The sequence below is a fragment of the Talpa occidentalis genome, unplaced genomic scaffold (assembly GCF_014898055.3).
Source record: "Talpa occidentalis isolate TD23 unplaced genomic scaffold, MPIMG_talOcc4v2.1 talOcc4.4, whole genome shotgun sequence".
Classification (NCBI taxonomy): domain Eukaryota; kingdom Metazoa; phylum Chordata; class Mammalia; order Eulipotyphla; family Talpidae; genus Talpa; species Talpa occidentalis.
In genome coordinates, this window is record NW_023604295.1 from 133,447,505 (window position 1) to 133,519,593 (window position 72,089).

Here is a 72,089-nt window from a genome sequence, read left to right on the forward strand (position 1 = left end):
TTATTCCCATGTTTTTTCCCAAGAGAGGAAAAGATGATATTGGTACTGGGCTTCTAAAGGAACTTCTTGAATAGCTGTTTATTTAAAAATTTTATTTTCAGAAAATTGTAGATGCAGATGCAGTAACAAGAAATAACTCAGAAAAATCCCATATAGATGTAATCAGTTTACTGAATGGTAATGTCTTGCATAAATAGTATAATACAATATCAGAACTGGGAAATGAATGTAAAAATAATCCATTATTCAGATGTCTTCAGTTTTATATCATTGACTCGTTTGTGTGTATTTAGATCTATGCAAATTTATTGCCTTTGTAGGTTTGTGTATCTACAATCACAGTGGAGATACAGTTCTTACACCAGCTCTCCATTCTACTCCCTCCTCCCTGATTCTCTTCCCGTCAGCAAGTCCCTAACCTCTGGAAACCACTAACTCTTCTCTATTTCTGTAATTTTGTTATTGTGAGACCTCTATAAATGGAACAATGCAGCATGGAATCTGAAATTGGCTTTTTTCCCTAGCATAATTCCCGACACCCCCTTTTCCAAGGTTTTGCCTGTAGCAATAGTTAATTGCTAAATAGGATCCCACAATATGGACATATCCAAGTTTGTTAAAAGCCATTCAATGCATTGAAAGACTTTTGGGTTGACTATGGAAAGCTGTCAGGAGGTTCCTCAGTCTACTAAAAATGTAGCTACCATAGGACCCGGCAATTCCATTCCTGGGGATCTACCCAATGGACACAAAAACATTGATTCAAAAGACCACCTGTACCCCTATGTTTATTGAGCACTATTTACAATAGGTAAAACCTGGAAACAACCCAAATGCCCCAAAACAGATGACTAGATCAAGAAGATGTGGCATATATACACAATGGAATACTATTCAGCAATCAAAAAATATAAACTCATGCCATTTGCAGCAACGTGGATGTAACTAAAAGGAATTATGCTCAGTGAAATAAGCCAGAAGGAAAAAGAAAAATATCGGATGGTTTCACTTATAGTAGAAATATAGGGAAACCCAATAAGACATCAGTGTAAAAAAATAGTAACACTGCAAAACACAACAAAGCAAAAACAGACAATGATAAATCAGAGACATCCTGCTGGGGAGGAGGAGGGAGAGGGATCAGAGGGAGGGAGGGAGGAGCACAGGGGACTGAGGTGATGGTGCACGGGTGCATTGGGGAAGGAAACTATGGGGACTCCACCTGAGGAGGTGGGGGGAAGCAAATATTGTTTAAAAATGAACAATGATGTAAAAAATAAAAAAAATTAATTAAAAAATTAAAAAGAAAGACTTTTGGGTTGTTTCCATTTTGGGTTTGTTTTTATTTTCCTGCCTTACATGATATTTTTTGGATTCCATTTTTATTTATAGTGTTTTGAAGAGTATCACCTCCTATAGGTTTTAGCACCTAACCTTTTCTTCGGTTCTTTACCCTCCTCACTTATGTAGTTGTCTTAAGAATACACACCTGGAGCTCCGTATCAGATGATGTTCAAAATTTCACTTCAGCATCAAATATGATTTAAAAACTCACGAGACTATCCTATTTAGTCCTATTTTCACCCATTCTGATTTTCTTTACTTCCTGAAAGGCCAGGTTCTTTTTTGTGATGCGTTCCTCTCTATTTAGAGAAATTCCTTTACCTCTTCTTGAAGAGTAGTTTTGCTAGTGAATTGGTAGAATTGTAGAATTTCTGATGACAAGCTTTAAAAAATTTCAGGTTTTGAAAAATGTCATGCCTCTTTCTATGACCTGCCTGATTTCAGGTGAGAAATCTACTGTCATTTTTGTTGGTGTTTGTTGTATGCTGCTTTTCTCAGTGTGCTTTCAATACTCTTCTGTCTTTAGTTTCAGAAGCTTAGTTATATTTCCTTTGTATGTTTTTTTTTTTAACTTGGGATTTACTTCATTTTTTAAATCTATAGCTGTATATCTATTGCTAAAATTGGGATGTTTTTCTGAATATCTTTTTCAACTCTGTATTTTCTCCTACTTTTCAGACTCCCATCAAATAAATGGTCGCTGTTTTGTATTGCCCTGCAGACCCCTAAAACTCTGTTCATTTCTTTTTTCAGCCTACTTTCTCTTTTTTTAATCAGATTAATGAATTCCACTGAACAAGGCCACTGACTCTACCCTATGCCATTTCTACCCCACTGTTGAGCTCTTCTAGCAATTGAAAAAAATTCCTTACTGTATTTTCCATTCTAAAACTCTCATTTCATTGTTTTAAATATGAATTTTCTATCTTTGCTGAGATTTTCTATTTTTTAGAATGTATTTCCAGAGAATGTGTAATTGCTTGTTGAAACAGTTGAATGATGGATACTTTCAAATCCTGTCAGATGACTCCAATATCAGATTCATGATGGGATTGGCATCAACTGGTGGTCTTTTCTCACTCAACTTGTGACTTCCCTTATTATCGGTTTGAAGATTGATTTTTTTTTTTTAAATTTGTATCCCTTTGGACATTTTGGATGTTATGGAACTGATAATCCTATTTAATAGACTTTTTAGCAGACAATCTCTTCAGTGAGGTCTATACATATAGCATGAGATCTGATGGGTGTTCAGCTTCCTCTGGTTCTGCTGACACCTCTCTGGCAAAAGGAGCACAGGTTTAGTCTGCCCCGTGTGGACTAGTGTCATTGTTCAAGGTCAGCCTCCCTGGCAATCCCTCTATTACCTTCCTGGTGAAAGTGGAGCAGTGCCACCACTGCCTCTGAGTAGAGGTTTATATGAGCTCCCCATGGGTCTTGCTGACACCAGGGAAGGGTAGAAACCAAAACTGGATTCCCACTGCTCTATTGTGTCAGGGTGACAGCTGTTACAGGAATGGGGTGGGGGAGGGGGCAAAGTTGATCAATTTCACTTTGCATGACCTCATACTTCCTTAAAGATGTTGGGTGGAGGTGGAGGCTCTGTCCGCCATTGTCTCAACCATAGATGCACAGGGAGAGGGGACAGTGCTGATAAACACCACCTCACTCTGCCTTGTTCATTCTCATGGCTGCCAGGTAAAGGAGATGCTCAAAAATGGTCCCACTAATACGAGGGGAGGGTAAAGCACAGTGGTGGTCAGGCTTTCCTCACACTGCCTGGGTAACTCTCCATGCTGTCAGGTGCATGGAGACTCAGCTCCTTGGGCCTCACTGATACTGCCTTGGTGGCATCTAAGCAAGACTTCCTTCTGCCGGGCAGGGGATGGAACATGAGCTTCCTACTCTGTCCTGCTGAATTGGCAATGGGGGAGAGTTGCTGTTTTATCCTGTTAGGGTTTAGAAGGAGTAGGATAAATGATCAAAAAACTTTTCTGTTGTTTGAGTCCTCTTTTCAGATCCTTTGACTGGGAAGAATATTGTGTAGGGGCTGTAATGGATAAGCTTTTTTTTAGAGTTTTTATTATCTGTGCCTGTTAGCAGTAATGCAGAATATAAGCCAGAATGTATGGGCAGTAAGAAGGAAACCCAGAGATGGCACGGCCATGTTCTTCTGGGAGTCTGAAGGTCCACTTTTCAGTCTTCTTTTTGCTGTTTATTTTCTGCTCAAGGTGCTTTGTTGTGAGAAGGAAGACCTAGAAAGAATGGGGTTGCTTGTCTGGTGAGGTCTGGACATCCTCTAACTGGATTTTTGTTACATGTAAAGAAGGTTGGAATATATCAGGAAAAATTTGTTTCTATACATTTTGTACAAATAAGTTATTGGGTCCAGGGCATGCTCCACCTCTTCAACTTGATATTATGATTTTGACAGTAATTTGTGTCCAGTTCGGGAATTCTTATGCAGGTGGACAAGGCTTCCGTAACCCAATTATTTTCTAAAAGCCAGTTCCTGCTCCTCTCAATATCCTGTTATCTTCCTGATGAATGAACCCCACTTCTGTCAACTTTCTGACATCACAAGGGACCAAAATCCTTAGTAATTTGAATGATTGTTAAATGTATGTCTTTGCAATTCTGGAGTTGATAACGCCTTTATTAAGTAACTGCAGCTGATCAATGTTCTAGAAACCAAAGAACACAAATTCTTTCACTGAATTTCTTAAATTCATTCATTCTTATTCTTTTGACACAATTCTATGTAAATATATAGTGCTCTGGGGAAGGATGTATGATTATGCTCTGATCTTGGCTGGTTTTACTCAAGTTGCATGTGGAAAGATTTAACATTGAGCTAAGATAAAAATCCAGCTTAACAAATCATATATTTGGATAGCATTAGTTTAGTTTTGTTTTTTTAGACACCTATAATAAATATTTCAAAGTTTATTGCCTTTTCTCATAGCCTCTGAGCCATAATTTGTTACAGTCATCAACTCTGTCTTCTTCTTTCCTTTCTCTTGATAGCTTCCCAGGTTTTTTCATCAGATTGCCACATACTTTGAGCGATTATAATGGGATCCAGTGAAGGATATATAGCATCCAAGAAAAAAGAAAGCATGTGACAGTATTTCCTGTGTGCATTGCAAAGGAGATGTGTGTGTGTGTGCGTGTGTCTGCATGCGTGCATGCTTTCGCTATTTCCTTTGGTTTGCCTAGGTGTTGTCTGGGGAAATAGAAACATGTTAACAATCTGTGATAAGCTGTTTGAACCACTTCCTCTCTGCTTCTTCAGGAAAGGAAACCTAAAGTTAGATGACCTAACTGTTGTATAAAAGGAGTGCCAGTGCCACCTCAGCGACTTAGTTTGGAGGATGGTGCAGTTCTATTCAGTTCTAGATCTTCTTTGAGGACTTACTTCACCCATCTTGTGACTGCTGGTGGCTGTTGGACTGTGATTAGGAAATTATTGACCACAGGTAGGAGGGAATTTTGTGCCTTTTGTATAAATGCTGCAGAGAGAAAAAAATGAGAGTGTATGTTTAAGAGGCCACTTAAGAAAGAAGAATTAACTAAAAGGGTCAAGTTAAAGTCAAAAGTTGGACTTGGGACACAGTAGTGATGGTGGTCTCAGTCCCAAGACAAAATAATTTATTTGAAAATAAATTAATTTGAAGATCCATTTGAGACTGATGTTAAAGTGGCCCCTTTGAATTGAATTCATATTTTTAAAACATGCGAAGAGTTTCTGGTACCAGTTTGAGTATTTGAAAAATTGTGATACACAATTTTGCATAAAAATGGCAAATATGCAAAGGACACAGTCATATATATTTCTCTCTATATAATCTTTTAGTGAATATTTACATTTTGTTACGTCAATGATTGTACAATAATGAACTTGGCAGGATTAGGTAGAGAAACAACAGTGTTAACATCTACCTTAAATTGTGGATTGTCAAGTTGGATTTTAAATTGCTCTTGATTTTAAATTGTTACCTTGATTATTTCTCAGTTTAGTAGTTGAGAATTGTATTTTACTTTAGGGTAGGTGGTGATATAGGAGTCAACTAAATTGGGTTTCTCTGGACAATTAAGGCTAAGTTAATGTCATATTTCAAAAACTGGAAAGGAGAAAGTTCTTGTCTCTATAGTTATGTCTAAAATTTAATTGTGAGATTCATGGAGTATCCACTTTCCATCTAATGGCCACAGTAGTATTGCTACTATTAGTATTAGTATTAGTACTACTACTATTAGTAGTAGTAGTAGTAATACTACTATAGTACTACTACTATTAGTACTACTACTATTAGTATTGCTACAATTAGGGAACAACAAGGGTCTTGCATCAGTTAAACTCATCAGTCTATTAACACATGACCTTGTGCAAGCTCTAAAACCTCTATGATTCTTTGATTAATCATTTGTAAAATTAGAGACAATTCTAACAACATGGAATTATTCAGAGGGCTATAGGATTGTGTAGAAAATGCTTTCCAAAAACCACAAACTTACATATTTAAAAATATTGATATTGTGTGGAAGTAAGCAAAGTCTAGATGCATGTTTATTAAAAAAATCAAGAATGAGAATTCAGTGAGATTTGTTTTTAGAGTTTTCCCTAGATCTTTGTGGTTGGGTTGCATCAGGAGAAACAGTTACAGAAAAATGGCATTTGCGCTCCCCATTGAGACAACTGCGATAGTCTCGAATATGGTTCTGATTATTTCTTGGTACAACTGACAAATGGACAAATAAGATTTACACATAATCTATCTGCAGACTAGGGCAGATATTGATTCTCTTTAAGAGATGCATCCTGAGCGCTTGGTAGGTGCTCTATTCAAACACTGTCTCCCAGGTCAGCTGTTGACCTTTGAACGTGCTGCTGTGTTCGTCTAGAAAATCCTTTCTCTCTTTTTATCTGTCAAATTCCCAGTAAGCCTTCAAAACCAAGTTCAAATATTATCGCCTCTGAGAAGTTTATCTCCTACTTTATGCTGCTACCCCACCTAGCTCACTCATTAGCCTTAGTATAATCCTCCTGAAGCCGGGGCCGCCGGGCAAGACTGGCTTTTTCCCACATCTGGCGGAGGGAGGGAGCCTTGGGGACCGCACGACTGCACCCGAAGTTGCTGCCTACAGACAGCCCCGCCGCCAGGCGGTACCAGTTTCAGTATTTGAAAAATTGCGATACACAATTTTGCATAAAAATGGCAAACCCGCTGGGGGGTCTGGGGTTTGAGGTTTGAGCTGTGGCGAATGTGAGGGTTTGGAGCCGGCCGCCCAGAGCTCGGCCTGCAGGCGCTCGCAGCAGGGCAGCAGCCTCCAGGGCGTGGCAGGCAGGGAGAGTAGGCTCTGGTGGGGCTTGATGGCTGGCCCGGCACTGGCCTTTTCTGGTGTTGATGCCTGGATTGATGGTAGAATGGACCAATGAGGTGCAAGCTAAGTGAACCACTCTAGTTCTTCAGCTCATTAGTTAGTTATTAGACGCCAGAAGGGTTGAATGGACCTAGTATGGTTCTGTTGGTCACTTAGAATTCAAAATGGTCTAACCAGTCAGCTATTAACTAGGGTGGGGGACCCTGACAGAGGCTATAAGGCCTGGCAGGACCCAGCTTGGGGCTCTCACAGTTTCTGGCCTCCTAAGAGAAGAAAGAAGCACCCAGCAGCTGACCTCCCAAGAGAAGCCGAGCAGCTTTGCAGTGACTGGGCTGCTGCTCTGACTATGGGTCCTGCTGCTGTCAACGCCTGAAAAGAGCAAGAAAGGCCCTGGGGCCTGTTTTCTCAAATTGCTGTTTATTGTTGTTGCAGCCAACCACTCACAAAGAGCTGTGTCCTGGTATTACTAACACCACCTCCGGTGACCGGTGACCGGGTGATTGGCATTCTGAGTTCGAGTCACTTTTGAGAGCTGATAACAAGGTATGTCTACTGTCCAGCTGCTGTTATTGTCTGGTCCATTGCGACCTTTAGACTGTTGCTGAGGGCACCATCTCAGCAGCCCTACCCGTGAGCACCTCCAGTTGGGTGAGTTAGAATCCGCCCCACTACTTGCTGGCTGCTGGGAACTTCAGGCCAGAGCTTCAGGCCATCGTTGTCAGGATGGTGCCATCTTGGATGAGTGCCTTTTTTGGGAGGACTTCTAGACACTGTGGACACTATCTGGGGTGAGATAGTGGGTCACTTGTGGCCTTAGAAACTTTTTGTATTCCCTGTTTGTTAAATAAACCCCATTATTCCCTGAGTCTGAATGGTCTTGCAACTGTGCATGCAGGTGAAAACCCACAGTGACCTGTGCTCTATTGGACACTGTCCTTTGATGGTCAAACCCCACCCACCTCATAGCACTGTTTCAATCCTATGACCTTTTTGTAATTAATCTGCTAACTTTTCATTCTTTTTCTAGACTGTGTGTTTCTTGAGACTAGTCATCTTGAGGATAATTCCTAGTGTAGTATTTGATTTTAGATGGTAAAAAATGATTGGGTGCATTCATTAATGAATGAAATAAATAATCATCAACATGAAATTATATTTATAGGAAGTGAAAAAAAGCCAGAACCAGGAAATGCTGAAAATATTAGGATTTGTGACAGATGGGGCCAACACTTGTACATCTCATTTTATAGTCATACTTTTATGCTTTCTAAGGGAAGTTTATTTATTACTATTTTTAAGAAAAGAAAACTGAAATGCAGTGAGATCAAATGATTGTCCAAATAATTATCACATTCTTCTTTGAAAATATTAGTGTTTGGTAGAAGAATGATAAAGACTTTAGATAATCCTCTTCGAAGCTTCATGATACATGATTCTGTGTAGAAAATGGAGTGGTTAGTATCTAGAGGAGTGTGATAATGAAGTGAAATAGTTACAGAGGAGAGTGGAAAAAAGAGATAAAATTGAATGAATGAAACAGAGATAGCAGTAAGATTATTTTAGGGTAGAAGGAATGGAGTTCTATTTCCACACAGGGGAAGAAGCCAAGGCAGAGAGGTGAGGGAGGAGAAAATGGGATGAAGGGAGGTAATCTTTGGAAGAGTCCAAGAGAGAGTAAAAATGGATAAATCTGGAGCATAGATCAAATAAATCATGTAAAACTGGAGACAGTATAATTCTATTTTAGATGTTAGGGGGAGGTAGAGGTGGTTGGTGCACAAGTAGTTATAAATTAGGGTGGCAATAGAAAATTGAGCATTAAAACAAGTGCTTTAATAGTGCCTGATATGATCAGTATGGAAAACTACCAAGATAATTGCTGGAATCTCATGTAGATCAGAGTACAGACTTTGAGAGAGGGCAGGAAATTTGAGTCCTGAGACAAATTAGTATTTTTTCTAGGCAGGTGCTAACTGCTTTTGATCTGATTGAAAGAGATTAAAAACAAATGCATTTACCAGTTCTATAGCTCCATGCATAGTACCTGAGGCTATAAAGTTTTGGTTCAGTCATGATACTAATGTTGAGAAAATAGGAATGACTGAATAGAGCCCCCCTGGTTAAGTTCTTTAGCAGATCATCATTATCTGATATCAATGAATTATGCCCTTTACCCTTTCATTTGCTCCCCACATGCCAGCTAATAGTTTCAAAATCTACTTCCATACATATTTCCCTGGTTCCTGAATGTACATATCAACCATTTCTGTTTGTTGTTTGTTTTTGGCATCTAATCTCTTTCCTCCTGGAACAGACTAAATATCTCTCCACAGGCTGTGTAAAATGTGGACTTTGGTTAACTGCCTGAAACGGTAGGGACTGATATCAAGGATTTAAATATTGCTTGTGATACACTTACTTTAGGTAAAGTTTTCAAATTGTTTCCAAGAAAGCAGAGGCTATTACCCTCTATAAAGGAGGAGAATATCACTTTGCTAGCTAGAGGAATTGGGGAGCTTTTCACTGTGTTCGAGAGTCTTGGAGCAGGTACTGCTTAAATATGTACTTTTTTTATCTTCTTAAATGTATATCTGTATATTTATATCTATCTATATTTTTTCAGAAATGTGTTTTGCCCTACCATGAAACTCTACCTTCCCTTGCTACTTCCTTGCAAAGAAGTTAGGGGAAAGTATAATGGAAAATTATCCTCATTAGCAAACTAGGGGTTGAGGAGATTTAGAGAGAGAGTAGTCAAACATCTTTTGCCTTTCAAAGGAGTAAACTATATTGTGATAAGGTATTTTAAATAAAACAATAATTAAAATCTTTATTTTTGTAGATCATGGCTTCGGCACATACTTTGTTGAACAGACAATTAACCCCTGGTACCAGTGACAGTGACAGTAGTGAAAGTGATAATGAAAGTAAAAACTACTATGACTCTGAAAGCTCAGAGAATTCATCATCATTTGACAAATTTGAAGATGCTCTTCTAAACTCAGAAGATCTGGATTCTAGACAATCACCATATAAGTCTGAAATCAGTAAAGATAATAAAGCCACAGATATTAGATGCCAAGGCTTGGGAAAATCAGGTGAGGCTTTATCTGTATATGATTTTTCCTCTCACATAGAGTCTTTGACTTTTCATCAGTTCAATAGGATCAATGAATCCTTGGGGCTAGAGACTGAGAATGATAAATTTTAACAAATTTCTCATATGACTCTATAGGACTATAATATTATTGAATATTGTAGGCATATATATGTATAAAATATAAATACTCAAAATTAGCTAAAGCAGTCATTAATTGGGATTAATTTAAAATTGAATATGAAGTCCTTGTTTTTTATTTTTAAAGGATTGGCTGACTGTAGGTTAACTCCACCAGACCTCTCATCATTGATTTTGAAAACTCTATCAAAATCTACGTAAGTAATCTATTCAAAGAAGTAATTAATTTAATATGTATGGCATATTTTCAAATTTCCTCTTGCTATGAATCATCTTGTAGAAACTGCCAATTTGGCAAGACATTTCTATTTTTGAAAATAGGTATTGTCTTTTCCTGGGAAAGGTATGGTGTATGTCTTTTCAGGAACAAGAAATAAGATACAGAAAACTTTGAAGTTATAAGTAGAAAAAAAGATCAACTTCCTTTTGAATATTGCAAGATTAATGTATCAATTCAATTGGCATCATGTCGCATATCAAAAAATTATGCAAATCTCACAAAATTATCTTGTATATTTTAACTCATGTCAAAGTATTATGTAATACTGTCCAGGATGAATACCCTAAATGAATGCATTATTTCATTCTCTTTATAATTATTTTTCGGTGGCTGTTAATATGCTAGATACTAGCAATAAAATGGTAAAGAAAGAAAAAAAATCTGCCATATGTGATTTATTATGCCTAATGTTATGGCATTTATCTCCATATTTCTGTTTTCTAAACTATTGTAAGATATGCTATAATATCTATGGACTACAGTTTCAAAATAAAACAAAAATTCTAAAACATCACTTAAAATAAGCACATATGACCTAAGCACAGTTTGGTTCTAACCAATTTGTAGATATCTGTTTCATTAATTTTCACAGCAACAGTATGAAGCATTAGCCCATTTCTCAACTGGAGCACAAGATAGGAAAGCAACTAATTCAAGTCCTAGAATTTGTAATAGATCTAGGAATCGAAACCTAGGTAGCCTGACTTCAGAATGACGTACTACATTATGTGTTAGAATACGCAGAGTAAATCTGAAAGCATACACAGTGGAATTAATACATCTCTGCAGTATTTCAGCTTTTAAGCAGCAGCATGTCATATTTTCCTGAATCTTAGTCAAAACAATTACAAATTGGGTAAATTATGTTGTTCATGTTTTATACAATAGCAGATGTTAGAAATGATGTAGATGAACTGAACTTCTGACATCTGCTAATACAGGTGTAATTCTATACAGTTGCTTCGGGAAATTATTTGGTATGACTTTATAACATAGAAATTGGTAATTTGTATGTCTGTACCCTAGAATTCTCCTGTGCATTAGAATATATCCACAAAAATGACCTTTGCTGCATAGTTTGCAATAGCAAAAAAAAAAAAAAAAAAAAGGAAAGAAAAGAGAAAGATGTGGAATATATTATGATGTATACATATAATTGAATATTATGCAGCAATAAAGTTATTCCTGTGTAGCCTTCTGTAACCATATGCTAGAATTTTAATAGCAATTGGTGATCACATTTAAAAAGTTTCAGAGTACACATATAAGATGTTGTTTTAATAATGAAACAAAACCAGGCAAATATTTATCATCATAAACACTTAAAAGTTTAGGAAGACAATGATGAAAACAATTCAAGGCTGTGGTTGCCCTCAAGGAGAAATGTAGGGAAGTATATTTTGGGAACTTGGTTTGGGTGAAGCGTTCTTTTTTTTTTAAGATTTGTTTATTTATACAAGCTCTGGGGTACAGGCCAGAGGCACGGGAAGGTGAAAGAATTCACCAGAGACAGAGCGGGGAGCAGAACAGGCAGAAGGACCGAAAACACTGTTGAGGGGAGCAGCGGGAGAGACAGGAGAGGTCTGCCGTGCCTTGTGGGTATCTCCCTGGCTGGCCGGGAATCAAACCCATGCTGCAGTGGCCTAGGACAGCTTTACAGCGCTGCGCTCAACATGCTGTGCCACCGGGGAGGCCCTCAGTGAAGAGTTCTCACTTGTTTATCTTTCATTAATTTAAAAACAAAATGAGGGCCTCCCCGGTGGCGCAGCGGGTTGAGGGCAGCACTGTGAGGCTGTCCGCAGCCTCCACGTCTCAGTTTGATTCCCTGCCAGCCAGGGAGATTCTCACATGGCGTGGCAGATCTCTCCTGTCTCGCCTGCTGCTCCCCTTAGCAGTGTGTTTCAGTTCTTCTGCCTGTTCTGCTCCCTGCTCTGTCTCTGGTGCATTCCCTCAACCTCCCTTGCCTCTGGCCTGTACCCCAGTGCTTGTATAAATAAATAAATCTTAAAACAACAACAACAAAAATGAGATGGTTTCATGCATATATTTGACCAAAGATAATACTTGTTTTATTTTTATTTTTTTAAAGATCCATTTATTTTATGCATACAAGAGCTGGGGTAGAGGCCAGAGATGTGTGTGTGGGGGGTGGTGAGAGGATTTACCAGAGACAGAGTGTGGAGCAGAACAGGCAGACTGACTGATATACACTGCTGAGGGGAGCAGTGAGTGAGACAGGACAGGTCTGCTTCATCATGTGGATATCTCTCTGGCTGGCCGGGGATCGAACTCATGCCGAAGAGGCTGCAGATTGCTTCTTAGTGCAGTGCCTAACCCCTTGTGGCAACAGTGAAGTCCCATAATGATTGTTTTAATTGTTTCACACTTAAAGTACAAATACAGTCAGTATCCAAATTTAAAATATGGGATACACTTTTTGCATAAATTTATTCCTACACCAGTGAAATGCAGTTTTCTGTAGAATAAATCAGATCTTTTGCTGAGGGATTATTCTATTACTAGATGGGAATGCCTTGGATTGTTGTTACTGAAATATGGAATTTTATAATTGTTTTTCTTTAAATTTCTGAAGCTAGAAGAAAATTTGAATAACCAATTGAATGTGAAATTATCTCTCAAATTATCATTTTTAAAAATTTGTATTATGTGTTTTATGTTTTTATTCAGCATGGTTAGCTTGCTTAAAGACTTTGTTGAATCTGAATTTTTTTTGATTGATGGAGATTCATTATTCGTTGCTTGTATTTCAAATATGACCTTAAAAAGAGGACAAACTCTTCACTTCTTCTATCTTGTGGAAAAATTTCTGCATGATTTTATTCAGAAGGACGCAAAATTTGTTGTAGTTTTTTTTAAGGTAAAAAGCATTTAATTTTCCACTCTTGTAGAGTCTAAGAAAAAAATTAATAATCATTTTAAAATTTTATCATTTACTCTTTTTCTCTCTCAGCAAAATTATATCTCAAGTTTTTATTAGTAGGAAATTATACAATGTATTATCAATAGGAAATTAGTGAGTGAATATTTATAAACATTTCTGCAGGAAGCTGAAAAATACGTTTTAATCACCTTGAACTTCTTCTGTATAATGTTAATACAATTTATACACAATACTAATCTTTAGGAAAATTTCTAGTTACTCTGTTTTATCTCTAAGGTTAACATTTGTTTCTTTTTCTACAGGATGCAGAAAATTTATACATTAAATCCCCCGAACTCCAGGCCCTTCGTACCACACTGATTCAACATTTAGAGAAAAATACTGATGTCACAATTCGTACAGAATTTTCCAATTGCCTGTCTCCAGAATGGGAAATATTTCTTACAGAATGTTATCCATTTTACCTAATTGTCTTAGAAAAGGGACTAACATCTCATCAAACAGATTTTTTACACATTTTTATCCTTCATGCTCTTCAGAAGAAAATCAATATTGTACTACCTTTGGGATTGGAGTCAGATGTCCTGAGAATTTATGGATTTTGTGCCTTTAGTAGCTATTCGCACCAAGCATATTTTGAAAAGGTAAGTTAGGTTAAATTGCCTAGAAAAAAAATAAGTAATGGAAAAAATTAACCAATTGCATACCCTTTAATTGAAAAGGTTGGGCGTGGGGAGACTCTGGAGTGTTCCAACGTAGAGAAAGAGGGAGGCTTTTTTTTTTTTTTTTTTTTTTAAATATGGTTTTATCAGGAGAAAGGATTAAGTCTTGCTATGGGCCATTTTGAGAGACAGGGAGGAAAAGTATTGGCTACATAAATGTAAAGAGAACAACAGGGAGGAACAATTCAGAGGGTTCAAAGATAAGTGAGGACCACAGAGGAAATTTCTCAGTTGATGTCTTGTATATAAAAAACATGTATGTATGTATCCACACATTCCTATACACACCCATTTATAAACTCTCATATGTCACATGTATATTTTTGTGTATATATTTTAAGCTTACTTAAAGACTGTTGAGTCTGGGATACTTTTTTGTCTGTACTCTTACTTTTAAAATTAAGAGAGAGAAAATATTTTTACCATCTTATTTTTGAGTATATATATATATATGTATTTTAAGATTTATTTATTTATTTATACAAGCACTGGGTACAGTCAGAAGCACAGGAGGGTGAGAGAATTCACCAGAGCCAGAGTAGGGAACAGAACAGGCAGACTGACGAAATACACTGCTGAGGGGAGCAGCGGGCGAGGCAGGAGAGGTCTGTCATGCTATGTGGGACCCTCGCCAGTGGCTGGGGATCGAACTGGTGCTGCAGAGGCTGCGGGCAGCTTCGCAGCCCAGCGCTCAACTGCTGCGCCACCAGGGAAGGCCCCTTATTTTTGAGTATATTCATGAAAATATTTTAAGTAGTTGCACCATTAAAAATAGACAGTTATGTATATTAAGGATTGAGAACCTCACTAAACAGTTTTTTTTTTTCTTTCATTTTAAAAATAGGACAAAAGATCAGTGTGGAGCAATATAAAATACTACTACTAATACTAAGACTTGTATTTTCTTAGTGGTTGGTTTTATTAAAAATAAATGCACTATAGCATTTTATATCCTAATTACCTCAGAAATGAATAGTTCAAACAAAAGGAAAGTCTATTTTACGAATTTACTGATTTTTATGTTTTTTCTATAACCAAATGATTATGAATGTCATTTTCCATCTTGTGTTTAGTTTACCTAGAGGTTTGCAATGTGCATTTTTTTGAACCAGATTTACTTATGTGATTGTTTTATAGCATGAGAAACAACTACATGACTTACACGAGTGCATAACAGACTATTGCCAAAAGTCACAGGAAACAGAAATACTTCTGTGTGATCATTTGAAACTAAATTTGGAAGACTTGCGGAAAGAGGTAATAATACATGGCAACTGAAGTTCAATCTCTAGGAAACATACTGTTAATGATTTGTTGCTTCTTGAACACACATGCTTCCTCTACAAGCTTTCATGTACTCACTGATTTTGTAGATTTGCATCTTTGGGATATGTTCTTCAAATTGCACAGCACTGTGACAAAATTTATTGTACTAAACTGTAGGTGTTTCATACAAAAATCTTTGTACAAAATACACAATACAATAGGAGGAAGATTACTGCTATGATAATTTTAAGATCTCAAACTTTTATTTTTGCAATTTGTGCAGTGATGACTGGATAATCACATTTTTACAAAATAGGAATTTTTCAATTTCCTGGGGAGGAATGGTATCTGTGTAGCTAGTAGGTGGGAGTTAATTGATCCTTTGGTTATTTCTCATGAGGAACATGACCTAAGTCAGTGGTTATGTTACCCAGCTGACTTCTCCAAACATGCCATTTGACATTGTTTTCCTTTCTATAGGTTATTCTTTTTGGAAACCTAGGTATGAAGTGATGTAGTGACCAGGATCATAGGACTCTGGAATCAGTATGCTTACATGCAGGATATTTAGTTTCCCCAGCAGTCTGTTGGATACCTCCATGTGAACTTTTAATAGTCATTGCAAAGCTATCAAAGCTTAAATAGACCTTTATCCTAAACTCATTTCATTGGAGCCTCCCTGCTGTCAGTTAACGGCATGTCTGTTCCTTTGGTTGTTCAGTACAAAAACTGCGGGGGTTTCTTTGACTTCACTCTTTCCCTCATAAACTTAAAAACTATTTTGTTTTATTTCAGATACATGAAACCTTGTCCTTACTTCACAACCTGTGGCCAGAAGGAGCTGATATAAGATGTATAGTCTGTGCTGTTTCATGCTCTGTGACACTTAAATTCTGTGAAAAAATGCTACCTTATGCACAAGACTATGAAAACCTAAACACAAACACAGAAAATGACAGCACCCAGGTGGGATTCTTTCAAATATTAATTTAATTATTTAATGCTACTTCTAAAGATGTAGAAATGCTTACAACTTGTAGCTATAGATGTAAACTCATTATCAAATAGGAAATGTGTGCTTGTCATGTCTATGTTGGCTAAATATTGAAATAAATGCATAACCTTTTTGATTTTATTTATTGGTTTAAATTGTATTTTTTAAAATTGAGATAGTGTTGGTTTATAGTACTGTTTATGAATTAGGGGTATAGGTTCATACTTCTTCAGATGTGTGCTACCACACCATGTCCACCATCTAAGCACACTTAATCCTCTATTATAGGCCATTAAACCTCTCCCTATTTTGTCCCCCCTACTTCTTTCCAGAAGCCTCAGTTCTATAGTCAGATTTGTAAGGTTTGTTTTGTCTGTTTCTTTATAGTCCACATAAGTGAAACATCTGGAGTTTATTTCTCCTTATGACCTATTTCACTTAGCATCATTCCCTCCAGTTCTATCCAGGCTGTCACAAATGGCAACAATTCATTTTTTTCCCCCATAGCTGACTAGCATTTCATTGTGTATATATATCATATCATATTAATCCACTCATCTGTCCTTTGACACTTGTTTCCCTCTCTTGGCTGTTGTCAATAGTGCTGTAACACTATGTATCTTTTTAAATTAGTATTTTTTGTATTGTTAGAATAGACACCTAGGAATGGAATTGTTGCATAATCTGGTAGATTTGTTTTTAATATTTTGAGACATTTCCATACTGTTTTCCATTGTAGCTGGACCAGTCTGTATTTTTGTTTTAGTGATCATTTCTTTTTCGTGCAAAAGCTTTTTAGTTTGAAGTAACCTAATTTGTGTGTGTGTGTGTGTGTGTGTATATATATATTTAAAGATTTATTTATTTATGCATACAAGAACTGGGGTACAGGCCAGAGGTTCCAGGGTGAGAGGTTTCACCAGAGAGGGAGTGGGAAACAGAACAGGCAGATTGAAATACACTGCTGAGGGGAATAGCAGCTGAGTCAGGAGAGGTCTCCTGCACCATGTGGGTAGCTCTCTGGCTGGGGATCAAACTCATGCTGCAGTAGTTGCAGATAGCTTCATAGGTTGTGTCTTAACCCCTTGTGCCACCAGAGAGGCCCCGATTTGTATATTTTTGCTTTTGTTTCCCTTGCTGTTGGAGTGAATGTCCCAAAGATAACTCTAAGGCCAATGTTACTGTGTTTTGCTGGTTTTCTTCTGTTTTTATGGTTTCAGGTCTTATATCTTTGATCCATTTTGACTTAATTTTTGTATATTGTGTGAGATAGCCTAGTTTCATTCTTTTGCGTGTGACTGTCTAGTTTTCCCAGTACCATTTGTTTAAAAGACCTTCTTTCTTTAATGTATATGCTTTACTGATTTGTTATACATTAACTCTCTTTGTAAGAGTGGGTTTATTTCTAGGTTCTCAGCTCTATTCCATTGATCTCTGTATTTTCAGTCCAGTGCCATTCTGTTTTAATTATAATAGCTTTACAGTATAGTTTGAAATCTAGAAGTGTGATATCATTGTTCTTTTAAGTCAGGATTGCTCTTATAATTTGGAATCCTTTGTGGTTCCATTTACATTTAAGTAGTGTTTGCTCTATTTCTTTGAAGAATGCTAACGAACTCTTGATGGGGATTGCAATAAATCTGTATATTTAGCTTTAGGAGAGATGGTTGTCCTACCATTGTTAATTTTCAGAATTATGAGCAGGGAATATCTATCCATCTCTTTGGGTCTTCTATTATCTTTAATTTCTTTTTAATGATATCTTGTATTTTTCCTTGTTTAGGTCTTTCACCTTCTCTGTTATGTTTATCCCTAGGTATATAATTCATTTGGATGTGATTGTAAATGGTATAGTTTTCTGATTTCTTCCTCTTCTAGTTTGTTATTTGCATATAAAAACACCACCTATTTTGTATATTTGGTAGACTGCCATTCACTAAACTGCTATATTATTTTTTAACAGTTTTTAGGGTTTTCTATATGTATTACCATGTCATCAGCAAATATAGATAGTTTATCTTTTCTTTTCCATTTTGGATTTATTTTACATCTTTCTTTTGCCCAATTGCTCTGCCAGGATTTCTGATGCTATAATGAACAGTAGTGGAGAAAGTGTGTATCCTTGTTTTGTACCTCATCTTTGAGGAAAAGATTTTAGTTTCCCACCACTGAATATGATATTAGATGTGGGTCTTTATTATGTTGAAGTGTGTTCCTTCAATCCCCATTTTATTAAGATTTTATATATCATAAATGGAAACTGAATTTTGTCATTTTCTGTGTATCTAATGATGTGACCTTTGATTTTTATCTTTCTTTTTGTTAATGTGGTGAATTACATTGACTTTTGTAGGCAAGTCATCCCTGAATCCTTAGACTAATTCCACTTCTTCATGATACTAATTTATGATCTTTTTGATGTGGGTTGAATTCAGTTTACTAAGATTTTGGTTAAGGATTTTTGCATATACATTCATTAGGCATATTGGTCTGTAGTTTTCTTTTTTGTGTGATGATGTATTCTAAGTTAGCAATTTTATCTTGATTATGTTATTCCTATCTACTTACTTGTAGAGTTTCTGCTTTTAACTGTCTAGTCACCTTCAATAATCTTTCTTTTGAACTCTTGATAGCTTCACTTCTATGTCTCTTGGTCAGGTCTCATTATCTTAGAAAACCAGGTTATCTAGTTTTATGGACTTATTTATTTAGTTTCTTCCCCAGAAGAAATTCAATATTTCTTTGAATAATTTCTCTGTTCCCATTTCTTACTTCCCCTTCTGGGAAACCCATTATACTTATGTTGCCTCTCTTAATAAAGTCAGATAGTCCATAGTTCTTGATGTGTTTCTTCTTTTTCTTTTTCTCCTTTTTTATATCTTATTTCTCGTCTTTCACCTGGGTCTTTTGTGCATTACTCTCTTCAAGATCATTGCTTTGATCTTCCACTTGTTTTCTTCTGCTTTAAAGCTTTCTCAAGCTGTTTGCTTCCTGAATGTCTATTATTGTCTTATTTAAAGTTTCACTATATATCATCTATTCACTGATTTTATTTCTGAGCTTATTAATTTTTCAAATATTTTTTAGCTTTTCTAAGTTCTCTTGTATCACTTGGACTTGCCTTTTTGCATGTTATCCCTGAATTTCTTTACTATATCAATTTCAAAGGTTTCCTAGTCATATTCCACAAAAAACTTAGCATTTGTAAAAGCTGATAGGAATGGTGCTGCTGATGACCATGCTTATGGCTATGATAAAGATGAAGCTGGATAACTATCTATCTACTGTGTTGCTCAGAACCATTGTTTTCTTTAAAGAATACCAATAATGATGGTGATTTTACTAATAAATAATAACAGCTAGCTTTTTTCTGAATCATTATCATTAATATTAAGAACCATTTTACAAGATGGGTATTGTTATTCAGCTTTGCAGATGACCAAGTGTTAAACAAATTGACTGGGATGCTTAGTATACAGATTGTACTCCAATTCAGACCTGGTCTTTTTCGTAGGAACAAATGTGACAAAGCTTATTACCTTTCTTGTACTGTTGCTTTGAAACTATAGTTAAATAGATATCAAACAGGTGACTATCCTCCATCATTTTACAACATGATTATATTAAATCACAATGAATTTTGTGGGCTATTTATTTTGAAAAACTGATACTCCTAGGCAAAACAGCTAAGTGTAGAGTCTAGAAAAATAAATCATATACTTACTGAAATTTGTCTTTAAATGAAATCAGTGAAAAGAAATCTATCATATGGCAAAATTGTGGATAAGATACTTTAAAATACTGTTATTACATATCTGAATTTTTACATTTCCTATTGATCCTTTTTAAAATTCATGTTTTCCAGGACTTGAAGGAAATACCAACACTACATGAAGTAGCAGATCTTTGCAGAATGCACTGCCTTAGTGTTATTTTCCTTCAACAGTTACCTCTGTCTCAAAGAGCTAAGAGTAGGATCATTACTTGTGTTTGGGATAGAAAGCTTACACCATTTCTAGAAATGGTAAGTGAAGCACAGGAAATTAATAAGTATTGTAAATCAATAAGGTAAAATGTAGAATACATAATGCCTTGCTTTTTGTACGATCACATTTATTTTTGTATGTATTTTAAAAGCTGCTTCTAGGAAACAATACATGTTTCTAGGAAAAATAGTCATATTGTATGTATATATATATATATATATATATATATATATATAAGTGCTCAACAAGAAAAAGTACTTCAACTGCATATAAAATAATGCATAGTCCTAAGAATTCTAAGTAATCATGCAATTTCTTCAAAGAAACAATGCTTTATATGTATATGTATATATATTCATACATATATGTACATATATAGACAGTTATACATATATATTAATGTAGTAGGTAAACACTGATATCAATTACATTTTATATTTTATTATTAATTTAAACAGGAAAAGGAATGTAAAAGATAATTGTCTGCTATTGTGCATCTTTAAAAATCTTAGTTTCTGTATTTAGCATAATGCTACCTAGTCTGATATTTTGTATAGTCTGTTGCAATTATTGGATTAATACCTTAGCTCAAGAAAAATACATAACCTATGAGCATTTTGGAGCAACCTTTATTTAATCAAACTGCACATTATATCATCTCATTTATGAGATTTTAATCCTGTTAAGACTAGAATTATTCCCATTACTTTTAGGATGGTGCAAGACAAAGGGATACTAAATTACATAAAGATAAAACAATGCCATTGCAAGAGATTAAGAAACATTACAAATTAAGGCATAGTTGTGTACTTGTAAAACTGCATTGTTGATTTTATTTAATTAATTTATTTTTTCCCCCACCAAACAGACTCATTTTGGATTTTACTTATTTTTTTCTTTTATGGTCTTCCCCATATTGGATTTTTTTTTTGTTCATTTTCTTTTCTTTTTTTTCCTTTTTTAATTATTTAAAAATTAAAAAAATATATTTTTTACATCATTTCTCATTTTTAAACAATATTTGCTTCCCCCCACCCCCTCAGGTATAGTCCCCATAGAGTTTCCTTCACCAGTGCACCCGTGCACCATCACCTCAGTCCCCTGCTGCTCCCTCCCTCCCTCTGATCCCTCTTCTGCCTCTTCTGCTACAGGATGTCTCTGATTTATAATTGTCTGTTTTTGCTTTGTTGTGTTTTGTACTGTTATTATTTTTTTACACTGATGTCTCATTTGATTCCCCTATTTTCCTGCTATAAGTGAAACCATCCAATATTTTTGCTTTTCATCCTGGCTTACTTCACTGAGCATAATTCCTTCTAGCTCCATCCATGTTGCTGTGAATAGCATGAGTTTATCTTTTTTGATTGCTGAATAATATTCCATTGTGTATATATACCACATTTTCTTGATCCAGTCATCTTTTTTGGGCATTTGGGTTGTTTCCAGGTTTTACCTATTGTAAATAGTGCTGCAACAAAACTAAAAATGGAGCTACCATATGACCCGGCAATTCCACTACTAGGGATCTACCCAAAGGATGCAAAAACATTGATTCAAAAGAACAGCTGTACCCCTATGTTTATTGCAGTACTATTTGCATTGTTGATTTTATTACCTAGTCATTGTCAACTCAGTGGTATTATGCATGCAGATGACATTTCTACTATGTGTTTAAGAAACCCCATCGGGTATGTGAATGTGTTTTATTTGGCCCTTACTCATAAACAACTTTTAATTAAAATTCTGTAGTAATGACAATGAAATACCCACTTTTCTAGTTTGAATCCATTAAGGAATATTTATTGAGCTCAGGGTTGTGATGAGTTCAAAAGAATAATTTCATTTTCAAGCTGTAAGCTACCATGCAGAGTATAACTTAACTATGTTGTTTTATAATGGAAAAACTGCAACATAAATATAATAAGTCATCTGTACATAGTCATTTATTTTTGTCAAATCAGGGAAATTGTCATTATCTTTTGGTATTTACTCTAGTTCTTCTTTCGTAGTATAAGGCATGCATCCTATTGAGGGATACAAATAAGACCTCAACATTCTGGTGAGCTATTATTGTATTAGAATAAGCCCCTCTGCTTCTTTTTTCCCCCCAGCTAATGAAAAATAGATTTTTCATCCTAAAGCAATTAAAGGTTAAAGATGATTGGAAAGTGGATTTTGCTGGCCTACCTGACTTAACTGATAATATGTTATGGAAAAACATTGCTTATTACTATGAAGTTGAATATACAAGAGGTATGTTTTAGTTGTTTTTTGTTCATTTTTTGGTGGGTAGGTAAGAGTTGTGTCTGACTAATAATGGCAATGGGCTATTTATCAGTTAAATGCAATTGGATAGGAAGTTTTCTAGCAGATTATTTCATGAGACGTCTGCATTTTTACTAGAGGTAAAAATTCCTTTTTTCAAAATTAACAATGAGCTAATGATCAGCTATTTTGCGGGAAAATGGAGAGTAAATTAAAGGGAACAAAGAAGCTATCCCAGAACACCGTGATGTTGCCTTTTATTATGTTTTTTTTTTCATATTTCAAATGTGTTATAAAATGGCACAAGAGTTTTGGTGTCAATTATTTTTAACAAGGCATTGTTCCTGTGGAAACTGAAAAAGAGTGTCAGATTGGAGTATTTTCTGGAGAAGGGAGATATATGGTGTAGGAGCTCTGCACCCTAATTTGCCTCACTGGGGTATGTCCCCCAGAAAGACCTTCTGAACCCCTCAGAAGGACTCTTAACTCTCCATTTGCCACAATGGAGCCATAAACTGACTTCTAATTGACCCAACTGCTGTGTTTTCTTAATAATAGAACAATTTAAATATGTTTGGGTATTTGATATTAGGGAAGTACTATGAATTTTCTTTGGTGTGATTGTGACATTTTGCTTTTATAAGGGAATATATTTTTAGAAGCTATAAACTGAAGTGTAGGGCTAAACTGTCACATGATGTGTACTATTCACTCTTAAATGGTTCAGAGAAGAAAAGATAAAAAGATGAGGCAAATATGATAAAATTTTCACTGTTGAACTTAAAAGGTGGATTTGTATAATGTAATTCATTATACTATTTTTATAATAGTATTTATTTTATACTATTAGATAGTATTAAACTATTATAATATGTTATACTATTTTATAATAGTGTTATTTATAATAAAATAACACATTGTTTTACTTTTTCTGTATGTTTGCACATTTTACAATCAAAAGAAAAAAAATTTTTTTTAAAGATTTATTTATTTATACAATCACTGGATACAGTCAGAAGCGCGGGAGGGTGAGAGAATTCACCAAAGCCAGAGCGGGGAACAGAACAGGCAGACCAACGAAGTACACTGCTGAGGGGAGCAGCAGGTGGCAGGAGAGGTCTGCGCGCCATGTGGAACCCTCGCCAGCGGCCGGGGATCGAACTGGTGCTGCAGAGGCTGCGGGCAGCTTTGCAGCCCAGCGCTCAACCTCTGTGCCACCAGGGGAGGCCCAAGAAAAATATTTTTAAAAAGAAAAACATACCAGTAACTAAATTTGAAGATGCTTTACTTTCTTATAACAATAGTTATAGCATTAATATGTGCCAAAATCGATTCAGTATTTTTAAGCTTTGTTGATACTCACAGACGAAAACTTAAGTAACAACTTGAGTACTTGTAAAACATAAAGTATGGTTCTCACCCTCCCGTGCTTCTGACTGTACCCAGTGCATGTATAAACAAAACGAACGAACAAACAAACAAATAAATAAATAAAAAGAAAAACATGCCTCTATAAAAAAAAAAAAACATAAAGTATGGTTGACTATCAGTTAGATTTTAATTATTAATTTGAGTATATTTTCTTTTTCTACATAGGAACAAACTTGGAAATGGGTGACACTTTGATGCAGGAATATGTGAAGTTGTGGGGCATAATTGTGACACTATCAGAGATTGACAATGTTGGTGAAGCCATTCCTGTGAGAATAACATCCAGACCGTTTCTTACACAGAAAGGATTGTCTAGAGGTACTGACAATCTTTAAATGTTGACTCACTCAGCACAGAGAGAGAGATTGACAGTATGATACTTGTTCAGAAAATAAACTGGCCTTTATTTAAGTTTTGTTTTTTGGAATGGTTAGTCTTCCTTATTAGTGTCTACAACTTAAACACCTTCTTTGTCATCCCACAGTTTTATTTGTTTCTATAAGTGTGCACACACTCACATACACACATGAGAACACAGGAAAGGAAGCAGCTAACATTTATGAAACACCCATTCTGCCATGTATTGTGCTTTGTCTGGTTTTAGAAAAGCCCTGCTTGTGGTTTTATCAATCTCAATTTACAGATAAAAACTTGGGAAGGTTTTCTTGAGTCATTTAGTGATTTTAGGATAGAGAATAGCTTTGAATTTATGTGAAATTGTGTTTGTCTCCATGTTATGCCTGTCTTACAAATTTCCTATGGAGAAACCAGTTTGAATTTAAGTAGTCCTCAGGAGATTGTAGTTGACAGATTTGACAGTCTATTTATGTAGAAAAATTAGGACTTAAATGAAATATATAAAGTTTCTTTTTAAATGTCAATCAGAGGCAGAGGTTACTCTATTACAATACCATTTTAATATTGGTGATTAAATGTAGGTAATTTTTATTACTAGAGGTAATTTTTATAAGCTTTATAATATTTCTTTTGGTTTATAGAAAAATTGCACATTTTTTACTGTGGTTCAGAATAAATATTTGTCTTTTCTGATTGCATGGTGATTTCCTTCCTGATTTTATTTTTCAAATTCATTCAGCTTCAGTTCAAATTAAATTCTATCTCAGTTGAAGTATTATTTGTTTTGTAATAAATGACACAGATGTTTAGCTTTGCTATTCCAGAAATAGTTGCAGCACAATGTCAGATTATTAGTAGAATTTGATGTTCAGATATTTATTGTATTCTTAATTGCCACCAGGGTCAAAACAAGAAATTCGTCAATCAGAACTCATTCCTCTGAAATCTGAGCTTATAGTAGATTTTGCTGGAGATGTTTTGTCAAAATTATCTTTCCTAAACAGGTATTTATAAAAAAAAAAACTTTTCCTGTTTGTGACATTTGTATTTTCCTATTACTGAATATAGTGAGCTGCTTATTGTTGTATTTGTTGTGAATATATGATTAAAATTTCACACAGGAAGATTAATTTTATGAGAATTTTAGTAATTTTCTCTTGATGTTTGATTATTATGATTTAAAAATATACTTGCATATTTTGAAAACAACTTTCCTTAATTCCTCACAAATATTTCCTTAACATTTATTCTATAATAGATATGACAGGTTCATAATTAAGAAAACAGGTGGCTCGCTTTGGTGGCAGCCAGATATACAGATTAAAGACCAGATGCAGATTAATTATGTACATGAATCTTGAAATCATTAAAAATACTCCAGAGTAAAAAAAAAATTTCCACACACATATCAATATGTGTGAATCTCAAAACCATATTTTTAGTGCAACAAAGCAAGAATGAGGTATTGACTGTGATATCACTTATGTGCAATTTATTAAGTGACAGATATGAAAATGCATGGACATGACTAATGCAGTAGCTGTTACTTTTTAGAAGGGAGAAGAATGATATTTCTGATTAGTATCTAGGAGTCTTGAAATATATCTAATGTTTATTTCTTTAAATAAATAAGGTCTGAAGAAAACCTGAAAAATCATTAGCATATAACAAGTTGAGTGGTCATTCTCTCCATCATTCAATGTTGTGAGTTTAAACATTAGTTTTTTGCTAGTAGTTTTTGAATTTATTTTTTCAACTTTCCTTTTGCTATAAATTCCCCAAATTATATTTTGATTCAATGCTCTGAATCCCTGGTTCTAATTGAAAATCTCTGAGACATCCCAAACTCTATGTGTAAATGCCAAACTTCTAATTTTTTTTGCAGGAACTTAATCTTCCTTCAGTGTCTCTTTCTGCACACTATCTTCTAGTTTCTCAGGCCACAATTTTTGGAATCGTCCTTGACTTCTCTTTTTATTTCTTAGCACATATCTAGATGTCAACCAAACTCACTTCTCTTCCCTCAAAAGAAGGTGGAGTACAACCTTTTCTTCCTTCTGCACAATCTACCATCCTCTCCCATCATTGCAATAGCTTCATAATCGGTCTCTTACTTTCCTGCTTCTGCTCTTGCTTCCTTCACTGTGTTTTCACCGTAATAGCCAGAGCGATCGTGTGTGTGTGTGTGTGTGTGTGTGTGTGTGTGTGTGTGTGTGAAGGGAGAGATATAGGTATCAGGTTACTTCTTTCTGCTTAAAACCTTCCAAGGAGTTCAAATTATTCAGATTAAAAAGGATGTCAAGGATCTCATGTCCTCTGTCTATCCAATTCTCCCTTCCCTTGCACCTCATTTCCTACTAAGCTCTTCCAAGCTCTCTTGCTCTGTGTCTGCATGGACTCCTTTCCTTCCCACAACCGGCCTTATTGAGGTATCATTGATATATAATATTGTGTGTCTTTTTGGTGTACACCATGATGATTTGATACATGTATACATTGCAAAATGATTATTACAGTTACTATTACAAAGTCATAGTACAGTTACTATTAACAAATCCATCACCTTATCTATTGCCCTTTTTTGTGCTGATAACATATAAGATCTACTCTCTTAGCAACTTTCAAGTATAAAAAGCAATATAATATTGTTAACTAAAGTCACCACACTGTACATTACATATCCATAACATAGTCACCTTATATCTGGATGGGGGTATCCTTTAATAACATCTCCCACACCTCCTAACCCTGGCAACCGTCATTCTAATCTCTGATTCTCTAAGGTAAGCTTTTTTTTTTTTTTTTTAAGATACAACATATAGGTGACATACAGTATTTGTCTTTTTCTGATTTATTTCACCTAGCACAATGCCCTCTAAGTCCATGCTTGTTGCCACAACTGGCAGGATTTCTAAGGTCTAAACAATATTCCAGTTTGTGTGTGTGAGTACATGTCATTTTCCTTATGCATTCATTCATCATTTGGGCATGTAGGCCATTTCCGTGTCTTATCTGCTGTATTTCTTGAACATGGCAGCTTAGTTCTCTCCCACCTTATAGTCTTTCTACTTGCTTGAAATATTATATTTGCTTGAAATATTATGATTCAGACAACCTTTAACCCATTGTTCAAACATCTTTTTAGCAAATCCTTCCTGATCATCTTACTTAAAATAATACCATTTCTTCTCTCAGAACTCACTCTCTTGTCTGTCTGCCTTATTTTTTCTCCTTGCTTTTCATCATGTGGCATGGTATATATTTTGTCTTTATATGTCATTGTTGTCTGTAACCCTCTGTTAGTATATAAACTCCACAAAGATTTTTTTTAGGTGTACAACTGGATGGAATACAGTATTGTTAATTATATTTTCACTGTTTTTGTTTTGTTCACTGACATATCCTCAGCATTTAGACTAGCACAGCAAGCTTTTAATGAATATCTTGGAATGAATGAATAGTAGGTCCACGGGTGCCATTTATTCTCTGTCCTTGAAATATTTTATAAGTACCTGCGTACAAGTGCATAAGACAAAATAATCCAGAACAGTCTTTTAATGTCAGAAATACCTTTTATATGTGGGCTATACACACTTAATTATTATTTGTTACCTAATTTGATCCTCTATACAAATAAATTCTTGATTGGTAGTTTTTATCTTTATAAAAATTACAATTCTATAGTCTTCCCACTTCTTGATTATTTCCTTATGGTATATATTATTTCTTTATAGTATATATAGTGTATATATATTTCCTTATGGTATATATTATTATTTCCTTATGATATATATTAAGTTTTTAAAACTTAAAGTTTTAAAAACTTAATATATATAGAAGTTTGGCTTATTTATAATTCAGGATGGAGACCTTGAAATAAGTCATGGCTTAGAGTAACAACTTGAAAAATTGCATGTGTATTTATAATGTATGCCTTTGTTTCTTTCTGCAGTGATGACATGGCTCTTCTAGATCTTTCTAGAAGAGAATTTGATGACTGCAGACCCTGGCGTTCTTTTAAACCTCTCAGTGATGAATTTGAAAGGACCGAGTGCATCAGTAGTGGTAAACAAACTAATATTAAGAAACATTTTCAGCATTCTCATTTAAGAATTGTATCATGTCTATAAGAAGCAATGACTCATTTAAGATTAATGAAGTTTAATTTGTCATATCCTTTTAATTTGTCATATCCTTTAATTTGTCATATCCTTTTCTCCTTTTCTCTCTGATGCCGTAAAATTTCTTTTTTTTTTAATGATTTTTTAAAGAACAGGCAGGTTGACTGAAATACATTACTGAGGGGAGCAGTGGGTAAGACAGGAAAGATCTGCTGTACCATGTGGGTCACCTCCCTGGTCGAGGATCATACTTGTGCTGCAGTGGCTGCGGATAGCTTCATAATGCTGAGACTTAACCCCTTGAGCCACCAGGGAGGCCCTACCATACAAATTTCTGACACCTTTCATTGCAGAACTGAGATGAAGCTAATTCCTATAGTATCAAAAATAAGATTCCATTTCTTAGATTGCTACACTAGCTTATTTACTCTTTTTTTTAATTTTTTTTATTTTTGGGGGTATTTATATTTTATTTATTTATTTTTTTTAAATAATAAATTTTGTTTTTATATTCCCCTTACAATTGCAACCCCCCATTCTGACCCCAATCCCTCTCTTCCCACCCCCACCCCCAAAAAGTGTCTCTGGTTCATAGTTTTTGTTGATTTTGATTTTCACTTTCTTACAGTTATTCATTTTCCTGGTCCCTTATTTAAGTTTTCTAGATCCCTGCTATGAGTGAGACCATCCGGTATTTTTCTTTTTTTTTCTGGCTTATTTTGCTGAGCATGATCCCTTCCAGCGCCATCCATGTTGCTGCAAATTGCATGTGTTTATCTTTTTTGAATGCTGAGTAATATTCCATGGTATATATGTACCACATCTTCTTGATCCAGTCATCTATTTTTGGGCATTTGGGCTGTTTCCAAAGCTTAGCTATTATAAATAGTGCTGCTATAAACATATAAACATGCAGGTGTTCTTTGGAATTGATGTTTCTGTGTCTTTTATTTTTAAAGTTCCTTTAGTTCTTTGTTCTTCTTGGTTAGAAACTTCTGTTGTATTATTTAATAAGATTCAATGTTTTTATTAATCAGGTTATATTGGTCATGTTTGCCCACATTAGTAATTGTATTAATTACTTGTTCTAAAAAATTATTTAGCTATTTTATTTATTGAGTAAAATATCTTAAATATTCAAATAATCTAGTAATTAGGACAGTAAAATATTATGGGCCAATATAGTTTTATAATCTTGGTATTTTCCTGGATTTCAAACTGGTATAGGAACATTATTAAAGGAAAATTAAAAATCATTTACACACATTAGGACTCCTTATGGCATGGAAAATGGCAACCAGCTTAGTGTTGCAGATCTCTGACATAAATGTTCTGCATGTATCCTATATATAGGGTCCTACTGTGTGCCCTGATTTATGCTATTTTCTGGGAGTATAATAGGAAACATGAAAGTTATATTTTCCTGCTCACACAGTTCAGTAGGGAAAGAAGATATTTAAAAAAGCATTACAGAGAGTTATTTTTTAACTTTTCCCTGTTATTAAGGTTTTGACATAACGCATATTTATTTATTTATTAAAAAATTCCTATTAAATTAGCATTGCATTATGTAACTTTATACATTTCAGGTGATTTGTTCTTGACCATATGAGTAATGTCATCAACAATACCATAGAGCTGGAGTTTTTTCTTGTGGTTTTGTTGCACTGGATGAAAGTAGGCATAAGATCATCATTGACTTTTTCTATGGGCTACATTCATATGTCTAGTGTATCGTAATTAAGTGAATATACAAATAAAGGAAGCTGGTCTGGATCCATGATATTGTAATATGACTCAATAATTTGAATTTCTGTATCTCAGTCACTAATATTTCTATAATTAGATTAATGCAAACTTTAAGATTTAGTATCAAAGCCTTTCTCATGAGTCCTCTCTTAATAGAACTCTAATTTATAGATAGCATTGTCAACATATTTTTAATAGCTTGTTTTTAGCCAAATTCAAAGATGCTAAAAGAAGAGAAATACAGGTATTACATCACTTTTATCAAGCCTTTGAAAAATCTTTGACAGGAAGTGGATCAGTAAGCATTGTAAGAGACCGAGCTCAAGAAAATTCTACTGTGCAAAAGATGAGAACAAACCAGGTACAGTCTTGATCTAACAGGGCTCAGTCATGTTTGGGGTGTGGGGGGGTCCTTAGGCTCTATTCTTTTCATGTAAGACTCTCATTAACAATATTCAGCATTGTATATATTTGTGATTTCATGTGTTAGCAAAAGACAAAAATCTCTTAAAAATTTATAATTGTCATAAGAAGTATACTCTACTATGTATCACAAAAGATAAAACAATTTAATCTCTTTAGAAGGCTTATAAAATTAATAAAAGTATAAAGAAGAAACTAAAAATTCTAAGAAAACCTTCACACAAAATTAAGCACTGTTAACATTTTGATACATTTCTCTGTAGATATTTTCCCTTTCATATTTTATTTATTTATTTATCAATTATTGAGGCAATATTGGTTTATAGTACTGTATGTGATTTAGATATACAGGATCATATCCTTTAGATGTATGTTACCCCACCATTCCTACTACCAGCATACCCATAGTCTTCCACAATAGTTCACTGCCCATTCTATTATTAAAAACCTTTTGAAACATAATTAATTACTTGAGACCCTTAATGTCCTATTTGATGTGCTTCTTTCATATTAGGAATGATAAACTAATGACTTGAGATACTAAATATTTCTTGCAAAAATATGTGTTGTTCTGGAAACAATTATTTTAATTGTTGCATTGACATTTTTCTTTTTCTTTATTTTTCAAGACAAATGCAGGAACACATATTGAAAAAAATCAAAAGAGACAGGTGGCAAAAGAAGAAAAAAAAGAGGAAGAAAGATGGAATAACTTGTCCCCAAGTATTATAAATGAAATTAGAGAAAATCCTAATTCTGGCATAAAAAAATTAGAAGACTTTCTCCAAACATGCACCGTTAAATCTGTAAAATTTATTGCAGAGATGGAAGGATTAAATGCTTGTTTCAAATTATGGAAAGAAAACTGTTTAAAACCAGGTATGTAAAAATACTAATTTTAGAAATTCCTTAATAAAATGAGAACAGAAGAATTGATATGTACAACATATTCTGATTCTTACTCCTTATACTGATTTTGGAACTCTGATGTCTAAAGAACAAAAAATTCCTTTTGTTTGATCCAGTAATAGCTTCGTAGTCATTTTGTATGTGATAATTTTATGATTATTTTCTTTAATCCTTAGGATAATCATGTGATATGAGATCTATTATTAGTGTCCTTGTTATACATACGAAGACAATGAGGATTAGAGAAGTGATTTTCCAACTTCTTAAATCAAACATGGGCATGTTAAATTTGAATTTTTGATAAACAACTTTTTATTTAAGTATGTGCCAATCAATATATGCAACAACGAGATCTCTTGTATTTTTATTTGCTACTTTAACTCAAGAGACCTCACTCTTAAATGCGGTATAATATTGTTACTATGAGCTCCTCAATTATTAAGAATGAGTCATGTAAATATGTTTTCTAAAAAATCTGAACAGTAGAGTTAAATCAGCTTTGGGGGTTTGGTTAATATCTTGATTAACTTATGTCATCCATACCAATGTTTTATTTCAACAGAAGCAGAGTCCAAAGATATAAACATAATAATTAACTTGATGAAAAGGATTCACATAATCCATGAAAAATATTCAGAACAATTACAAAATACACATCGACAAAAATTAGCTAAATATTTAAAATATATTGGATTTGGCAACTTGGCATACTCAGTATGTCATCAGGTAGATGCCATAGGAAATATTACATGACATTCATATATATATGAGTATGTGTGTATGTGTGTTTGCATGAAGTATATTATGAAATATATTTGGAATTAGTGTGTATTAAATTATATTAAATTAACCAAATATTAACCATGTATTATCTTATATAGACATGTCCATATAGGATATATTTACCTAGAATAAATTACCATATATTTACCTATATATGTATTACCTTATATTTACCTAGAATAAATGTTTTATTGATACTAGAGGTGTTAAGGTCTGAAGGTCTATGTTCCCTCCAATTCATATGTAAAAATTTAAAGCACCCCTCCCACCCCCCGAATGATGGTATTTTTTTTCTTTTTCATTTTTTTCTTTTAACATTTATCATTTTTTACATTTTTTTAGACAATATTTGCTTCCCCCCACCACCTCATATTGAGTCCTCATAGAATCTCCTTATCCAAGGTACCCGTGCACCATCACCACAATGCCCTGTTCTTCTCCCTCCCTCCCTCTGATCCCTCTCCCTCCTTCTCCCCTGCAGGATGTCTCTGGTTTATAATTGCCTGTTTTTGCTTTGTTGTGCTTTGTACTGTTATTATTTTTTTTACACTGATGTCTTATTTGGTTTCCCCATATTCCTGTTATAAGTGAAACCATCCGATATTTTTCTTTTTCCTTCTGGCTTAATTCACTGAGCATACAAATGATGGTGTTTTGAAATGTGGCCATTGCAAGGTGACTAAGTCATGAGAATGGAACCCTCATGAATGGAATTAGTGCTCTTATAAAAAGACCTCAGAGTGTTAGCTCATCCCCTCACCATGTGAGGTTGCAATGGAACAATGGCTGCTGAGGGACAGGCTTGAGCCAAGTCTGTCAGAGCCATGATTTTGGTCTTCCCAGTCTTCAAAACTATGGGAGATAAATGTTATTTATTTATTTATTTATTATTTTTAAAAAAATTATTCATTTATGCATACAAGAACTGGGGTATAGGCCAGAAGTGTGGGGGGTGGTGAGCGTATTCACCAGAGACAGAATGGGGAGCAGAACAGGCAGACTGACCAAAGTACACTGCTGAGGGGAGCAGCGGGTGAGACAGGAGAGGTCTGCTGTGCCATGTGGGTAGCTTCCTGGCCGGGGATCGAACTCATGCTGCAGTGGCTGCAGACAGCTTCATAGGTTGTGTCTTAACCCCTTGCGCCACCAGGGAGGCCCAAATGCTTGTTTTTTAAAGCCACCTCATTCATGGTATTTTTGTTGCAGCAGGCTGAATAAAATAAAACACAGGAGTTGCCCATCTTACTTAGAATAAACAAGGTTCCACATATTTGATCCCTGGTTACCTATTGTTTTTGTATCTATTTTTTTTTTGACTGAGTATCACAATAATTATTTCTTCTGTATGAATGCTTCTTTTTTAGATGAAACATCATCTTACCAAAGACCATATATGGCAGCTTGGCTTGAGACCATCTGATCTCAATATTTTCTCTACTCCTCCTTTTCTGTGCCAAGCAAAGTCACTAAGAAATTTCCTTGTTTCTCTGTCTTCACAGCATGCATCATCTGATTATTTTTGTTTATGATTTCATCATTTGTTTCCTGTTGTTCAACATTAGATGTCAGTTTTACAGAAGCAGGGTCTTTTTCTGTCTTATTTCTTGCTGTACTCCTTATGCAGTTAGTTTTAAAATATCTGTTCAATAACTGGAAAGAAGGAAATAGAAAGGCTAGAAGGGTGAAGGAAATGAGAGAATGCTCCTGTGGATGCTATTGTTGCTTGTAAATTAATGTTGTCTATTTATTTATTTATTAAAGATTTATTTATTTATTTATACAAGCACTGGATACAGTCAGAAGTGTGGGTGAGAGAATTCACCAGAGCCAGAGTGGGGAATAGAACGGGCAGACCGACGAAATACACTGCTGAGGGAAGCAGCGGGCGCGGCAGGAGAGGTCTGGGCGCCATGTGGGACCCTCGCCGGTGGCCGGGGATCGAACCGGTGCTGCAGTCTGTGGGCAGCTTCACAGCCCAGCGCTCAACCAGGGGAGGCCCTATGTTGTCTATTTAAATGGGAGTTTTCTGAAAAGAATTAAAATTGACTCTGAGAAAGGTGGATAAACTTAATTTTGCCTTAACTTACAATTATTTCTGAGGAATATCCTCACACATACTCTTTAAACTTATTTGTTTTCGACTGTTACTGTGACAAATTTGAAGAGAGTATATGTTTATGTCAAAATATCTCTCCAAGTAATTACTTGAGGGCCTCCCCAGTGGCGCAGCGGTTGAACGCTGGGTTGCGAAGCTGCCCGCGGCCTCTGCGGCACCGGTTCGATCCCCGGCGGCTCCCCGGCCACCAGAGGAGGGTCCCACATGGCGCGCAGACCTCTCCTGCCGCCCGCTGCTCCCCTCAGCAGTGTACTTCGGTCATTGCTCTGCTCCCCGCTCTGGCTCTGGTGAATTCTCTCACCCTCCCGCGCTTCTGACTGTACCCAGTGCATGTATAAACAAATGAATAAATCTTTAAAAAAAAAAGTGATTAAAAAAATGAAGTTCTAGGCAAGAAATTATTTCTCTCTTTAAAAAAATGATGATGATGTACAAAAATTGGCTCCCCACAATAGCCAACTCTCCCAGATTTGAAATAAGATATTTTTTTGTTATTGCTTGACCAGAAGCTTCTCTTAGAGGTTTTTTTTCCCCTCCTTTTTTTTTTAAACAAGAAGGTAAATAGAAAAATATCACGGGTAGTTAAAATTTTTATCTCTATTTTTGACAACTTTTAAATGAAAGTTTTTCTTGCTTTAAGTCATCAATATTTCAATGCATGTTTGTGGTTGATTCTCAACCATAACATCTCAATATTAACATTTATATTTTCCGATGCTTTGCTAATAATATCATAATTGTGCTATCAGAACTTCAAGAAGAAAGGCCATGTCAAATATGTGAGTTCTTTAATGATAAGAGTTGTTTGTCTATTGGTAGAATTCTTTGAATAAAATAATTTTAAGATAATATGTATTTATTATATAGATCCTTATGAGAGTATTTACTTAACTAAATATGTCCTTTTAAGATTGAGATGTGATTCTTAATTGAAACACACTTTTATTGTGTCTTTCTATGTATGGGGGGATTTTTTCCTATTTAGGAATTATTGAAGATTACGCAGATTTGTAATTAAATGATTTCAATTTTTATTTACTTATATTCCTACGAAACATGGTATGATCACATAAAATGACATTTCAAAAATTACAATGATGATATAGCAACAATTTCTGTCTCGGGTATCAGAATTGATAAAGAGAATAGAAATCTTGTCCTCCTTTGCTTATTTTGATATTGGTTATACAATACTAACTTGTTCATATTGAAAGAAACATGAAATAATAATCTCATTAAAGCAAAGAAAATCTTACCATGATTGGTAATAATTTCTTTGCCCAGATTAAAAAATTATGAAATAGCATGAAAATCTAATATGTCGTGCTTGTTTTAGGTGAAGGAGTCAGGTACTGAGAAGGATATTTCTAAATATTCAGTTGACATGGGAGCAGCTCGGTTTCAATTAACACACATGGGCCCTTACTTATTTCGAGAAGAAAGAAGTGATTCAGATCCCAGGGTGAATCATTTTATACCAGACATGTGGCAGGTATTTATTTATTTTTTATTTTTATTTCTTTAAAGATTCATTTATTTATGCAAGAGCTGGGGTGCAGGCTGGAGGGGCGGGGGTTGAGAGGATTCACCAGAGACATAGCAGGTAGCAGAACAGGCAGATTGACTGAAATACACTACTGAGGGGAGCAGCGGGTGAGACAGGAGTCTGCTGTGCCATGTGGGTCAGCTCCCTGGCCAGGAATCAAACTCATGCTGCAGTGGCTGTGGATAGCTTTATAGTGCTGAGACTCAAACCCTTGCACCACCAGGGAGACCCAGGGCAGGTATTTATTGAAAAGATACATAGTCTGGAAAACTTGATAGGAGCCATTGGTTCTGATTTCATTGTGTGTGGCAAATTTTGGAAATGTAAACCACTGTATTTAGAATGTAACATAACCTGAAAATATACTATGTCTTGAGCTAAGAAATAAAGGAATGCCTCTAAGAGTCAGTTGAATGACTGACTCCATAAATATATGGTATATTTTGCCTGTATAGATACATATACATATATCTGCAAGCTTTTAAAAATATGTTGATGTGTGTATATATAGATATATAATTGTAATTGTATAACTGTAATGCATATATAGTTGTAATACATAATTGTAATTCTCTCTGCCATTAAATCCCAGTGTGTCTCAGAAGAAACTGTAAATACTAATTAGCCTGACATATAGTTGATGTTATATTTGACATGAAATTTATATTTGCAAAATAAAATGTGATTTCTTTTTCTCCTTTAGAGTGAGCTCCTTGATGTTGTAGATAATAATGAATCTGCTGTGATTGTTGCTCCAACCTCATCAGGGAAAACCTATGCTTCTTACTACTGCATGGAGAAAATCCTGAGAGAGAGTGATGACGGGGTAGTTGTATATGTTGCTCCAACAAAGGTACTATGTCCATGTGGCACTCTGTGGCTTACAGTGTTTTCCTCCAGTGTAGCTTGTGCTCCTAATCGTAGGGAGGTACCGTGGTGTGCAGGCTCCAGGACTGAGGCCAAGGTTTGAGTGCCTATGTGCTGTGTGATCACCTCAACCACCTTAGGTTCTCCTTAGTTTCTCACCTAAAATTCTCCACTTGCACAGAAAAGAAATTAGGTTTACTTCATATGATTGTTCTTAATATTAAATGTGACAGTACATATAAAACACCTAATATATTGTCTGGGTAGAGATAATGATCAACAAGTGGTACCATTTCCAATTTTTAATTTAATTTAATTCCTTATTTAATGTTACTCAATTTATTACTCAAACCTTCATAGGCCCAATACTTATTATTATATGGCAAGACCTAACACTTTGGAAAATTTTGCTGAAGGAAGACATTTGATATTTGTACCAGGATTACTTCACTTAAGAAAGTATAGACAAGTTCTTGAAAGAGTCGGAGAGAGAGAAGTAGCAGTCCTCATTTTTACCACCTCTGTAGTTGGACATACATTCAGGAATAATCAAAGACTGTTGAAAGTGCTACAGCAATGTGAATAAAATAAGTCAACATGCTCTTGCTAAATCCGAATTCCCTCATCACCTAGAAAAGGATTCGGGGTATGCCTTTCGCTTTCCCTATGACAACACTTAATTGCAGGTCTGAGAGAAGAGATTCTGAATGTTAATGTTGAGCGGGATCTATCATATGATCCATTTCTTTCACTAAACAGACATAGTGACCTTATCAACTGCTGATCACTGAGTAGCCAACTAGACAATTGCAGAAGAACATCATCTAATTTCTCCCGTATACACGCCTATCACACTGATGTGGCATAGAATTGTTGGTGTTTGTTTTCTGGCCATCACAATAAATACTGCATGATAAATATAATGTTAAGCAAAACTTTAAAGTGGAGCCAGTAGGAAGCATTTGCTGAAAAGTAATTCTTTTATCAAGAACTATACAAATTGCTATTGTGGTATCTTGCATGTAGATTATTCCAGACATTGCTTTGCTTTCAAAAGTTTTTTCAGTGTTGTTAATAATGCCTCAATAGTAGATTATGTCTTTTATTACTTAAGGCTCTTGTCAACCAAGTGGTGAGAACTATCGATGAATTATTTACCAATGCACAGCCCAGTGGAAAGGCATTGTGTGGAGTTTTCACAAGAGATTACCGTAATGATGCCTTAAATTGTCGGGTACGTCACAGACATGCACACATACTGAATAATAACATACATCATGGCATTCCAGTAGGCACTGTAATGTATTAATATAGGATAAAATAAATTTATAATTATCCCCAAAATAAATGTACATTTAAATAAATTATTTATATGATTTACGTACTTAATAATTTGGTCACTATCCAAATAATTGTATTTTCTATACAAAGTAGAGTGCTTTTCTTTCCTGAAATTTCAACATGAAGCAGCTTTCTTCAAGTGTGATATTTTTATATTTGCAGTGTACTGTATGGGAGAATATTTCCTTAATGAAAGCAGGTTAACTTCTTTTGAATGTATCAACAATACATATATTACATAAATCTAATTTATTTTTCCACAAATGAGATTATTGTTTTAATGGTAATGTCAACCTAAACATTGTGTCATGTAAAATATTTAATGAATGTTTAGAAGTTAAAGCTGCAACTTTTATAAAAAAATCAAGGCAATGATTCCCTGAATTTTTTTCAACAGATATTGGTGACAGTGCCTCAGTGTTTAGAAATACTCTTATTAGCTCCTCAACGTCAAAAGTGGGTGAAAAGGATGAGATATGTCATATTTGATGAGGTATGCTGCCTTACATTACTTTTACTTGACTACATATTTTTATGTATATAAAATATGTAACTTGTATATTTTAATAAAGATGGCATTTGTGTGGGTAGTTATTAAAATAGCCATTAATTCCACTTATGGAGGGCATAGATTATGTGTCATAAAGTGCCAGATTTACAAGATATTTGGAAGGAGAAAAATGGGACAAATATTAGATTAAGAGGAATAGTAACTGAGAAAATTATCTTAAAAATCATTGGATATACCAATGATTAGCAATAGGCATTTTTTTTTTCAGACAGAGAATTTCTATTCCTCTAAGCCAATTTTCTTTTAAATGGCACTTTTCTATTTACTTATCACCATGTATGCACTGATGACTAAGCCACAAAATGTTTGTGTAAAATTAAATTTTATCTTTTGCCTCTTTGGTTAAAATACTGAGTGTCTCCTAGCAAGGTTTTTATCCTTGTAAATTCCTATATTTATCTTTGAGTTAATCACTCTTTAGCACAATAAATACAACTCATGTATTTATTAAAGAGATCTTGTTATCAGTATATTTCTGATATCCTTTATATGTGTTTTTCTTTTTCTTCTGTTTTGACTGAAAATTCCCTGAATGCTTTCCCTTACATCTCCACAGTGCCTGCTTCATAGCAATCTATGAAAGGATTATTTATCCTATAAAGGATAAATACTTCAGGGAAAATCAGGGCTTTCGAAATTGAGTTATTTAATTTTTCCCTGTTTATTATTATGTGAAAGATAGTGTACAACACACACAAGGATCTTATTTTACTAAAAAGTTTATTATTACTTTAGAATTTTACAGACATTTATTTAAGACCAAGCCTTACAAAGTTGTTCTTCCCATATATTTTTGAAATAGCGTATATCATTGTGGCAAACTAATAAATACGGTCAATCACTGCTCTCATTTTGCCCCCATTACAGGCAGGAGCCTCCTGGCTTCTCTATATTTCTAACTCATGTTGAAAAAGTTTTGTATGTACCTGTACAGATTGAAGACAGGAGGAGTTAATTTATTTCCAATAGTTTTATTTCTATTGCAGTGATGAGATTAGTGACAAGACTTCTTTACTTTTAGAGATGTTATATCTATGAGAGTCTTCATAATTTAACCAATATTTTATTTGTAAATAAGACAAAATATGTTTTCGTTTACTTATTCTTGTATCTGAGGATTATTACCATGGCATGTAATACTCTTTTAAAATTCAGCCTGTTGTAATACATAATAAAGCAAGTCATCTCTAGATATTTTATGGTTGAAGTCTCAAATTTATTTTTTTTAAAGATTTATTTATTTTATTTATGCATACAAGAACTGGGGTACAGGCCAGATGTACAGGAGGGTGAGAAGATTCACCAGAGACAGAGTGGGGAACAGAACAGTGTATTTCCACTGAAATACACTGCTGAGGGGAGCAGTGGGTGAGATAGGAGAGGTCTGCAGTGCCATGTGGGAATCTCCCTCGCTGGCCGGGATCGAACCTGTACTGCAGAAGCTGCACAGCTTCACAGCGCTGCGCTCAACCCGCTGCGCCACCAGGGAGGCTCTCAAATTTACTTTAATGCTTCTCAACTATGTTGGACCCTGAACAACTTTGTCAGTGGGTAAATAAACTTTCCTGAATGTGGGAGAAGAAGGAAATAGAAATTTCTGGTAACACAATCTATTAACATTTTTGGGGAAAACTTTAACTGGTTTTCTATTGAGGCTATATAACCATCTTGCTAGGTTCACAGTCTTGGGGGAGAAGTTGGAGAAGTTTGGGAACATCTTCTAGTTATGATTCGGTGTCCCTTTCTGGCACTTTCTGCTACTATCAGTAATCCTGACCATCTCACTGAGTAAGTCTGATTTTTATATTCATTATTGTCTCCACTGATGGATGGAAAATTTTACCCACTCATGGATTATTTAAGGTAATATCTAAAGCAAACAAACACCACCCCCTAACCACACACAAAGTAACACTTATTTTTTCAGTTATATTTAATTAGAAAACATTTCCTTTCACCCTTTGACTAAATGTAAATTACACAGTTACCTGGCAAGAATTTTTTTGAGTTACTTAATTTGCCTGTCTATATTTTGATGTTTAGATTCACAGAGAATTTTCAAAGGCAGTTTATACCTCTTCTTCCAATATACTATACCCATGACTTTCCTATGCAAAATACCAGTAAATGTTTACAAAATTGGTTAACACCTGTAGTAGAAATAGATATGACTGCTATATTTGGTAGTGTATTTCATGGGGGAATTGCAAAATATCAGTTCTTGATGATTATATAGCAGTAGGAACTGAGTAAACTATGTGAATATAAATGTAATTTTAATATATTCAAAGTTTAGGGAAAATTTTTATTTTTTAAAAATCACATTTCAATGATTTTTCTTAGAAAGTGATTTTTTTTCTGTGACAATGTAATACTTTTCTCTTTTTAATAACTAGGTGGTTGGTGTTAACAAAAAGATACTGGCAACATGTTGAGAGCACAATGGAAAATTCCAGACCATCACAAAATGTCTCAGAAGGTTCGGAGAAACCAGTAAAAAAAAGAACTGTCGCATCATACAGAGTTAGACTGGGTATGACTATTTTAACATAAGAGAAGAAGAACTCAGAATTCTTGAGCTCTGGACATGCTTGCAACATATTAAAGTTTTATATATTAATACAAATTGTTCCTTACTCTAACTTTGAAATCAATTTTATTTTCCCCTAAAAGAAAATAAAGTAAGAGACTTGGCCTTAGGAGAAATAACATACTAAAATCCACACAGGTAGTAATTAGTGGGTGTATTAAACTCGAAGTTCCAAATTTCCCCAAAATTATCTATTTTGAAATAATGTCCATTTCTTCCATTAAAAAAAGTGATAGACTACGGTTGAAGACTATGAGCAGGAACAAATAAAGCACAGATACGCAGATACAGTATAAGTACATTGAATCCTCTTTCAAGGTTTTTCCCCAGTGCACAGCTCTGTTTCCAGTGGGTTCCTTCATAATTCTCCCTATGTCTGCTTGCAGTTGTAAAATCAGATTACATCCTTGTTTTGAAAGTAAACAGATCTTATTGATCTTTTCAATTCTGTATTTACAGTGTGGCACAAAGAGCGATACAATGATGTTGAAAAGTATGTGTGTTCCCTAAAGGATAATGAATTTCTCATTGAACATTATCACCCATTTGCTGCACTTACTGTCAATCATGTAAGTATCAACCACTTTGGAAAATGGCTAATTATCTATATTGTTAAAAATCTGCATATGAGATACAAAATTAGTAATTTCTTATTTTATGTTTCTTAGATAAAGAAGTGTGGAATCCCTTTAGACCTTGGATTTTCCCCTCAGGAAAGCATACTGTTTTATGATGCTATGGTACACATTTGGCCAGAATGGCCAAGAATGCAGGTTTGTGTGTGTTTGTGTGTGTGTGTGTGTGTGTATATGCACACACTCACTATACACTATGACATCTCTAATTCTTTGACTATGAGAGTTCATCTATAATGAGCAAGTTGATGAAACACATTTATTCTGATATAGCTAATGGCAGCATATTTCATTGTTAAGATTATAAACTAGAGGCAAATTAAATTTTCTCTCTATCTACTTTTTCTCCCTGCTAAAAATGATAAGCTTTACTTTGTAGAGTTCATATGAAGACTGAATTTTTATTTGTAAAATGCTTAGAATAGTGCATTGCAATGGGAAGAAAACGTATTTTTAAAAATAAACATATTAGACAATTTGATTTTTTGCCTCTAAAACAAACTGCAGTCTTAAAAATAATTGTATGTAGTAGTTTCTAATAAAACAGAATAATATGTTACCATTTTATAGAGACCAAAACTACCACCTTATATGCAGTTAACTTTGTTCCTGAATTTGAATGGGTATTGATCACTTGAGGAATTTACTTTATAGTGATGTAGATGGAAAACTTTAAAGGGGTGATGACTTCATTTTCCTGGGGATTTGTGATTCTTCATTTTCAAGGAATTAGAACCTGAAGAATTCAGCTGCTTCAAAAATAAATTAGTCATCAAAAAGGCTGATGTGAAGAAATATGAAGAGGAACTTAAAAAGGAAATTATTTGTTGGGTTGAGCTGGACCCAAGCAAGGTAATTAAAACCCTTTAGATTCACTTAAATAGTAAAAAAAAAAAAATATGGAGTGAATTGGTCTTCTTCACCACTGGTGAATCACCCAAAAAATACTTGAGGATTTGAAGATGGCTATCTCATAACCATGCACTGCAATTTTACCCTAAATTTTGTTAGCTACAAGTGGAAAAATGCAAAGTTATTACTTGACTTCTATCTTGGACAACCCACATGTGCTGGTACCATGTTCTTTTTGAGTCACATTGAGATAATAAAACTAAAGTTGGGCAATTTTTTTCATAGAAGATAGGAGTTCTCCAATTTCTGACACTACTGGGTTATTTCCTTGTTTTTTCCCTGCTAGTATTTCCCCAAGCGTGACCATTCAGTTATTTGATACGTGAATGCCCACTTTCTCACTGTTGCCAACAAATTAGATAGGAGAAATTTGAAGCATTATTTATCTTACTATTTTAAGATATTTTCTGTGACAATTTTTTTCTGATCATAGAAAAACTTGATGATACTTCACTTTTTAAAAATTATTTCTTTCTCATGAGCAGTAGCACATGTCCAAAGTTACCTAGAGCTAATTAATTGAACAGTTATAAGGAAAGCAATATGGTTCAACTCATTCACATATACTAACATGCAATTGCAAATATTTTTAACGTTTTGGGTCCTAAGTCTTGGTTAAGATCTGATCATTTCTTCATTAGCACTAGCTCAGTTAATAAAAATAAAATTTCAATCTGTCCCTATTTCCTGTCCTCTCATTCCTCTTAAAAAGCAACCCATGCTTTGCTTTAAATTTTAATTGCACACTGACTTTGGCTGACTACCTGATTTGAAAGTCTGAAAAGCACTTAGTGCCAAAAATGCTATTTTATTCAATGAAGCTTGTCAACATGATTGCATTTTGAAATCACCTGTGGAGTTTTGTCTCATCTTTAAAAATTCTAATTTGATTGGTGTTTTAAAAAAATTTGAAATAAAAAGTATTTTGCTGGGAGACGCAGGAAAAAAAAATATTTTGGATAAAGCACTCTGCATGTGGGCCCCTATTTTTTTCTAAAGATTTACTTATTCATGCATACAAGAACTGGGGTACAGGCCAGATGTGTGGGAGGGAACAGAACACCAGAGACAGAGCAGGGAACAGAACAGGCAGACTGACTGAAATAACACTGCTGAGGGGAGCAGCGAGCGAGACAGGAGAGGTCTGCCGCGCCATGTGGGTAGTTCCCTGGCCGGCCAGGAATTGAACCTGTGCTACAGAGGCTGTGGACAGCTTCACAGTGCTGCACTCAATCGCTGCGCCACCAGGGAGGCCCCCCCTTTTTTTTTGATTGAGGTAACATTGATTTATATCATTATAACTTTTTTCATTGTTTATAGCATTATAATTTATATCATTGTAACTATATCATTATAACTTTTTATAAGAATAGGATTTCCCACATACCACACTGCACCCACCATCAAAATACCCATAGTCCACCACCATAGTCCATTGTACTCCATCGCCATTTGGTTCACTTCTCTCCACCAACTCCTCTTGAGTAGCCTCAGTTCTTCAGTCACCTTTCTAGGGGTAGTTCTTACTTTGGCTTTATCTGACCCTTTGGTTTCTTTATATTCCACATACAGTTGCCATGGTTGGGTATTTGTCTTTCTCCTTGCGATTTATTTTGCTTATGATCATCCCCTCCAGCTCCATACATGCTGCTGAAATGGCAAGAGTCTTTTTTTTGATTGCTGAGTATGTATATTTCTTTGTGTATATGTATCACACTGCCTGATCCACTCATCTGACTTGGGGCAGTTAAAGTTGTTTCCATAGCTTGAGTATTGCAAATAGTGCTGCAATGAACATAGGAGTACAGGTTTCCCTTCTGATTTGATTTGTCTTGCAAGGGTCTGGGGCACTATAAATTGAAAACATTATCTATAATTTTAATGTTTAGTCAGGGCTAAGAATCTTAGGTGTACCAATGACATTACCTAACTTTTAACATACTTGGATACTTAAATGCCAGCCTAGATTAAACTAAATTTTCTAAGGGAAGTCCTCTTAATTTACAATTTCCTACAAAGCAGCAAACCTCTGGGCTCCAACTACTTCTGTTCATTACCCTCTGCAGCAAGCACTAGGATTTCCTTCCTTATGAGTTTATGACATGGCTCATGGCAGCCAGCAGTGCCTTTCATAATTAGAAATCCTCCTCTCATTTACTGCTTTTTAAAAATTTCTCTCACAGTCTTGAAAGTCCAGGTAACACATTCAAAAGGATTACTATAACTTTCAGGAAATTCCATATTTTTCTTCTGTACTGACATATCTCTTTCCATCCCATTTTGTCTACAGAAAAACTACATAACAGATAATTTTTTTTTCTCAAAATATTGGACAACAGTATTACAAAAAAAAACAAAAACAAAAAAAAAAACAGCCCTCTATTTAAAGGCAGAACAAACTGCATCTCAGGAATTTCCTTTCATATTTCTGCTTTCTCTACTGAAGCTAGAGATACTGAGGTCTGGTGGAGGTCATCTCACAGGCCACAGGCTCAGGGCAAGGAAGGTTGAAATCTCCAGCTTCTTGTGGTGTTGATCAGCTTCTACCTCACAATAGCATGGATGACTCTGAGAGGGGCTTCTTCAGGCTGATGCAGCAGATGGAGGAGAGGAAATAACAAGATTGTGTTGAGCTTGTTTGAATTTATAAGATGCATTTAATTATTCAATAAATTGGTAAATTGTATAAATCACATAAACATAAGCAAAAAAGGTAAGGAAAAATGGCACATATAGTTTGGATAATTCAAGCAGTTGTATCTCATTTAGACTAGCATCAGTAGACCATCTGGTTCAATACTTGATCTGTCATGTCTCTCAGGGCTGGGCTCCTAAATGCTTGGGAAGTTAGCTAAATTCTCCTTTTAAGTAATACTGTTTGTTCATGTTTCCTAGTTTTTCCAGACACCCTGGTTTGCAACTGCCATTTTTAGTTTTGTTATTAATACCTTCTTCAATATTGGTTAGGGTGAAAAAATAAAATGACAAATTTGGAAGACATATAATCTGTGCTTTGTATTTTAGAATTCTGAGTAATGTTAATTCTACTTATGTGAAAGTTATGCATATTGTACCCCATACGCACCCTGGTCATAACTAACATCTATTTGTGACAGTCTTCATCCCCTTCAGTAGATGCTATGCAATGGTATACAGACTTGCTTACAATAATATGGAAATATATCCTGTGAGTTTTCTGAGATTTTAGTTTTATTTAAAAATATGTAGTGCATGATGTAGATAAAATTCTAAACTTCTTCCATAGAAAATGCACTAAGCCTTGTCTATTGGATTTTCAGTCTCAAATGTCAGCTGATGTTATCTTTTATCCACATTTACAAATATCTACTGATCTGCTTGTTACCTATAATTTTATTCAGGTGAATCAGTTACTGAATTTCCTTAAACCGCAAACGTTTGACTGTGCAGAAAGTGACAAGCAAAAAATGTTTCCACATTTTGTGGAAAAACTGAAAACAATGGACAGGCTGCCTGCAATATTTTTTATGTAAGTAATGTCTGTGGATATGATATTGAAATTCAGCTTAATATATTATATTTTACATTGTGGGAATTGAAGTCTTTTGAAAAGAATAATTGATGAAGGATTTATAACCTGATTCATATTATTAGAATCTTGAGGAATTTTAAATCTGTTTATATTAAAGTCAAATTATTGTACCAAGTTGGCTATAATAGTGTGAGAGGAAGGAAAACTTCTTTGATTAAATTATATTTCAAATTCTAATTCCATAGTTTAGTGCCATAGAATTCTCTAGCCCATTAGTTATTAGAAATAATGATACAATGCCCTGGGTTTTTCTTTTCTTTCTTTTTTTTTTTAAAGATTTATCTATTTATGCAAGAACTGGGGTACAGGCCAGAGGTGTGGGGGGTGGATGGGCATGTGTGTGAGAGAGGATTCACCAGAGATAGAGTGGGAAACAGAACAGGCAGATCTACTGAAATACACTGCTGAGGGGTTCAGTGGGCAAGACAGGAGAGGTCTGCTGCACCATGTGCGTAGCTCCCTGGCTGGTCAAGAATCACCGACCATGGAACCAACTCGTGCTGCAGAGGCTGCAGACAGCTTCACAATGCTGTGCTTAACCCCTTGAGTTACCAGGGAGGCCCGGCCTGGGTGTTTCAGACACATTTTCATGAAAGAACTGGTCTCAAAGTGTAGTTATGCTAGGCAGAGAAAAGAGGGAAGGACTTGGCACTTAGATCTAATTTATTCCACCCAATTTGAAACCAAACATGACCTTCTCCTACACAAACTGACACATGAGAAACTTATGAACAAAATGTACATGATTTTATGTAAGCTTTCTTCCTCATTTCTATTTTGTATATAACTTATAGATCTCATATGTATCATATGTATGATAGAAAAGAATAACTATGGGTTGAATTTACTTTAATTTATGAATTTTTTATAATTTATCTGTATATGTATATATACCCACCCTTTTATAGGCCTTATATGTATATAAATGAAGTGTATGAATGTTTATATCCACTTATAAAAGATATTGATTAAAATATCAAATGCCAAATTAGGCAGAACAAATTAACTAACAGCCATCTTTTAATATAATAATCACTAAATATTATTTTAGTAGGTTTTGTTTTTATTATCTTAAAAAGCATAAAATATGCTAAGAAAAATCTTTTTGGCTTTAGTTTAATGTATCACTTTAACGGGGAAAAACAAAATCAATAAATATGCAAACTTTATAATTAAATGAGTAATCTCAGGTCATTTAAGTCCTATAGGAAGAATATGCATTTCATTTTACCTGTAATGAACAGGAAAGTCTTTGAACAAAGACAAAAGATTGAGCAGAGTATGAAGTACAAAATTATTCATCAAAAGTATCACAAAATCCCTAATTCAAACTGCATTTAATAGTGAAAACGTATACTTACTAAGAGCACAACAAATCACTAATCTGCTTCAGGAGTATTTCGTGATCTTAAGATAGGGAGTGTCTTAAAATGGAGAAGGAAGCAGTTTTATCCAGTAAAGAAAAAACCCTTACATAAGCAATCATTTTGTTCATTATAATTTAAAATTGAGCCTGTTTGAAAAATTGTAATCTTTTCTTCTAGTCACACACTCTGAATTGGGAATTGAAAGGGCAAAATAAATATAAACAGAATAATATTACCTAAATATTATTGCTGCCAAAAATTTATTAAAGTGAACAGGTTGACAGTGATATGAACTCACAATTTTCAAAAACTGTCCCATGTTTTTAATCCAGATTCAACATTCGTGGAGTGGAAGCATCAGCTTTAGAACTTTTTCGCAATTTGGAAAAACGGTAAAATACTAATAATGGTCCAAATTCTAAAAAACAGAAAAGTTTGAACATGGATGTTTTGACAGTGAAGAAGTCTCAAAAAAGGAAAGATGCCGTGTGTTTCTATTTGAATTGTGAAATTAAATATTTAATAAAAAAATGAGTGTTCAGCTCTTTTTATAATTCAAATCTGTTTCCATAATGTGAAGATATGGCTTTATGGTTTTGTGATGTAAATTTAATTGCACTTCACTTTTGGGGGCACATGTAGGAGAGAACTGTTGAATATTTTGATAATTATGCAATGTTTTAAAATAATTTTCTTTTTTTTTAAACAATAAATTTTATTTTTATATTCCCCATACAATTGCAGCCCCCCCATTCTGAACCCAATCCCTCCCCTCCCGCCCCCACCCCCCAAAAAGTGTCTCTGGTTCATAGTTTTTTGTTGATTTTGATTTTCACTTTCTTATAGTTATTCATTTTCCTGGTCCCTTATTTAAGTTTTCTAGATTCCTGCTATGAGTGAGACCATCCGATATTTTTTTTTTTCTTTCTGGCTTATTTCGCTGAGCATGATCCCTTCCAGCGCCATCCATGTTGCTGCAAATTGCATGTGTTTATCTTTTTTGAATGCTGAGTAATATTCCATGGTATATATGTACCACATCTTCTTGATCCAGTCATCTATTTTTGGGCATTTGGGTTGTTTCCAAAGCTTAGCTTAAAATAATTTTCTTCATTGTATTAGCCTCCTTCCTTTATTTTAGAAGTACAAATTACAAATGTTTTTTTAGAATTGCAAATTGACTTTTTCATCAAGTTTAATGTCACAAATAGAATTTTATTGGATATATAAAATAAATATTTGTTTGGCATGAGAGATAAGAGAAGTAGACTGTTTTTCTGTTTCCTGTTAAGTACATGTTAATGCATACATTTAAAATATGCTTATATGGTAAACAGATATGCAAGTAATTTAATTTAGTTTAGTTAGGTTTAGTTTATTTAATGCCTGATAAATATCATCTAATAGAGGTAATTGCGTTTTGGGTTTGAATAATCTGACATTTTTTTTACCTGATATTTATAGACATAATCTTATATTAAAAAATAAGTGCTATAACCAGTATATTCATTGATTTTCCTGATACTTTATATTCAGTTCTTCACATTTAGATTCAGATGCTAAGCACCAGAGAGAAATTATATCGAAGGCTGAAAAGAAGGAAAAAGAAAACTATCTTGAAACACACACTGAAATTTCTCCAGACTGTAGCTATGCTGATGATACAGCTGTGGATGATGAGGTAAGAGAAAAGAAACTGAGATAAATTTGGTCTTGGGTATTTGCCGCGGACCGGCGCAGTGGCAGATTAGCAAGGCTGACCCAGGGATGAGAGACTAAGCTAGGCGGTCAAGGATTCGGCGCAGAAATGACAGACAGACACACTTCAAGAGTGAAGATCTGAATGTAATGTGCTTTAAATCATCTTACACTTTTATACCTCTTTTAACAAAGGATGATTTCATACAAGTTGATTTTTTCTCAGCATGAGATGTTTAGTCATACAATAGACATTTACTTCATCATTCAGTTACATGTGATCTATGTTCCATGGCATGGAACGCTAAACAATCGCAAGGTTCTGATTACAGGAATCTATTTCTACACAATTATTTTTGATTACACAGAACAGCATTTCTTAAGTTAGTTTTTCTTGTTTCTTTTCCAATACGACTAATAATCAGAAAGTATTAATATTTAACTACTGTTATATTTTACTTTTAGTGATCACAAACAATGTTTTTTCTATGTAAGTATTTAATTTTTGTGGTTTTGACTCGTGAGAAGCATTATGATTATTCTGAAACTGCTTTTACCACACACTATTTTCTTCATCATGCATTTCCTGAAACTGATTTTACACATATATAGAAAAAGTAAAGTAGGTAAGAAAATAGTATAATTATAGACTGGTTGCTATGTTGCTTCTTATGCAGGAACAATGACCAACTGGTTAATAGTTAAACCGTTTTGTTGGTGACTCCATCAGGCAGTAGCCATGTCCTCAGCCAAAAGAAGGGGTTTTTTTACTGCGGGCTTAATGCCTGGATTAGGCTTACAGGCCTTTAGACATTTGTCTGATTTGAACGCCAAAGATTATTATAACGAAGCCCCTCGGGGACTGCGCCTGTCTTAGGTCGTCAGGAGTCGCAGACATGCGGCTGGCCAGTGCCTTCTTTAGTCTGCCCCCGATCTTACCCGTCATTGACTGTCCAGTCCAGCGCACAGGGGAAGGGGGTCTTATTCACTCAGATGTACTATGTGTCTGAGTGAAAGCCTCCCTCTTTCCAGTAAGTTCACTGGCGTTCAGGCTGCCGCAGGTATTGGTTTGCTAACACTATTGTAACAAAATAACACAGACTAAGTGACTTAAACAGATATGTTTTTTCTCACAGTTATGGAGGATAAGAAGTTCAAGAACAAAGTGCTAGTGGGACAGGTTCTTTCTGAGGGCTGTGAGGAAAGAACTGTTTAAGTCTCTCTTCTTGGCTTGTAGATGACCATCTTCTGTCTTTATCTTCACAGTCTTCTCTCTGTATGTATCTGTGTCCAATTTTCTTCTTATAAGAACATGAGTCATATTGGATCAGGGTCTACCATAATGACTTAATTTATCTTAATTACCTCTGTAAAGACCTGGTCTCCAAATACAATCATATTTTAAGGTACTGGGGTTTAGGAACTTTCCAGATGAATTTTAAGAGGAACTCAATTCAGCCCATAAAAAATATGTGTATGTGTCAATATTGATACCCAATACACAATTTTAAAAGTGCACAACACACTTAACGCACATTAGCCTTGAAACAATAGATGGGAAACTAGAGTTGGAGATTGGAGAAATTTAGAGAATTTGTGTAAGCTTATCTAGCTGTTAAAAACAGCATGAAGAATCCTGCCGCGGTATGATTCCAACATCTAGAACTTTTTTACCTTGTGAGATTTCCGTCATTAATTTAATTATAACTATTCCTTATGTGGACAGAAGTACAAAAATTAAATGAAAAATCTCTTCTGAGTTACAGGATTGAGCAGCAACCTTTCTCAAAGACAGATGCATCTGTCTTCTGAAAGTTCTTCCTCTGTTTGTATCTACCTTGTACATAGCTTTTCAAACTGGTATCTCTAGAGTCATTATTGTATTTTACTTCTCCTGTACCCCACATCTCCTTCAAAAATTTAATTCTAGAACCTCCTAATGTTAGGAGTTAGCACCTCAACTCCATCCGGGGTTCCCAAAGACTACACGGAGCCAGAGATGCAAAAGCAAAAAGGCTTTATTGTTAGCTTAAGCTAAGGCCCAACTCTGCCCGGAGTACTGACACAGCAGTCTCACCAGGTTGGGAGAGGGACCTCCTCCCAGAGCAACCAACTGTTTTTGTACTTTGCTGACAGGATGCGGGGACTTTTCACACCAGGGACCAAGTTCGGCCTGATTGTGTATCTCTCCTTGGCACTGGTTAAGTTTCGCTTACCATTGTCTTGTGGTTTTTACCCCAATCTGGTGGTTTTTGCCTTGAAACGAAACTAGGGCATAGCTGTGCCCTTTAAAATGTCTGTTTTTCTTAAAATGGCTGCTATCTTGCTATGCCTAATTCTTTAATATCTTACACTAAACAATGTGTGCTCATAAATTTGTTGGTTAATATCATCATTCATGTAGTAGTTAGAGAACTGTGCTCATTACTTGTTTATGCTTGCTTCTTTAACTCATAGGAGAGAGGGAGAAAGAGAGGCAGAATGTGGGAGAGAAAAAAGAGGGAAAAAGAAAAAAAGTGAGAAAGAGAAGGAAAGAAGAAATAATAGTGACTGACACAGAGAGACAAAAAGAAACAGACATAGGACATTTTAATGAAAGAGGAAAAGATAGGGGAAGGAAACAGTGAATATACACAAAGATAACAAACACAGAAAGACAGGAACACAAAGAAAGAGCAGGGGAGAGAGGTAATAAAGGAGACATATTAAAATAGGTACAAATCAACAGCAAAAATAGAACAAGTCGGGGTGGTAGAAAATCAGTCAAAGCTGAGAAGTTTGGCTGCATGGTTTTGGTAATTAGCCTCAGAGCACTCTGGAGCTAGCCTCACAGAGCTCAGCCATCTCTTAGAATTCGTAACTATTCCGTTCATTGTTCATTGCCCAAACTGAGTTGGAGCCCTTAGTCAGTTCCTTAGAGCTATGACCAATGCTTTAACACTTTGGGAGCAAGGTAGGGCTTCCACCACTCAGTGCATAGAGGGGACAAGATGGGGTATGTTTCCAATGAGGAAATGAAGACACGATCATCACATAGGAAGTTGGATTGTGTTCCCTGTATCAGATACCAAGCATGAATGCCAGGCACTGTGGAATTATTCTGTTTAAATGCCACATATCAGGCATTTTATTGTTCAGATAGGCTTCAGGTTCTGGGATAAAACACAACTACTCTTTTTAAAAGTGTGTCTAACTCTGCAGTGATTTCTAAACAATCTTTTAACTCTTACCTCATTGTTAAAGTCAAAGATACATAATTTCATTTATTATCTTAAACTCTTTGGTGATTTCAGACTTTAACGGAGCTCTTAAATAAACTGATGGAAACAAGACAAGGCTATAAGCTACGCGATCTATTAAAAAGGGGCATTGGATATCATCATGGTAAAATGGAACATGCAGAAAGAGAAGTTGTAGAGTTGCTTTTCAGACAGAATTACATTAAGGTTGGTGACGTTTGAGTATAACTGTACTAACAGCACCCCCTTCTTTCTTTGGACTGAGTAGGGGGAAGAAATATACCCTACAGTATTCAGGGAACACACGCTATCTAATGTCCCTATAATTTCTCCACTTACAGTGATATTATACTAATATTTTAGCATATAATACTTTAAAATAAGTGTTTAAATCACTATATGTTACATATAATTTAGGGTACTCTTCACTCTCCCTTATAGTATATAATTAGCATTTTATTAGTTGACATATGATAATAAGAATTTTACAAATGCTCCATTTTATATATATATATACACATACATATACATATATATGATTTATGAAACATTCTGCAAATATTAAATTGTTTTGAGATGACATTGGCTTATAATTTTGCATATAAAGGTATATAATTTTACATTTCAACATCTGTATGTGCAACATTGCGATGAACACCAAGAGTCTACTTTACATCCACCACCATACAATTGACCCCTCTGTCTGTTTCACGTAACACCCATTAACTCCTCCCCTCTGGTAGTCATCATTCTGTTGTCACAATATAAAAATTGTTTTTATTTTGTTGTTTGTTCATTTGCTTTGTTTCTTTATCTACCACATGTGAATCAACTCTTATAATGTTCATTATTCTCATTTGACTTATTTCACTTGTGTAACTCTCAGTCATCCAAGTTTTCACCAATTGTGATCCTCCATCTGTTTTTTTTTCTAGAGCTGATTAGTTTTATTGTGTGTATGTATTGTGTGTATGTGGATATATGTGTATATACACACACACACATATATATATATATATATACTATATAAATACACACATATATATGCATGCACACACACATTACATACTACATTTTCATCCTTTGATCCATTGATGAGCTCTTAGGTTGTTTGGGGTACGGGCCAGAGGTGTGGGGAGGTATGTGAGAGGATTCACCAGAGACAGAGTGGGGAACAGAACAGGCAGATTGATCGAAATACACTGTTGAGGGGAGCAGTGGGCAAGTCAAGAGAGGTCTGCTGTGCCATGGGGGTATTTCCCTGGCTGGGGATAGAACTTGTGCTGCAGTGACTGTGGATAGCTTCATAGGTTGCATCTTAACTCCTGGTGCCACCAGGGAGGCCCTTAAGAATTTTTTAATGTAAAAGTAAACTTCCTTTTATTTAAAACTGATTGCCTTTACTAATGGAAAAAAAAAATCCAAAAAATGAATCCTTACCGAATAGCTTTGATTTCACGTCATTTTATAATCTGATAATGTTAGATAATTGTAAGAGTAAGGACATACATTTAAATGAATGCATATCTCTATGAGACATCTATTTTTTTCTTACAAAAGAAAATATGGAGTTTGAATTTTTCTGTCACATTAGATTCCAGTGGTCTTTCTAAGCTAGTAAATATGTAATGCCTATGTGTACATCTATGTAACCTATGTGATTGTTTTCTAATTTTTTTAATATACACCCACAGGTGGTAATAGCTACCTCATCCCTTGCATTGGGAATTAATATGCCATGTAAATCTGTTGTTTTTACTGAAGACTCTTGTTTTTTGGATGCCTTGAACTTTCGTCAGGTATTTATACTACATGTCATTTCTTCTTGTATACATAGGAATCTGGAACATCCACTCATTAAGCCAGGATATTTATTTTTATATACTCTGAAACAGTGACTGTAAAAATATTTGAAAATGAGCTCTAGGTTATATAAGAGGTATATAACCTCTTATGAATACTATTGTATTTAAAGATGTCTTAAGCCATCATTTACAAAGCAGATTAATTTACTTGAGAATAATTCTGTTTGATAAATATTATTCAACTTAAACAAAAATACTCTGAAGAGATAACCACATCTTTTGAGGATCCAATTTGTGCCAGATGGTGTTTACACTGTTCTTAGTTTAGGCTGGTTTCTAGAAATATATTTATAAATGAGACTAAAAATTGACCCTCCCAAAAATTCATCATCTTTAAACATAGGTATTAATAAACAAAGATATATACAATTTAATAATGTGTTCACAAGATAAAATAATATTTTAAACTTTTCTAAAATTACTCTATCAAACAACAAAGAACTCTTTCAGGATTTTGGAAGTTCAATATTTTATATGATTTATGCAAATTAAACACTAACCATTTACAGAGAAAAAGTCTGAAATTACTTAAAAATTATGTCATCTTCTCTTTAGATGTCTGGTCGGGCAGGAAGACGTGGAGAAGATCTTGTAGGCAATGTCTTCTTTTATGGTATACCTTTACCCAAGGTAGAAAGACTCTTAAGATCAGATGTGGCCAAATTGAAGGGTCAATTTCCTTTAAGCATATCATTCATTCTCAGACTTATGATGCTAGTTGCCAAAGCAGATGACAAAAAGGATGCCAAAGCAAAGGTACTTTGTTTCATGTTATTTAAAGTACTTTTATAAATATAATGATCACATCATCTTTATTCTAAAATAAATTGCATAAACTGAAGGGACTAAATAGTGTGCTATAAATAAACTGTAATATTTCATTTTATTTTGCAATACTCCTACTCAACAGAAAGTTACTTTTATGTTTTCAAATATATGGGAAATTAGCCTATGATCTCCTTTTTATAATTATTCCTGGAGTCTGTGTACATTAGAAATTTTTTTTCTGTAAATATCCATGATCTATAAACATTAAAAAATTGAATTTTAAAGAAATAATTAAGGGTTGAAGAATGTTTAAGATGAAAATGCTAATAATTCTTGTGTTCTACCTTATGTTTACCTTTTACCTTCATACATTATGTTGTAATTATTCATTTATCCATCATTTTTGTTAACATTTTTTATTACATACACATATAATGAAAATACTATGAAATATCTCAAGGAAATATTATAATCTTAGTAAGTAATATAATAAAGAAATCTGCACTATCTAATTTAAAATGCAAAAAATATATCATACATTTTATATATAAACCTATATATGTGTATATATATATATGTATAGCCCCGTGATCTATAATAGAAATATTTCATTGCCCTTTTGTATATTACATTTGGAAGACATGCTATAAATTAACATCTAACTTGGTATTTTGGTATCTGCATATATAGGCAATATCAGTTCTCGAACATTCATTGATATCCTTCAAGAAACCAAAGATTAAAACCATTATAAAATTATATTTTATATATGCTTTGCAATTTTTGGTCACAGAGGTAAGATTTATACCTATTTTCATTAAACTGTTAGCACTCATATTTAATTGTACTGTACTGAACTCAGCTTTATTAATAACTTATTTGTTTGATATTTCTGAGAACTAAAAACTGAGGTTAACACTTTAAAACTGATTTATAGGGTTACCTGAATCAGCAATGTATTCCCATTGGATTTTCTGGATTTGTGTCTCATTTGCACTACCATGAACCTTCAAGTTTTGTTTTTGTAAGCTTACTGAAAAAAGGTTTATTTCACAATTTGTGTGTTCCAGAAAAGAAACAAAGTAAGTAAATATTAATTTTCCAAACTTCTACTCATTAAATTGTGTACACATACACATATGCACATGTACACACGTCTGCACACACACAGACCTAATATGTGTATTAACATAATCCCACTCATTCCCTAAGACTACATTCACTTTGGATGGTGTCCCATTTTCTAACTGCTTTTTCTATTAATGTATTTTGACTTTTTTCTTATTTTTTATATCATTAAATATGCTTACTAAAATTGTAATGTATAATTTTTTGTAGCGAATGATAATGCAAATATATTTAATAGACTTTAAATTAGAAGTTCATTTAATATTTAATAGACTTTAAATATTTCAAAATAAAATCTTAGGATAATAAAGGCTATTCTTCTGAACTCATGAGACATTTTTAGTATATATAGCTATTGAAATAAATTACAGTAATATATGTAAAATCACTAATTTTGTCCTTTTATATATGGTCATTAACATGAAAATTAGGTTTCTTATGATATCCTGATATTTAGGTTCTAATTATTAGCTGCATCATAACATATGGAAGTAATACTTCAAAGTCAAATATAAGCTGTAGGGATATATTGACATAAGATTTTGCCATCTATAACAATTTCCTTTTCTTAAATTATAAACTATTTTCCCTTTACTATAATTATTACATGATGACATGAACTATAGAGAGAAATGAAATGATATTATCCAAACTCAATGCAAATAGCTGGGAATAGCATATACAGGTAATATTCCACGTATGTTATACTTTTGGTAAATTACCCACTTTATTATAATAATGCAAGAATATAAAAATATAAAAATAATTAAAATAACATCTGATATGCCTTAGAACTTCTAAGAGATCAAATGATAAAGTCTAACCCATTGGAATCTTTATATTTCCATGGAAGGATCACAGAAAGTAGTCATTATTGAAATTTACTAATTCCACAATTATTGTGTGTGATATTTCACAATATTAAAGAATAAACTGAAAAAAATTTTCTGTAAAGCTATTAGTGTAAACACACCAAATTGACTATTTTTTAACTTGAAATTGGATGTTTTGGGGCCTCTCTGGTGGCGCAGGCGGTTGAGCGCAGTGCTGTGAAGCTGTCTGCAGCCTCTGCAGCGTGGGTTCAATCCCAGCTGGCCGTGGAGATACCCACATGGCATGGCAGACCTCTCCTGTCTCACCTGCTGCTCCCTTCAGCCGTGTATTTCAGTCAGTCTGCCTGTTCTGTTCCCCGCTCTGTCTCAGGTGAATCCTCTCACTCTCCCACACATCTGGCCTGTACCATGGTTCTTCTATAAAAACAAATAAATCTTTAAAAAAAAAAAGAAATTGGAAGTTTCACTCTTAATGCTCTGCATTTCTCCCAAAGTGTGAGGCAGGTGTGTCCTGTTTCAAGTTCTCATGGGTAATGTGTCACTTTCTCATTTGTTTCTTGACTATGATAACTGTGATGAAGTGGTTATCAGGGTGGGCACAACTCTGTCTAATACTGGGGCAGATAAAAATCTAGCAATCAAATGTGAGTTTTTCCTCAAGGACACTTAGTTTCTAAAATGCTACAGGATTTGGACACATACAAATGTGGGAGTTAAATATCCCAGGGAGTGAAAATACCAGAAGCAAAGGCTTGTCAGCTGGAGCAGAAGTCAGCTCTTTTTGGATTGTAGTATGTGCCAAAGAGAAAAAGTATGTAGGTTAGCCTATGGCCTTGTGTGGCAGATAAGGAATTTGGAAAGCAGTGTAAACCCTTTCTTACTTAAAAGTTTCTGAACAGAGATGGAAAAACAATGGAACAAAGAAGCAAAGGAAGGTTTGAAGCCAATGATGGAATCCAAGATAATTCTCTAACTTCAAGGCAAATGTTTGTTTTGTTTTCTTTTAGAGTATTTTTTTATTAGATTCTTAAAGCTCAGAGTAGGTAGAAGGATACCAACCATTTATAACAATGGGGAGTGAATTTGCTTGTATTATGATACATATTATTATAATTTATTAAAAATTCACTAAACATCTGCAAAATAAATTTTTCAAATGTGTCTTACCTTAAAATTTTTAGAGTGGATATTAAAAATTGACTCAGTATTTTCCTAATAAAATGATGATTTTTCTTTCTGTGAAGTTTTGGAAAAATAAACTCTTTATTTTAAACAGGCCCAAAGAAATTTTCTGAAACTGTGATGGAAAAGTTAGTGATAGTGTTGGCACATCTTTTTGGAAGAAAATATCTTCCTCCCTGTGTAGAAGACTATAAAAAGCAGCATTCTGATTCAGTGGTAAGGAAAAAAAAATAGTTGTATTTTTCTAATATCAATTTTTTTATTATCACTCACTGTAATTACTTCTTTGTCATTGCTTTGTCAACTCTTACATATAATGACATCTCGGATGAGGGAAGTATTGAGGTCTTATTTAAAATTGGAAAGCCTTATTTCTGATACAGAATTTTTTTTTTTGCATGCTACTAACAATTTATTATTACCTTGAAGAGGATTTCAAACAAAATTACATTGACAAGTGAAATTATGGCCACTCTAACAATTAATTTGAAACAAAAAGACATGAATGTTCAGTTTAACAACCCTTTGAAAATATTGTTCTGGGAATTCCACTCATTCCCAAGTGACAAGGAATAAATATCTATTGGAAAGGTAAACAGAGTGGGAATGGCATGTAATAGAGTATGTTAAAGGCACATTCCTAGACTCCCTCCCTGCGTGGCTACTTAGCACATAGATGTTCTTAAGAAAATTCATTTATTCTTTTTTAATTAAACTTCTTTATTTTCTTCCATAAAATTCATTTATTCTTTATCCCATTTACTATCTGTATATTGGAAATCAAAACATCTAATTCAAATGTTTGCTATATTGCTCCACATGAAAAATAATAGTGGTTGGCATGTGGGATATACTCAATAAATGTTAACTCTTATTTTCATAATTTTTATTTCTGGATGAAACCACTGGCTACTGAAAAAATAAAAATAATCAACTGGAATACGATTACAACTAAGACAATTTATTAAATGTTCAAATGTAAAACCACTGTAATAGTTATTAAAATTACAAAAAATGTAAAATAATCTCATCAAGAGTAGAAAATGGAAATGAAAATGATACTATAATTCACCTGTTAATCTGGCAAAGATTGGAATTAGCAGTTTTGTTGCTAGGACACTAAATAGCTACAAACTTTAAAATATCCTTTAATTTTAGTGTTTCTACCCTTAAATTTAAACTAATTATATTATCAAATATACAAATAAAAGTGATAAACATATATTAATTAGTTTCCTAAGACTACTATAGCAAATTACCACAAAATGGGAGATTTAGACAATAAAAAATTGCTGTCACACAGATCAGGAGGCCAAAAGTCCTGGTAGGCAACAAAAATTTGCCTCTGAATACTGAGGGGAAAATCTGTTCAAAACTCCATACTTCTGGTGGCTTGTGGGCCACCTTTGGTGTTCTTGGCTTGCAGATACAGGACCTGATCTTTGCCTCAATTTTCAAATGGTGTTTTTTGCCTGGGTCCAAATGTCCCCATTCTTAAGATTACCAGTCATGGTATGAACTTCTCTTAACCAATTATGTCAGGTTGCATTCTGATGTACTGGAGCTTAGGCTTTTAGCACATATTTTTTTGAGGGATGCATTTCAACTTATAACATTAATTGTCCATAATTGAAGATTGGATGCCACCTATATGTCCAGCAGTAAGGGAATAGTTAGATGAATTTAAGCTTATTTATCTGGTAATATGCAGCCACTAAAATTCATTTGTAAAAATATTAGTCTATGACATGGTCCAGATATAATGTTGATTATAAAATTAGACCATCTGTCTGAATACTACCACATAAACTGTACATAAAATTCTGGAAGGGAAACCTATGTACCAAAATCTTCACAACCTCTATGCCTGGATGAGAAGATCAGAGACTTTAGGTTTTATATTTACACTTTGCTATAATAAGAGAATTTATACTTAGAAATATATTTCCATTCAGACTTTTAAAAATATTTTGTTCTGTGTCTCTCAGACTTTGGTGATTCCTGCTTCTGTTTTGAATTGTTACATTCATCTGTTTCATTCCTAGATGATTCTAGAGAATCTTCCCAAGAAATATACTAGGATGATAGAAACATACAACAAAAGAATTCAAAATAATTTTGTTTCCTATCTCCTAATGATTTCTAAGTTGGCTGACTTGAGAAAAGAATGCCAACTACCTCTCTCAGAAATTGGTAAGATTGTGAATGTACATAAATAGAATGTGAAGTCTATTAAGGAAAATAAATATAAATGTTTTGAGATAAAACTAAACTTTAGGAAATAATTACAAAACTATTATAAAAGAATATATAGGAAACTCACTTAATCCATGAGACCTATGGTATAGAAATTTTATACTGGAAGCATCCTATGTTATTTGGAATTATATGTCACCATTGATTTGATTTTGTATGAAATGCTCAAAATATTTCCATATTTTCTAGTGTTATTATGAACTATCAACATTTATTTTAGAATTTTTTTTTTCCTTTTGATTCCATTTGTCATTTAGTAGATATGGCACTCTAGTTAAATTTTCAAATATGAATAAATTAGGAAATACAAGAAATGGAATATTAGCATATTTATTAAGGGTGATCAGTATGTTTTACTTTCTTGAATATAATCTATGACAACAAAGAAGTTACTGACAACAAAGAAGTTAAGGCATGCTCCATGTCTTTGAAGAAAGGACAAAATGAAAAAGAAAGTAACAAAAGTAAGGGAATATTCAGTAATCTATGCCAGATAAAGTAAAAACATTTGAAGTGGAAAATACACTCATTGCCCCAAGAAGGAAAGAGAGGAAGAAGAACTGAGGTTCATGGAAAGGTGACAGAATTCTGTTTTCCCTTACTTCCATAAGAAGCAAGAAGAAAACATGGAGCAGTAATAGTGGTTTCTGCATATTTCTTGGGGGGGATTATTGTATGCTAATATAGAAGGCTTATGAAGGATAAGGAGTAAATGCTCAATTTATTCAATCATGAAATTAGAAACTATTTAGCAATGGTTCAACTTCATGGAAAAGAAAAAGTTCCCAAGCAATTGCCTGCATTTGTAACTTGAAAGAATGAGTATAATTATCATTTGTCTCTATCTTTCTTTGTATGATTTCTATGATAGGGAGGATAATTGTTCACCCAAAGATGGAATAAAGGTATAAGCAAATATATTTGTTTTAAATATTTTATATTTATGGGGATGCAGTTTTCAAATAATTTCTATTTATTTATTTATTTATTATTAGTATTTATTTATATAAGCACTGGGTACAGTCAGAAGCATGGGAGGGTGAGAGAATTCACCAGAGCCAGAGCAGGGAACAGAACAGGCAGACTGACAAAGTACACTGCTGAGGGGAGCAGCAAGCGTGGCAGGAGAGGTCTGCGTGCCATGTGGGACCCTCGCCAGTGGCTGGGGAACAAACCAGCGCTGCAAAGGCTGTAGGCAGCTTCGCAGCCCAGCGCTCAACCGCTGCACCACCAGGGGAGGCCCCTCAAATAATTTCTAATTTGATTTTCCAATGTATTTTTATTAGAATTTTCAGGTGAAGGATGTGAAGAGTCTGAACTGGTCTCTCATTTAATGCCTGGGACTGAAAGCAGAACTGCTGTTTCCCCTTTTGCATGTTTGTCCAACATAACTGACCAAGATTTATTTGATATTAATATAATAAGTGATGTAAGTGAATTTTGATATGAACCTTTTCTTTTGTCCTGTTTATTTACTTAAGAGAAATCATTTTCACATGATTATATTTGTCTCAGTGAAACAAAACCATGTTACTCTTAATCCATAATAGTATTAATTTCCACTGAAGTAGGAAAACAAATCTTTAAAAATATGTGAATAGTTTATAATAGACAAATTGAATTAGATAAAGAAAATAATGCTAGTTTCTCAATTAGCCTTCGTGAATGAATCATGTCTTTCTCTATGAATCATTGTATTGTAAGCCTTTGCAACTCAAAATGTGAACCATATATCAGCAACTCAATATCATCTGCTGGATATGCTTCATCTTGGGAGTCATCTCAAAATAATTTAGTTTAGAGTGCACAGTAATGTATCATAAGCTGTGCTATAAACCATTTGAGGACAGTTTGTATTTTTCCCCCTTTCTGCCCATCTAATGGTGGTGTATGGTAGAGTGAAAGGAGACAATCACATGATTAAGGATAGAATTAGACTTTTAGTGGTGAGGTTAATGTAGTATATACAGATGTTGATTTATAGTGATGCATATGTGTAGCTCATATAATGTCATAATACATTATACTTAGAGAAAAAGAAAACAAAGATGCTCAATAAATATATATTGAACACTTTAATTTCTAAAACTAGTATATGAATCACTTCATTTACTGCCTCATGCTTGGCAGTAGTGACACTAACCCCTCACAGTTTATCTATGATATGTTGATGGGAAATAAATTCTAATGATTGTGATTATGTTATTGCCAAAATCAGATCATTGTATTCCTAAAGGCAGTTTAATAGAAAAAAAGATGTTTATGGAAATGGAAAGAGCAAGCACTATTACATTATGTATAGCTGTTGACATATGTCTGTAAACTCAAAAATAGTTTTTCAGAAAAAAATGGTTTTACAAAATTATAGTTTGAGGGTTATAAAAGTGACAATTCAGACAGTTGAGTTAATTAGAAATATTTCTGTGATTTCAAAAATAGTTTAAATGTGTTTGGTTTGATTTTTTTTAACTGATTTTTTTGGTGATTTATATTAAAGACAGAACTTTTTTTAGATTTATTTATGCATATAAGAACTGGGGTATAGGCCAGAGGTCCAGGGGGTGAAAGGGTTCGCCAGAGACAGAGTGGCAACAGAACAGGCAGATTGACTGAAATACACTGCTGAGGGGAGCAGTGGGTGAGAGGTCAGCTGCATCATGTGGGTCAGCTCCCTGGCCGGGAATCCACTGGTGCTGCAGTGCCTGTGGATAGCTTCACAGTGCTGAGACTTAACCCTTTGCACCACCAGGGAGGCCCAAAGACAGAAGAACTTAAATGTATTTTTTGAATATTTGACTATACTTCCCTAACATACTGGGTTATTTTTTTTGAGTAGCTAGATGTAGATGTACTACGGCATTATAATCAAATTTTACAATAGATTAGGGTGTATATCAATAGAAAAATGTTAACGATCTAAAATCTCTGCGTATCCTCAGGTTATGTTACGAACAATTAATGTGAATGTAAGAAACATTCCTTTGTTTCGCTTGAATAAATATGATAGTACTGGAAGAAAATATCCATTGAACGCATACTTATTGAACTTCTACAGATGTGGTTCCCTCTTTGAACTGACTGAGGGTAATTGGTATGGATTTTTCTGTTTTGATATATATTTTAATATATGTGTGTTTGTACAATGAATGTTTGTTATGATGTGGCATTATGATTTGTGAGAGTAATATTAAGAAGCAATAGTTTAAGATGAGTTACTAGGATATAATTTATTTGGAACTATTTTATATGCTTTTTAATTATTACTGAGATGTTCACATAACATGAAATTAACCATTTTAATGTAAACAATTCAGTGACATTTGCTGTACTCATAGTGTGCAGCCATCACCTCTAGCTACTAAATATTTTCATTAACCTAAAGGGAAAGTCTATACCCATTAAACAGTAACTCCTATTCCTTTCTTCTCCCATTCTCTAGCAAGTGCCAATCTGTTCTCTGTTTCTTTTTTTTTTTTTTTCTTCTTTATTTTTGCATTGAATAACTGGGGTAATAATAACGTGCAATAATGTGCTGCTATAAAAGAACATTAAAGTCAAATTTTTTAGTCAAATGATTAGCCTTCTTACTAGTTTAGGACTAAATTGACAATTGTAAAATAGTGGCGTGAACACTCCTTTGTAATCTTCATATCTTGTTTATTTTGTCTCTGGTAAGGTCAGAAATACAGTGGTAATTAATTATTTTCTTAAATGTTATTTTGTTTCCCTCCCCCACCCCACACAGCTTACATATGGGAGACGCCTTCAATTCAGTCAAAGACTTTACAATTGTTCTTCAGTCCATCAGGTGTAGTAATTATTTCTTGTATTTGAAGCAACAGCACCTCATGCATAAATAGCAACGTTAATTTAGGCATTTATTCTTTTACAGGGTTTCCCTAGAAAAATTAGGTACAAAAGAAGACAACAATGTTGTGCTGGCATTTCAACAACTAATTGAAAAATTCAGGAAACAACCTTGGTGAAAAAAAAAAAATATTGACAAAGTTAAACAGTCCCGTGGTATTGAGCTCCTCAAAAACTGAGCTGGTCAAGAAATGCACCTCCCTTTTTGTGGGCCTCAACTATTATGTGTTTTTGCCTTGCCTATTTTTTGTTTTGACTATTTTGTGCCTTTCAGTGTGTAGAAAAAGGGAAAAGTTGATAAGGAACTTCTAAGGACATAGTTATATTGTTCTTTCTATTGTATTAGTTCTATTATTAGGCCCTCTTTTTCCTATAGCAACAGACCTCTCCACTTATTGCAGTAGCCTCTCCTGATCTAAGTTAAGATTTATTTTTGAATTGATTTTCATGCTGTGCCAAAGAAATAAAATGTATTAATTTGCTGAAGCATATATTTCACTATTTATTGAACAACTTATAGATGTATGTCCTCGTGTGGAAAGTTTTATTTAAATATCTAAATTCTCAACAAGAATAGTAACATTTTAATTGTAAGAATTTTAGCTGGTATAATAACTTTTGTAAATGTCTCAAACAATTGCAAGTTTTGGTTTGGTGAATTTTTTAAAGATAGAAATTAAACCTAATTTAATATAATATTCCATTGCACATTGATAAGGATCATAGCAATTGGTTGGATTCTTGAAAGTAATTTGAAAAATTTAATTATTCTTGAATATTTCATGTTGGGGCTAATCACAATAAAAGCAATAAAAATCTTGTATCATTCATTCAGTTCTGATTACCTTTTCATTTCTCCTGAGACCGTTAGAAGCAGATAAAAGTTCTGAATTGCAGATTATTGAAAATTATTTCCTGTGGTATAAAGAACTTCTATCAACTTCACTAGTTCCTCTAGATTTTTTGCATATGTGTTTTCATTTTCCTTGCCTGCCTTTACTAACCACTGCCTTCCTATGATCTCAGTTTTTGTGTTTCCACTTGTTTGTATTGGGAGCCTTCTGTTGTGAACTCAATGGACACTTTCTCTGCTTTAATTCTTGGTTAAATTTGGGCATCAATGTGGATTTGCTCCCAAATCAGACCTCAGTGAGTAATTTTCCTTTGCAGTACTTAATTAATTGAATCTTGAGACACATATAGGACCAAGCTTTACTGATGACACAAAGCATGTAATAACTTCCAAAAGACTTGATGTTGATGATAAGGAGTGAAGATATTAACAATGAGAAATTACTTTTCTCTCATTGCATGGGCAGGTGGTTAGTTAGGCACTGACACGCACACACAAACTAGCTAGAGATAAATTGCCTTTAATAGTGCAGTTGTTGAATGTGTGTATGGACACACACACACACATACACACACACCCACCCTATTTTTCTATACAAGTCACCTATATATCAAAGTCTGACAGGCATATATCTGACTGGATTTTGCTGTTTTGCATCTTTATTTCAGAGACAGCTTTAGATATCCACTTTAGTTTTATTGCATTTGTACAATTTAAAATACCTCTAGGAGGGATGGACTCAAGGTGTGCTTTCCTTGGTCTTTCAAAGCATGCTAAGAATACCTGTAGCTGTAAGCAGATTCTTTTAGAGGAAATCAGTGGTTCACATTTAAATAAAATACATTCCAAAAACATTTTTTGTTATTCTCTTATATACAATTTAATGAATTTCTGATTAAATAATAAATGAAAATCCAGTCATACATTTATTTATAGATTTTTTTCTTTGGCTTAGAATAATTTTAAAGATAAGAGAAAAATCATGATTCTATAGTTTTGCTCCAATGCAACTAAGAATGCAAATTTATCACAAAATCTATATTTTGACATGTCTATAAAGCACAGTCCCCTAACTCTTTGTTTTAGTTTAGTAGTCATCAGCATCCCCAGCACAGATGGCAAGCAGAGCTTTCTCATAATGTCCTGAAGCAAAATTCTGAAAAGAAAAAATACAATGTATTTGAAATAAAATGTCATAGTGTTTCTAAAAAAAGAAACAATTTCATCTGAACTACAGTTTGAAAGACCTATGTGTCATTAGCTTTTCCAAAATTATTTACTTTTTTCATCTAAAGATTTAATATGTCCTGAGAACTGTTCCCACTGGTATTTATTGAAAAATAATACTATGGTTATAGTCAATAGAATGGGTTTTATATAAAGCTGATTGGATCCTACTGTATATTTATAAGAATAATCTGCAGTAGAATTAAATTTTCTCCTCAACTTTAGAAAGAGGTGTCCTTATAACATTGCTGTAAATCAGCATATTACCTAGATGCAAGTTGACATTTGCCTCAAAAGATTTGTTTTTATAGTCAATGTAGCAATTCTACTTCAAGAAATATATTCTAATAATGATCAATTATTGATAAGCACACAGATTTATGCTAAAAAATGTATATCATAATATATGTAATAGTGAAAAGGTAAAGTATAATATCTAAATAGGTGGGGCAGTTTATGCACTTTTTATAATTTATACAACCATGATTTAATAAAAATATTCCTTTAAGTAGTAAACATATTAATTTTTAGATATATTTTAATGGACAGAAAGCAACTATAACAAATTTTATTACTGGTTATCTGTGCTAGAGAATTAGAGCAATTTTCTTTAATTTTCATGGTCTTCCATGGTTAAAAAGTTTTTCAAAATAAATATAGTAATAAATGGAATTATAAAATGTATTTGTTAACAATGAACTATCATATTAATGTTCTGTTACACAAAGTTATATAATTATAATTCACTGCTTTAATTCACATAGTAGTGTTCATTAATTATATGTAAATACTAGTGGCTGTGATTGAGGGCAGTATATCTATTAGACTACTCATTTAGAAAACAAGTTATGATACGCATTTTCCAATGAGCGGTGTTTATCATCACTAAAAATTTACAGCTTTGAAGACAGATATAAGGAGAGATTTATCAAATCTGAATGGGTAATATTCTTTCAATTCTTTCATGTGAAGCTACTTTGAGTATGCAGGAGTCTGTCAGATCTTCTGGTCTTTGTGTCCTCTTGATCCTTGGGTTGTTGAATTGCTTCTGGATCCCTCTTTCAATAAACTAGAAAGCATTCTTTCAGTAGTAACATCACATCATAACACTATATAAATTTGAGGTGTGTCAACATGTGTATATAATATATTAAGTTTACCACACTTTTATAAAATTGAAAATTTCAATGGAAAACAATGTGAACAAGTAATAGCACTTAGCTGTATGCAAAATACAAAGTAAGATGTACTCTCAGGTCTTTGTGTTTGATTTCATGCTCTGCTGTTGCCATCATGAAATTCTTTACAATTTTTTGAAAAAGGGTTCAGTATTTTAATTTTCCTCTGGGTCTTTAAAATTATATCAATGAACTTTTATAGTCTGATATTTCTTTACTCGGTTTTATCAAAAATCCAGAGTAAAGTTTAAAAGTATTAGAATGAAAAAAATTGTTTTTTTTTTTTACTTCTGAATAATTGCGTCTTTGCCTTTCAAGTGCTAAAGGGAGAGGAATAGGTAGAATTTTATATCATTCTCCGTATTAAACTCTCCAATTTATCTCTTTTGTGATTTGACTAGCTGGCCCACCTTGTCTGATGCTAAGAAAGGGCTGCTGAACTGATTTGAGAAATCTCTTCCCAATAGTACCCATAAAATGCATCTCTCCTTACTCTGATGATAATTCAGAATTTAACTCATGAGGCACAATTCTACAGCCAGGGGATGAATATTTTCTATAATTACCTCAAAAATTTTTACTTAAAGCGTGTCAAAGAAGAATGAGTTCTATCATTGATGAAGGGATTTCCTCCATTGGAACTTGCTGATGCACTAAAGGCTGACTGTTGTACTAACTTAAAAGATATCTGTTAGGATTTTGTGTCTTCAGAAATTCAGAGTACATAAACTAATGGAATTTTATGTATTTTATAACTAAACCTCAAGCTAGGCAACTCAATGTAAATGTTTTCAGAAACTGAGTTAAATCGAGGGAGTCTTTTGACAAATTTAAATTCTATTTTAAGGTTTATACTTCTTTTGTTAAATTTATTCCTATGTCTTTTATTTATTCTGATGCTATTATAAATTGAATTATTAATTTAAAAAGATATATGTTAGATAATAAAAATTTTAAGAGTCTGATATGAAATTATTTAAAGTTTTTGTTTCAGAATCAAAAAGGATAAAATGTGGGTCAAAATAAATCACTTATAGGAGACTTACCTTGATATCATGAAATAGGGATTTTCCATATCTCTCTTTGTATCGCTTTCTTATATTCATCAGATCTATTTCACTTCTGGCAATCAGTATCCTGATTACTGTTTTATTATGAAAACCAAAGTCCTGAAAATTACAAAATACAGGAAAAATGAGAAAACCACATATACTTTAAAGTGAGTCTGCCTAAAATAGACGTATTCTGTAACAATTTGCTCCTGTATCCCTCAAACACCAGCATCCCAGAATGCCCAAATTGGATTCTGAGAGTCACTTCTGTACCTACTTTCTTTACTAGGTACACAATGAAGCATTCTCTTTACTGTATCACTTAAATGCCTATATTCAGTCTCATAGACTTGATGTTGACCTTAAACTTGCAGCAATTCTGCCACCTTTTCTAGCCTTGTCAACTTTCACACCATCTCCTTTGCACTGTGTTATAAAGTGGAAATCTGATCATATCCTCTTGCCAGGTGGAGTCTTCCTCAGAGGGTGGGGAGTGGTAATTCCAATCTTTGTTAGATGAACATTGAAATCACTGAGTAAAACGGTGATTGCATTTTTGTTTTATATTTTTATTCTTCAAAAACTGTAAAAATAAGCCTTCCCCATACATGAAATATTCTTGGATTTCAAGCTCAAATATGAAATTTACAAAAATCAATTGCTGTGTACAAGCTTCAGAAGGAATATGCTTTACAATTTCAAATTATCTTTTCACATGGGGTATTGGTGACATCTGGTGGCCAGTAAGCATAAACCTAATCTTTGTTAATCAGTGTTTTACATATAGACTTATTAACTTTTCATAATTTGAAGGGATTAAAATGAATGTCTAAGTTTCCATATTTAAGTTATATATGCTTTTCCTGGACTATATTGGAGATCAAAATGGTATTTTCTATGATTTGGGGAGGTAAAACAGCTTTTGGCCAATCTTTCCATTTGAGGTCCTCATATATAAAAAATTGGACTGATTATATTATCCTCCCCTTTACCTTCTAACCATTTGTGAGTCTCATATATCTTCCTTTTTGCATTGCCATATACGCATAGTCAACAAGGTGTAGCTTTGAATAATTATATATATTTTAAACAAAATTGACTTTTTCTACTTGGAAATAGGATAAAGATTAACAGAAGACTGTGAGCATGATATTTTGTCTGTGTTCTGACAATGTTTAAGTTCTTATACATAAATAAAAAAATACTCTTTATGAAAGATACATAATACATTTTAGACAACTAGCATGTTATCTCAGTATGCTGGTTTCTCTGAAGAAGCTGGTCTGTAAAAACTACTTTAAGGATAAAACATTATTAAAATTAGTGAGCTATTGAAATTTCTATAATATTTTCTTTGGTTTTTTAAGGTTATGACACATGTAAAAGGTTATAACATATATCATCATTATCAGATCTTTCCATTTTTAATTATATTTCATGCACATTGTAGATAAGGTGTACATTGTTCATGCATTTAAGTATTTGTTTCTTTAAAATAAATGTACCAAAGGATGTGTGATTGACTATCCCACTGAACTATGAAAAATATTCTCATCTAATAACAAAAATAACTTTAGAGTTTATTGTTTTCTAGCTATCTCTTTTAAAGTATTTTTTAAAATAACACTTTTTGTTTAAAAATAGCCATTGCTATTATTTTGTGTTTTTAAACTTCAGGAATGTAGCAATTTCAGGCTGAGAGCTTGTTGTTTTGACATTCTTTGCTTGACACCATATGTTATATATCTGCCTAATAAGTGTGAGATAGACAGGAGTCTGACAATATACAAAAACATTTGGATTTACCAAAGTTTCTTCAGATGTTAACAGATTCTAAAGCAGATATAAGTCCCAAGGAATCATACTTCAATTTGATTAAAAAAAACAGTGTTGTCTTTATTTTATAGCTCTAATTTTTAGTGTATAACACATTTTTCTTTGAAAACTTCATATTTCTTTGAAATGACTATGTTTGCATATAAGTTCGAATATAGAAATCAATATTTAAATAATGGAAGCAAAATTAGTCCTTTAAGAAATTAGATTTGATTTCTGGAGACATTTAATAAATATGTGAGTCATACTTACATGTATTGCACTATGTAGTCTATAAGCAAAGAAACCTGGTTTATCTCGAACACAGAGAACTAGGAAAAAAATCAGAATAAAGAAAGTTGAAAGTAACAATATATCATTCAGAATTTGGAGAAGAATGAGAAATTTTTTTTTTTCGGTTTCAATTCTGGAAGAGTGATTCTTTGTGAGTTCTATATGGAGTGCTTCATTGTAGATTACATTAAAACCTCAACAATTAGGATAATTGGTAAAACCATAGCCTATAGAAAAAACATAAAGCTACAATATAATGATTCATTCATATATGCGTTCAGTCTATTGCTACCAGTTGGAATACTCTTAGCAGCTACTGAAGAAAAATGTGTCCTCTTTATCTGAACATTAAATAGAGGTTCAAAGAGATCCAGCTTACGATCATCAGTAAAGATTTTGTTAATACAGGATCCAATGTAACATATTCCTGTACAATTTTTTAATCTTTCCAAATGCTATTTTAAGTCCCGTGTAGACTTGTGACTAGAATTGAGGTCTCTTAAGGAGAAACTGTGTAGACCACAACTGTTTTGGAGCATCTTAGAAGTCTAATTAAAACTATGACATAGAATAGCCTAGAGTCTAGTAAACCACTGTCTTTGGTGAAAGTCAGTTGATGATTCTAGACATTCAACCGTGATTATATGAATAAGTAAATAACAAATGAATAATAAATGCAAAATTATAATTTCAAGTCAAAACAAAATCATCATAATAGCATTTTCTCTATAGTTCACATGATTATTTCAGATTGTGAGACTATGCCTTCACTTTAAATCTTTATTATAATATTCTGAACTTCACAAGCACTTATCAGTTCCTCCAGGAAGCAGTAGAAAGTCCCTTAAAAACAGGGGCTTTGTTGTTGGTTTTACTGTTCCATCTGTAGCACCTAAATCAATGACCAGAATAGGATATGTCAATACATGTTTGTTCATTGAGTGAATGAACCAGAAAAAATATTTCCTGATAATATTTTTTGGTAATTTTTATTTCATTATTTTTAAAGGATTATATTCTTTTTTTCCTCCTGGTATTTCTGACGTCCATTATTTTCTTCTGTCATGTACATTGCTTTGTTTGTAAGAGCAGTGTATAGTGAAAAGAGAGCTATCTCGAGGTTCACATAATATGGAGCCTAGTGTAAACTTGTTACTAAATAA

General features: G+C 33.9%; 3 protein-coding genes and 1 long non-coding RNA gene across 4 annotated transcripts in view; 3 read left to right on the forward strand and 1 right to left on the reverse strand.

Moving 5' to 3' along the window:
* Positions 1-13,020: 13,020 nt before the first annotated feature.
* Positions 13,021-25,531, forward strand: LOC119258255 (probable ATP-dependent RNA helicase DDX60). Its single transcript, XM_037526694.2, has 9 exons — positions 13,021-13,125; positions 13,452-13,793; positions 15,009-15,128; positions 15,933-16,103; positions 19,997-20,155; positions 22,229-22,370; positions 23,979-24,131; positions 25,072-25,174; positions 25,429-25,531. Exons 1-9 carry the CDS (start codon positions 13,021-13,023, stop codon positions 25,529-25,531), a joined length of 1,398 nt encoding a protein of 465 aa, XP_037382591.2.
* Positions 25,532-28,134: 2,603 nt separating this feature from the next.
* Positions 28,135-31,239, forward strand: LOC129146693 (uncharacterized). Its single transcript, XR_008553726.1, has 3 exons — positions 28,135-28,235; positions 30,328-30,401; positions 31,093-31,239. It is a non-coding gene; the product is annotated as an uncharacterized LOC129146693 (long non-coding RNA).
* A 48-nt stretch (positions 31,240-31,287) lies between these two features.
* Positions 31,288-55,265, forward strand: LOC119258256 (probable ATP-dependent RNA helicase DDX60). Its single transcript, XM_037526695.2, has 17 exons — positions 31,288-31,342; positions 31,935-32,098; positions 35,608-35,763; positions 36,521-36,670; positions 37,799-37,918; positions 38,423-38,518; positions 40,272-40,384; positions 40,993-41,129; positions 41,646-41,755; positions 41,855-41,959; positions 42,548-42,673; positions 46,114-46,241; positions 48,004-48,063; positions 49,208-49,352; positions 52,663-52,815; positions 54,303-54,407; positions 55,029-55,265. Exons 1-17 carry the CDS (start codon positions 31,288-31,290, stop codon positions 55,263-55,265), a joined length of 2,160 nt encoding a protein of 719 aa, XP_037382592.2.
* An 11,182-nt stretch (positions 55,266-66,447) lies between these two features.
* Positions 66,448-72,089, reverse strand: part of LOC119258257 (annexin A10-like) — a 10,425-nt gene continuing 4,783 nt past the window's right edge. The window contains exons 5-7 of the mRNA XM_037526696.1: positions 70,906-70,964; positions 68,812-68,934; positions 66,448-66,516 (exon numbers count right to left, since the gene is read on the reverse strand). Coding sequence (XP_037382593.1) covers positions 66,448-66,516; positions 68,812-68,934; positions 70,906-70,964 — 251 coding nt within the window. The remainder of the gene's footprint in view (positions 66,517-68,811; positions 68,935-70,905; positions 70,965-72,089) is intronic.

Coding starts and splice junctions, on each gene's coding strand:
- LOC119258255 (XM_037526694.2), top strand. CDS start 13,021: ATGACCTTAAAAAGAGGACAAACTCTTCACTTCTTCTATCTTGTGGAA. Junction 13,126..13,451: donor TTGTTGTAGTTTTTTTTAAG/GTAAAAAGCATT, acceptor CTTTTTCTACAG/GATGCAGAAAATTTATACAT. Junction 13,794..15,008: donor ACCAAGCATATTTTGAAAAG/GTAAGTTAGGTT, acceptor ATTGTTTTATAG/CATGAGAAACAACTACATGA.
- LOC119258256 (XM_037526695.2), top strand. CDS start 31,288: ATGGAAGGATTAAATGCTTGTTTCAAATTATGGAAAGAAAACTGTTTA. Junction 41,130..41,645: donor ATCATACAGAGTTAGACTGG/GTATGACTATTT, acceptor CTGTATTTACAG/TGTGGCACAAAGAGCGATAC. Junction 49,353..52,662: donor ATACAGCTGTGGATGATGAG/GTAAGAGAAAAG, acceptor TGGTGATTTCAG/ACTTTAACGGAGCTCTTAAA.